This window comes from Anomaloglossus baeobatrachus, chromosome 1, assembly GCF_048569485.1.
Source record: "Anomaloglossus baeobatrachus isolate aAnoBae1 chromosome 1, aAnoBae1.hap1, whole genome shotgun sequence".
Taxonomy (NCBI): Eukaryota; Metazoa; Chordata; class Amphibia; order Anura; family Aromobatidae; genus Anomaloglossus; species Anomaloglossus baeobatrachus.
Genome location: NC_134353.1, coordinates 855,572,179 through 855,644,267, shown reverse-complemented (window position 1 = coordinate 855,644,267; position 72,089 = coordinate 855,572,179). Strand labels below are relative to the sequence as shown.

Genomic DNA, 72,089 nt, shown 5'->3' with positions numbered 1-72,089 from the left:
GCAGCGAGGAAATCCCTGACCTTAGCTACACAGACGCTGTCATCTTGTGTAGCTGTTAAACTCTGTTTTCACGGACCTGTCACCTATGGCTCTTACCCTGCCGGTATGAGCCCTTAAAAGGACTGATAGAAAGTGCTATCCCTATGCTGTCCAGCGCTGTGTATGGAGCGTACACAGCAGTATCGGCGATAGGAGCTGCGCCAGTGATGTCTGACACCAAGGACGCAGAAGGCAGATGATGGCGTGCTGGAGGAAAATGTCCGGTTTTATAATGCAGGGACATGTGACATGGACATCCTATCACACATGCCATTGCTTCTCTGGCTAAAAGTCCACTTAGCTGTGTGTGTGTCTGGGATTGGCTGACATGCTGGCCCGCCCCACTACACGCGCGTGCTTAGGGAAGGAAGACAAGGAAAAAAAAAAAAAAATGGCGATCGCCATTATACATACAGCAGTGATCTGAATGCGCTGTTCCCGCACACTATACACTGAAATGTCATAATAGTGTGAGTCACAGAGTGACTTACACTATTACAGGGGAAAGCCAGCTAGGAATTAGCTGTTTTTTTTGCTGCTAGAACCGTTCTCGAACGTATCTAGAACTATCGAGCTTTAGCAAAAAAGCTCGAGTTCTAGTTCGATCTAGAACAGCCCCCAAAATCACTCGAGCCGTGAACTGGAGAACCTCGAACCGCGAACCGCGCTCAACTCTATTCGAGTCGTTCGACGAACTTGAACGATTTGCTTCAAGTTCGGCAGTTCGAGTTACTGTTCGATAATGGTTCGATCACCAAAAGCGTGGCTTTTCACAGTAAGGCTATGTGCGCATGTTGCGTATCTGCATGTGTCCTGTGTCCCCAGCACACACCCTCTCTCTTTCCTACTCACCGATCACGGGTGTGGCGCTGCACGGCTGTCACAAAGCTACAGCGGTTTTTCCTCTTTTGAAAATGGCTGCTGCTCATTATTCAATCTGGTATTCCCTGCTTTCCCCGCCCACCGGCGCCCATGATTGGTTGCAGTCAGACACGCCCCCATGATGAGTGACAGCTGTCACACTGCAACCAATCTCAGCCGCCGGCGGGCGGTTCTATATCGTGCAGTAAAATAAATAAGTAATAAAAAAAAAAACTGCGGATCCCCCAATTTTGATACGAGCCAAGATAAAGCCACACGGCTGGAGGCTGGTATTGTCAGGATGGAGAGCGCCACGTTATGGAGAGCCCACCACCCTAACAACATCAGCCAGCAGCCGCCCGGAATTGCCGCATTCATTAGATGCGACAGTCCCGGGACTCTACCCGTCTCATCCCGAACTGCCCTGGTGTGGTGGCAATCGGGGTAATAAGGTTAGGTTAATCATGACAGGCATCTCCCCGAGATACCTTCCATGATTAACCTGTAAGTAGAGTTGAGCGCGGTTCGTGGTTCGTGGTTCTCCAGTTCGCGGTTCGAGTGATTTTGGGGGGTGTTCTTGATAGAACTAGAACTCGAGCTTTTTGCTAAAAGTTTGGCAGCTCGAGTTACGTTCGAGAACGGATCTATCAGCAAAAAGCCTAGCTAATTACAAGCTGGCTTTTCACTGTAATAGAGTGAGTCACTCTGTGATTCACACTATTATCAAATTTCAGCGTATAGTGTGCGGGGGGCTGCGCGTTTAGATCACTGCTGCTGGGATAATGGCGATAACCATTTTTTTTCTTTCTTCCTTTCCTAAGCGCGCGTGTAGTGGGGCGGGCCAGCATGTCAGCCAATCCCAGACACACACTCGGCTAAGTGTACTTTTTGCCAGAGAAGCAAGGGCATGTGTCATAGGCTGTCCATGTCACATGTCGTTGCATTATGAAAACGGACATTTTCCCTTAGGACGCCATTATCTGCCTTCTGTGTCTGGGTGTCAGTCACCGCTCATGCAACTCCTGTCGCCAGTCCTGCTGTGTACGCTATTACACACAGCGCTCTACTCATTAGGGACATAAGTTTATTTCAGTCCTTGTCAGGGCTAATTACATCTGGCTCAGATCCATAGGTGACAGTCAGGTCCGTAGAAACGCTGTATACAGCTTCATATAACAGCGTCTGTGTAGCTAAGCTCAGGGAATTCCTTGCTGCATTTCACCATTAGGAGGGATAGAAAATGAGGCTTCCTTTCCTCTACAATGACCCACAACCCAGCCACTGTACCCTCCTGCCATTTTTTTACAAGGCCATTTTAATTGCAGAGTGCTGCCAGTTAGTGCCATCCAAAAAGTGGCTGCAGTACTCCATTATTTTGCCACTTGTGCCAAGCAAGTTCCACCACCTCTGCATTTTCACCTCCTGCACATTTTTGCAAAGCCATTTTAATTTAAAAGATTGCTGTCAGTTAGTGGCATCCAAAAAGTGGCTGTTGGACTCCATTAGTGTCCCACTGGTGCCAAGCAATATCCAGCACCTCTGCATTGCACCCTCCTGCTCATTTTTACTAAGCTATTATAATAGTACTGAGGAAACTTAGTGGCATCCAAAAAGTGGCTGTTGTACTCCATTAGTGTCCCACTGGTGCCAAGCAATTTCCAGCACCTCTGCATTGCACCCTCCTGCTCATTTTTACTAAGCTATTATAATAGCAAACACTGAGGTAACTTAGTGGCATCCAAAAAGTGGCTGTTGGACTCCATTAGTGTCCCACTGGTGCCAAGCAATTTCCAGCATCTCTGCATTGCACCCTCCTGCTCATTTTTACTAAGCTATTATAATAGCAAACACTGAGGAAACTTAGTGGCATCCAAAAGTGGCTGTTGGACTCCATTAGTGTCCCACTGGTGCCAAGCAATTTCCAGCACCTCTGCATTGCACCCTCCTGCTCATTTTTACTAAGCTATTATAATAGCAAACACTGCTGCCAGTTTAAGGGCCATAGTTGCCTTTTCAGGGATAGTCAGTGTTGTTTCTTTAGCTGTCAATAAAGATAGACCACCTCTGAAATCTACACTACCTCTCAATTTTTACTAACACATTTTAAGTGGCCAAACTTGTCGCTATCAAAATGAGTGGCAAAATGACAGATGCTGGTGGAAAGGGGAACAGGCGTGTTGGAAAAGGAAAAAAGTTTCTATCCGTGGGGAAGGTGGCAAAGCTACATTAACATCTGCTGAAGATAGGCCATCTTCCAGCAAAAGTAAGATGTCTACTACTTTCCGTGGACAATCCGATGTGCTCCCTTTTTTACGGACCCGAAAAACTGTAAGAAAGGTAGATGATGCACAAAAAAAGCACATGCTTGAATGGATCTCAAGTGCTCCAACAAGTGCCCTCTCCTCCACCTCAACTACCGCATCCAAAAAAAAACAGTCCTCTGAGTTGTCATCCCAATCACACTTGCTTTCTCCCAGCTCTCAAGTCTCCATCCACCCTGCACAGTATGGTGGAACAGAGATGGCTGAGTCTGCCGAGCTGTTCAGTCACACTATAGACTTGGAATCAGAGGTATGCTCCCAAGCTACAGTGAGTACAGACCAGGAAATGGTCTGCAGTGATGCCCAGAACCTTTCTGACTCAGATTCAGGCCGTGATGACCAAGTTTCTGAGCATAATGTTGACCCTTATTCACAAACTGTAACACCTGTTGTTAGAGACAATGAGGAACATACTGATGACGATGAGACGCAGATACCAGATTGGGATGACAACTTAAATATTCGGTCAGGGCAGGAAGAGGCTAGGTCTGAGGGTGAGGGGAGTGCAAACACAACGCTTGATGAGGAAGTTCTAGATCCCACCTACTGTCAACCCACAGTCAGGCACCCAAGAAGGTCAACAGAGGCAGTGGAGGAGGATGCAACTGACAACGAAGTTACCTTGCGCCTTTCTGGACAGAGTCGGAGTACTGGTAGCATGTCTACAACTGCATCCTCAGCTACCACTCTGCCTCTGAGCACTAATCGGGGTGGCTCAGCAGGTCACATGTCCTCTAAGGCTTGCCTAGCCTGGTCCTTTTTTGAACTTGCAAAGGATCGCCCAAATCATCTGATCTGTAAAATTTGTCAGGAATCTGTTAGTAGAGGCAAAAACCTCAGCAGTTTGACAACTTCTTCCATGAATCGTCACATGAATAAATATCATATGTCCCAGTGGGAAGCTCCCCGTGCTGTAATGCGGCCTAGCGGAGCGGACCATCCACCGCCTGCCCCTTCCAGTGAATCCGCGCGCTCTTCATCTTCTAGGACTGTGGGGACGGCTGTCACACCTGGTTTTCCACGCACACCTTCCACCACTGTAACCGCAACAGGCAGTTTACTTGGTAGGTCGTCAGTTGGTTTGGAAGGGGAAACAAGTACGTGTGTACAGCTCTCTCAGACATTGATAGCACCAACGTTGGATGAAGGCAACATCATGTCTACGCCTGCACTTTCCTCACAAACCTGCATTTTTCCAGGGACACCCTACTCACCACCGTCTACACACAGCAGCCAGATCTCTGTCCCTCAGATGTGGACAAATAAAAGGCCATTTCCTGCGACCCATGACAAAGTTAAGAGGTTGACTTTATCCCTCTGTAAGCTCTTGGCTACCGAAATGCTGCCTTTCTGCCTGGTGGACACACAGGATTTTCGAAACCTTATGTCTGTCACTGTGCCCCAGTACCAGATGCCCAGTCGCCACTACTTCTCTAAGAAAGGTGTGCCTGCGATACACCAGCATGTCACACACAACATCTCTGCTTCCATGAGAAACTCTGTGTCTGAACGGGTGCATTTCACCACCGATACTTGGACCAGTAAGCATGGACAGGGACGTTACATGTCGCTGACTGGGCACTGGGTAACTATGGTGATAGATGGTGAAGTGTCTGCTGCACAAGTCTTGCCGTCCCCACGACTTGTGTGTCAATCCTCTGTCTGTCCAAGTACCTCCACTGCTTCTGCCTCCTCAACCTCGTCTGGGTCCTCCACCTCCGCCCCAAGCCTGCCTGGTCAGGCCACCAGCGTTGTAACTGCGCAGAAGGAATCACGCACCCCTCATTAATATGCTGGCAGCAGAGCACAACGGCATCAGGCGATCTTTATCTTGAAATGTCTTGGAAATAAGAGTCACACAGCGACTGAGTTGTGGGCAGCTTTGGAGACTGAGTTTGGTAAATGGTTATCTCCACTCAACCTGCAGCCTGGTAAGGCCGTGTGGGACAATGCTGCAAACCTGGGTGCGGCCCTTCTCCTGGGCAATGTGACACACGTGCCTTGTATGGATCACGTGTTGAACCTTGTTGTCCAGCAATTTTTAACACACTATCCCGGCCTAGATGGCCTTCTGAACATGGCACGAAAACTGTCTGCTCACTTCCGCCGTTCAACCACCGCAGCTGAGCGACTTGCATCGCTCCAGAAGTCTTTCGGCCTGCCGGTTCATCGCCTGAAATGCGATGTGGCGACACGCTGGAATTCGACTCTCCACATGTTACAGCGCCTGTGGCAGCACCGCCGAGCACTGGTGCAATATGTCATGACGTATAGCCTGGGCCAACGAGATGCAGAGGTGGGGCAGATCACCCTGATGGAGTGGTCTCAGATCAAGGACCTATGCACCCTTCTGCACAGTTTCGACATGGCGACGAATATGTTTAGCGCTGACAATGCCATTATCAGCATGACAATTCCAGTCATTTACATGCTGGAGCACACGCTAAACACTATTCGGAGTCAGGGGGTGGGACAACAGGAAGGGGAGGAACTACAGGATGATTCATATGCGCAAGGGACAACAACATCACCAAGGTGCAGACGTTCATCATCACCAAGGCGGCAGGCATGGGACCATGCGGGACAGGGATCAACAAAGGCGCATGGTAGCAGGCAAAATGTTGAGGAAGGTGCAAGAGACCATGAAGAAATGAGGACGAACTGTCCACTGACATGGAAGACTCAGCAGATGAGGGAGACCTTGGTCAACTTTCAGTTGAAAGAGGTTGGGGGGAGATGTCAGAGGAAGAAAGAACGGTTAGCACCTCTATGCCACAAACACAGCGTGGACTTGGTCCTCATGGCTGCGCAAGACACATGAGCGCCTCTTGCTGCACTACCTCCAACATGACCCTCGTTTTGTCAAAATTAGAAGTGATGATGACTATTGGCTTGCGACACTATTAGATCCCCGGTACAAGTCCAAATTTTGTGACATAATTCCAGCCATAGAAAGGGACACACGCATGCAGGAGTTTCAGCAGAAGCTGTTACTCGATCTTAGCTCGGCTTTTCCACCAAACTACCGTGGTGCACAGAGTGAATATCCCAGGAGTATCTCCAAATGAACATCGATGCCATGACTTTGCAAATGGAGCTTTGCTCATTTTGGGCTTCAAATCTTGAAAAATGGCCAGAGCTCTCCACTTACGCCTTGGAGATCTTGTCGTGTCCAGCTGCCAGCGTTGTCTCAGAACGTGTCTTCAGTGCTGCTGGGTGTGTGCTGACAGATTAGTGCACGCTTCTGTCCAGTGACAATGTGGACAGACTAACGTTCATCAAAATGAACAAGTCATGGATCCGCAAGGAATTTACTACCCCTGTGTCATTCTGGGGAGAGTAAATGCTTGTGTATTTTGAATGTGCTTGATGCAAATTTACCTGTGAAGTGTACAACTGGGGCACAAGTGCTGCCACTGAAGGAAGTGTCTGTGTTGCCCAATTTTTGGAAAAAAGGGAGAATCCGCTTGGAGTAACCCTTGCTTACAGTGTTTCTAAAAATGATCCAAGATGAACAGATCTGGGATCAGCATAGACTTTGCTACCTACCCTGGTGTCATCCTGGGGACGATAAAGGATGCCGTATTTTTGAATGTGCTTGATGCAAATCTACCTGTGAAGTATACATCTGGGGCACAACTGCTGCCACTGAAGGAGGTGTCTGTGTGGCCCAATTTTTGGAAAAAAGGGAGACTCCGCTTGGAGTAACCCTTGCTTGCAGTGTTTCTAAAAATGATCCAAGATGAACACATCTGGGATCAGCAAAGACTTTGCTACCTACCCCGGTGTCATCCTGGGGACGGTTAAGGATGGCGTATTTTTGAATGTGCTTGATGCAAATCTACCTGTGAAGTGTACAAGTGGGGCACAAGTGCTGCCACTGAAGGGGTGTCTGTGTGGCCCAATTTTTGGAAAAAAGGGAGACTCCGCTTGGAATAACCCTTGCTTGCAGTGTTTCTAAAAATGATCCAAGATGAACACATCTGGAATCAGCAAAGATTTTGCTACCTACCCCGGTGTCATCCTGGGGACGGTTAAGGATGGCGTATTTTTGAATGTGCTTGATGCAAATCTACCTGTGAAGTGTACAACTGGGGCACAAGTGCTGCCACTGAAGGGGTGGGTGTCTGTGTGGCCCAATTTTTGGAAAAAAGGGAGACTCCGCTTGGAGTCAACTTGCGTTGTTTTACATGATTTTAGAAGGGCATGCCATGCCTATATCTGTGTCTCGTCCTCTTTTTCCTTGTAACGCTGTTTTGTTTTCGCATAAGAATTTGTTCTTGTCACTTTCCCATGTGTTTGTATTGTCTTGTGAGTTGTTAGTCACCTTTTGGACACCTTTGAGGGTTTTTTCTAGGTGTTTTTATGTGTTTGTGATTGCTTCCCATTGTTTCCTATGGGGTTCGAGTGGTTCGCTGAACCGGTTCGCCGAACCGAACTCGAACGCGACCTCCGTTCGCCGAACCAAGCTCGAGCCGAACCGCAACCGGTTTGCTCATCTCTATCTGTAAGTAAAAGTAAATAAACACATACACCCGAAAAAATCCTTTATTTGGAATAAAAGACAAACCCCCCCCCCTCATTTACCACTTTATTAATCCCAAACACCCATCCAGGTCCGAAGTAATCCACACGACGCTTTCATCTCTGCTACATGAAGCTGACAGGGAGCGCCGTAGAACACGACAGCTCTGTGTTAGCTCCACGCAGCAACTGAAGTGAGCCACGCTGTCACCGGAGACTTCACCCAGGTAGTGCCTGCGTGTGTGTGAGGATGATGATGGGGGTGGTAGACAGTGCATGTGTGCGGTGATGATGATGAGTGCGGTAGTGCCTGCGTGTGTGCGAGGATAATGATGAGTGCGGTAGTGCTTGTGTGTGCGAGGATGATGATGAGTGCAGTAGTGCACTCATCATCATCATCATCATCATCATGATGTGTGTGCGAGGATGATGAGTGCAGTAGTGCTTGTGTGTGCGGTGATGAGGATGGGGGCAGTAGTGCCTGTGTGTCCCTCTCGCTTCTCTCTCTTCCCTCTCTCTTCTCTCTCTCACTCTCTCCCCTCTCTCTTTTCTCTATCTTCTCTCTCTCTCCTCTCTCTCTTCTCACTACTCTCTCTCTCTCCCCTCTCTCTCTTCTCTCTCTCTCCTCTCTCTCTCCCCTCTCTCTCCTCTCTCTCTTTCTTCTCTCTCTCCTCTCTCTCTTCTATCTTCTCTCTCTCCTCTCTCTCGTTGCTCTCTCTCTTCTCTCTCCTATCTCTCTTTCCTATCTCTCTCTCCTATCCCTCTCTCTTCTCTTTCTCTTCTCTCTCCTCTCTCTCCTCACTTCTCTCTCTCTCCTCTCTCTCTCCTCTCTGCTCTCTTCTCTCTCTTCTCTCTGTCTCCTATCTCTCTCTCTTCATCTCTTCTCTCTCCTCTCTCTTCTCACTCTCTTCTCTCTCTCCTATCTCTCTCTTCTCTTTCCTCTCTCTCTCTCGCTCTCCTCTCTCTTGTCTCTCTCTCTCCTCCCTCTCCTCTCTTTTTCTCTCTTCTCTCTCTCCTCTCTCTCTTCTCTCTGTCTTCTCTCTCTTCTCTCTCTCCTCTCTTCTCTTTTTCTCTCTTATCTCTCTCCTCTCTCTCTCCTCTCTCTTCTATCTCTCTCTCACTCATCTCACTCTCTCACTCACTCATCTCTCTCATCTCTCTCATCATTGTAGCTGAATAATCCACTTCTGGATTCTCTACTGCTATACAGAGGTCAAGATTACCAAATCTTCCTATGCTTTTCATTACAGGCAGTGGCTCAATGGGTAGAGCTACTGTCTAAGGAGAATTAGTTCACGAGTTTGAGTCCCGGCCGTCTGGTAAAAAATGTAATTTAATTTATTTATAATTTTAAATTATATTTATTAATTATTTATAATTATAATTTAATTTAATTATGCATTGAGGGGAGGAGCTGGACATCAGCTGTGAGCCGCGGGACACACTTCTAAAATCGGAGCAGTTCACGGAATGAAGCTGCATTGCTCTCTCCTCTCTCAATCTCTTCTCTCTCTTCTCTCTCTCTTCTCTCTCTGCTCTCTCTCTTCTCTCCTCTCTCTCTCATCTCTCTCTCTTCTCTCTCTCTATTCTCTCTCTCTTTCCTCTCTCTCTCCCCTCCCTCTCCTCTCTCTCTCTTCTCTCTCTTCTCTTCTCTCTCTTCTCTCTCTCAGACCTGGCGATGATCAGCTGATGCGGTCACCTGACGTAATCAGCTGACACTATAAGTCGAGCAGTAAGGCCGGCTTTTTACCACCCGGCTGGCTAAACTATCAGCATATGCTGTCAGACAGGAGTCTGCACAGAAGTGTGTAGTTTTTTTTTTTGTTTTTTTTTGCACTGATGCATCAGCTGATTGTACAAAAGCCATTTATACAATCAGCTGCTGTGTCATGTGATTCAGACCCTTGAACCTGACACATGATCTGATTGCTTTGCCTTTCAGCAAACCGATCAGATGATATTGGATCTAGAATGGACGGCGCAGGACCCTTGACCCAGGATTACTGCGGAGGGGGGTTCTTTATTTCAATAAAGATGGAGTCACTAATTGTATTGTGTTTTATTTCTAATAAAAATATTTTTCTGTGTGTTGTGTTTTTTTTATCTGTACTGGAAAATCATTGTGGCCATGTCTAATATTGGCGTGACACCATAAATTTCGGGCTTAGGGCCAGTTGATAATATACATCAAATATTCTATGACAGCGCCATTTTCTGGTGCGGCTGCGGACTGCAATTCGCAGCATGGGTGCCCAGAAAGCTTGGGCAACCTGCGCTGCGGATTCCAATCCCCAGCTGCCTAGTTGTACCTGGCTGGACACTAAAATTGGGCGAAGCCCACGGCTTTTTTTTTTTTAATTATTTCATGAAATTCGTGAAATAATTAAAAAAAGGGCTTCCTATATTTTTGGCTCCCAGCCAGGTACAAATAGGCAGCTGGGAGTTGGGGGCAGCCCATAGCTGCCTGCTGTACCTGGCTAGCATACAAAAATATGGCAAAGCCAACGTAATTTTTTTGGGGGGCAAAAAACTTCTGCATACAGTCCTGGATGGAGTATGCTGATCCTTGTAGTTCTGCAGCTGTGGTCTGCTGTCTGTCTGTATGGAGGAGAGGAGACAGCAGCTGCAGAACTACAAGGCTCAGCATCCTCCATCCAGGACTGTATGCTGGATGGAGAGGCAGGGGGAGCAGAACTACAAGGCTCAGTATACTTCATCCACTAGTGTATGCAGGAAAGCAGACAGCAGCTGCAGAACTACAAGGCTCAGCATGCTGCATCCAGGACTGTATGCTGGAGGAAGAGACAGGGGGAGGAGAACTACAAGGCTTAGCATGCTCCATTCACTAGTGTATGCAGGAGAGGAGACAGCAGTTGCAGAACTACAAGGCTCAGCATACTCCATCCAGGACTACGCAAAGAGGAGGGGAGCCAGCACTGCTTATGAATGGCATGCAACAATGAGAAAATAAAAAGTGTAATATTCACAAATTCATTCCTACTGTAACAATTCAATGAGATTTTTTGCAAATGATTGATTAATGATTTGAGCCCCCCTGCCCCATCACGGCAAATCTCTATAGGGGGGTCCCTACACTATGTTATAAATTATTATCGTACCATAAGGTCTCATATAATGAGCAGGACCATATAAGAAACACCATTTCTTATATGGGCCTGCTCATTATATGAGACCTTATGGTACGATAATAATGCAGTGCTGGCTCCCCTCCTCTTTCCATCCAGGACTGTATGCAGGAGTTTTTTGCCCACCAAAAAAATGACGTGGGCTTCACCATATTTTTGTATGCTAGCCAGGTACAGCAGGCAGGTACGACTGCCCCCAACCCCCCAGCTGCCTATTTGTACCCGGCTGGGAACTAAAAATATAGGGAAGCTGTTTTTTTTAATTATTTCGTGAATTTCATGAAATAATTTAAAAAAAAAAAACGACATGGGCTACGCCCATTTTTATGTCCAGGCAGGTACAACTAGGCAGCTGGGGATTGGAATCCGCAGGACAGGTTGGCCTGAGCTTTCTGGGCCCCTCTGCTATGAATTGCAATCCGCAGCCGCCCCAGAAAATGGCGCTTTCATAGAAGCGCCATCATCTGGCACTGTATCCAACTCTTCCAGCAGCCCTGATACTGGGTGTCTTGCTGGGTTATAAAGGGTTAATACTAGCTTTGTATTACTAGCTAGTATTAAGCCAGAGATTCTTAATGTCAGGCAAGTTTGACCCGGCCAATAAGAATCTCCAATAAAGAGTTAAAAAAAAGACACCACACAGAGAAAAAATACTTTAATAGAAACAAATACACAGACACACTTAGAGACTCCATGTTTATTACTCCCTCTCACCCCTCCACGATCCTGGTCTTCTGTCTTCTTTCTCCTTCAACCTATGCAGCTCTGCTACATCAGACAGCACTGCATGGGAGGAAGACACTGCTGCTCCCGTGCAGTCTAATCACTCAGTAAGTGAGTAGAGGCTGCGGGTTGTAAGCGGTGACGTCACCGCTGCCACCGTTGAAATAGTAATCTGACAGGCGGGTTACTATAGCAACGGTGATCTCCGATCACCTGATTCCCTGTGCCGCTATTCACCGGCTGTAGCATCCAGTCCTATCCCATTTAGTAATATGAAGGTTTTTTCTGAATGTGAACACAGCTCCGCCCCTTTCGGCCATGTTTTTTCCATCTCCTATATAAGCAAGTCCTTGGTTACCCCTCTCCACACACAGCAGTTTTTAATTGCAATGAGATGACACACAGTTAGGGTCATAGAGCTAGGGACCCCAATATAGAGATATACCTTGATGAGGTTTTGGAGCTCAGTTACATTGATCAATGCGATTGCTAAATATCTCCTTTTTCCTAATATTCATGGCAGGTATGCATTTCATTATTCACACTTTCAAGTTAGCAAGTGGCATTTTTCATTGTATGCTTCAATATTTTTCGGTATGCTTATGGCATTATACTATTATCTATGTTTGATGTGCAGCCTTATCCTTATGTATTATGTATTTTTTGGCTTGCACTCATAATATATACTATAAAAATGGTGTCTTATTAAGAAGATGCCACACAAGAAACATCTCATAATGAGAAAAATCAGTGAGCTGTCTCAAGACCTTTGCAACCTTATTGTTGCAAAACTACTGAAAGTTCCAGTGAGCACTGCTGGGTCCATACTTCAGAAAATGAGGAAGGAACATAAATGCACCATAAATCGGTCATGACCAGGTGATACCTGCAAGATTTCAAACAGAAGACTGAAAAGAATTATCAGAACTGTTGTCCAAGAGCCAAGACCCACCTGTGGAGAGCTACAGAAAGACCTGGAATAAGCAGGTACAGTTGTATCAAAGAATGCACTTAAAGCTCTATAGCTTGTATGCACGCTCAACACGCAAGACTTTGCTGAACAAAAAGCATGTTCAAGCATGTTTAAAGTTTGCTAAAAAATATTTAGACAAGCCTGTGAAACACTAGGAGAATATAGCGTTATCAGAGGAGATCAAAATTGAACTCTTTGGGTGCCATAACACACACCTTGTTTGGAGGCCAAGAGGGACTGTATATCACCCCCAAAACACCCTACCAGCAGTGAAGTTTGGTGGTGGGAACTTCATAGCGTGGGACTGTTTTTCACCAAATGGCACAAGCAAACTTCATATAGGAAGGATAAATAGAGAAACGTCCTGATATATTCTTGGTAAAAATCTGCTGCCATCTACCAGGATGTTGAAGATTTAATGAGGGTGGACATTTCAGAGCAACAATGCTCCCAAACATGTATGGAAGGAACTAAAGCTCAAAGTTTATATTAAAGGAACTGTCCCACACAGAGATAAATCCGCGGCAGATCTGTGGTTGCAGTGAAATTGTGGACAATCAGTGCCAGGTTTGTGGCTGTGTACAAATGGAACAATATGTCCATGATTTCACTGCAACCACAGATCTGCGAAAGATTTATCTCTGTGTATGACGGGGCCTTAAGAGTCCATGGAACTTTCAGTATTTGTGTGAAAGAATGGGCCAAAATCACACCTGAGCAATCTCCATACTAGTTTCTCCATCTTCCAGTTTGCAGACGTGCTAACATGTTAAGAAGGCGGAATGAGTGCAGAAACTAACACCCTTGCGACTAGTCCCCGTGCTCATTAGCATATCATAAAGGATCTTTAGAAATACTTTTTTCTAAATATCTCTTTATGTATGCTACTATATGCAGCTACAGTTAGGCAGGGATTAGCAACATGCACCAGAACTGCTCGTGGCTTTGGGTGCATATTGCACCTGACAGCTTCCCTTTAAATGGATAGTCTAAGGCCCTATGCGCAGTAGAAAATGGAATTTTCTTAAGAAAATTCCGCAGGCTCTGAAAGATTTCCGCACCTGCGGAAAAAAACGCAAAAACCGCACTAAAATCCGCATGCGTTTTGTTGCGTTTTGGTGTGGATTTGGTGCGGTTTTTCCTCGGGTTGGTACATATGTTTTAATGCATTCAATGCAATAAAGCACATTGAAAAAAAAAAAAGATAATTTCCTTCTTATATAGATAGAGATAGATAGATAGATAGATAGATAGATAGATAATGGATAGATAGAAGGATAGATAGATAGATAGAAGGATAGATAGAAAATAGATAGAGGGATAGATAATAGAGGGATAGGTTGATAGATAAATAGAAGGATAGATCGATAGATAGATAGATAATAGAGGGATAGATAATAGAGGGATAGATAGCTACATAGATAGAAATATAGATAGATAGAGCCCCTGTGAGGACACACTGCAGTTCTCGCGAGCAGTAATGTGTTTACATTACCGACCGTGAGAAATGACCTGTAGTTACCTCTGCAGTCTCGTTACGAGGCTGCATTGAGTATGTGTCAGTCGCGGCTGGATGCAAGCGTCGTGGGACCTGTGTGGATTACGCCGGAGCTGTGTGTTTGGGGGTGTTAATAAAGTGGTGAAAGAGGGGGCTTTTTTGTGTTTTATTTAAAATAAAGGATTTTTCGGTGTGTGTTTATTCACTTTACTTACGGGTTAATTATGTAAGCTGTCTCATAGACGCCTGCCATGATTAAGCCAGGACTTAGTGGCAGCAATGCGCTGCCATTAAATCGTTATTACCTTGATTGCCACTGCATCACGGCAATCTGGAAGAGCCGGGGACACTCCGAGACTGTCGCATAATGGATACGACAGTCCCGGGGCAGCTACAGGCTGATATTCTTGGCTGCGGGAGGGGGGGCATTAACCATGGCCCTCGCCGTCCCTAGCCTGAGAATACCGGGCCACCGCTGTGTGTGTTTACCTCGGCTGGACAATAAAAATATGGCGGAGTCCACGTTTTTGTTTTTTTTTTTATCTTTAATATGTACCTTTGATTTCTATGTGTATTCTATATGTCCGTGTCTGTGTGTGAGTGTGATCTGTGTGTGTTTACTCTCTGCTCCGCTTCCTCTTCCTGTCATAATGACATCACTTCCCTGAAAAACGCAGGCAGTGATGAACATTATGTCCCGAAAATGCGAAATACCGCAGGGAATAACGCAGGAAAACGCAATGAAACGCACAGAATTTGCTACCTGCGTTATTCCCTGCGGGATTTCATGATTACATTACAGTCAATGGAGTGAAATGCCGCAGCTACCTGCGGAAAAGAAGTGACATGCAATTCTTTTTGCTGCGGGATCCTGCAGCAAAACTTGTAGCTGTCAAAATCCGCCTAGTGCGCACAGCATTTTTTTTTCCCATAGGTTTTGCTGGTGAATCACTGCAGAAAGGCTATGAACATTTTCTGCAGTGAAACATGCAGCAAATCTGCGGGAAATCCGCGGTTAAATCCGCCTAGTGCGCACAGAGCCTAAGGCTGTGTCCGCACTTCCCGTTTTCACCTGCTTTTCACCTGCTTTTCTGCAGCGTTTTGAACTGCAGCGTTTTCACGCCGAAATTCATGCTTTTTGATTTTCCAGCAAAGTCTATGGGAAATGGGGATTTCCTGTCCACACTTTGCGTTTTCAAACGCTGCGTTTAATTTGCATAATTTTGGGCAAAAACTCAGCGTTTAAAGAAGCAGCATGTCAATTGTTTTTTCCATTTGGGCTGCGTTTTGCTAACATTGAAGTCAATGAGAAGTTGTAAAAAGCAAGAAACATCAAAATTCCAGCGTTTTACCTGCTTTTTGGCTGCAGAAAGGATGCGTTTTGGACTACATAAACGTATGCGTTTTTGACATCAAAATAATGGAATGATATGTCCCTTTACACACACACATAGTCCGACAATTAAATTAATTAAAAAAATTTATTTATTGCTATTTTAGCGATAAATAGTATTAAACCGCTATAATTATATGAAATATAACTATTTTCGTTATTATTTCAATAATTATGTGTTCCTTTTTTTTCCCTTTTTTCATTTTGTTTGACTGTTTAAACTTTATTTATCAGTGTCTTTATGTTCAAAACGCATCTGTCTAAACACACTGGAAAAGCATGTAAAAAGCGCTAAAAACGCGGCAAAGACGCGATAAAAACGCATGCGTATTTACCGCTATTTTGTGGTCAAAAGCAACTTTGGCAAAAGCAATTTCTGCCAGAGGATGCGTTTTGAACTACAACTAGGACGACGAAAAGTGTGGACATGGCCTAAGGCTATGTGCTCACGTTGCAGAAATTTTCTGCATCAAATCTGCACCTTCTGGCAGAAAAACGCAACAAAACCCGCATGCATTTTTGGAATGTTTTTGTGCCGTGTGTTTTTCTTTTGAAGCTAATGGGTAGAAAGCAAAAAAAAAATGCAGGCAAAATCACACCAACAATTGACATGCTGCGGATTATTTTCTGCACCAAATCTGCAAGGAAAAAATAAGTATTCAAGAATTCTCATTGACTTTGCTGGTATAAAGATAAGCATGCAGAGTTGTGTCAAAATCTGCACCAAATCTGCAGAAAAAAACCTCAGTGTGTGCACACAGTCTAAGGAAGTCAACCTTATATGGACAGAATATACAGTGCCTACAAGTAGTATTCAACCCCCTGCAGATTTAGCAGGTTTGATAAGATGCAAATAAGTTAGAGCCTGCAAACTTCAAACAAGAGCAGGATTTATTAACAGATGCATAAATCTTACAAACCAACAAGTTATGTTGCTCAGTTAAATTTTAATAAATTTTCAACATAAAAGTGTGGGTCAATTATTATTCAACCCCTAGGTTTAATATTTTGTGGAATAACCCTTGTTTGCAATTACAGCTAATAATCGTCTTTTTTAAGACCTGATCAGGCCGGCACAGGTCTCTGGAGTTATCTTGGCCCACTCCTCCATGCAGATCTTCTCCAAGTTATCTAGGTTCTTTGGGTGTCTCATGTGGACTTTAATCTTGAGCTCCTTCCACAAGTTTTCAAATGGGTTAAGGTCAGGAGACTGACTAGGCCACTGCAACACCTTGATTTTTTCCCTCTTGAACCAGGCCTTGGTTTTCTTGGCTGTGTGCTTTGGGTCATTGTCTTGTTGGAAGATGAAATGACGACCCATCTTAAGATCCGTGATGGAGGAGCGGAGGTTCTTGGCCAAAATCTCCAGGTAGGCCGTGCTATCCATCTTCCCATGGATGCGGACCAGATGGCCAGGCCCCTTGGCTGAGAAACAGCCCCACAGCATGATGCTGCCACCACCATGCTTGACTGTAGGGATGGTATTCTTGGGGTCGTATGCAGTGCCATCCAGTCTCCAAACGTCACGTGTGTGGTTGGCACCAAAGATCTCGATCTTGGTCTCATCAGACCAGAGAACCTTGAACCAGTCTGTCTCAGAGTCCTCCAAGTGATCATGAGCAAACTGTAGACGAGCCTTGACATGACGCTTTGAAAGTAAAGGTACCTTACGGGCTCGTCTGGAACGGAGACCATTGCGGTGGAGTACGTTACTTATGGTATTGACTGAAACCAATGTCCCCACTGCCATGAGATCTTCCCGAAACTCCTTCCTTGTTGTCCTTGGGTTAGCCTTGACTCTTCGGACAAGCCTGGCCTCGGCACGGGTGGAAACTTTCAAAGGCTGTCCAGGCCGTGGAAGGCTAACAGTAGTTCCATAAGCCTTCCACTTCCGGATGATGCTCCCAACAGTGGAGACAGGTAGGCCCAACTCCTTGGAAAGGGTTTTGTACCCCTTGCCAGCCTTGTGACCCTCCACGATCTTGTCTCTGATGGCCTTGGAATGCTCCTTTGTCTTTCCCATGTTGACCAAGTATGAGTGCTGTTCACAAGTTTGGGGAGGGTCTTAATTAGTCAGAAAAGGCTGGAAAAAGAGATAATTAATCCAAACATGTGAAGCTCATTGTTCTTTGTGCCTGAAATACTTCTTAATACTTTAGGGGAACCAAACAGAATTCTTGTGGTTTGAGGGGTTGAATAATAAATGACCCTCTGAAAAAACTTTTCACAATTTAAAAAAAAAATAAAAAAAGAAATAACATTCTTTTTTGCTGCAGTGCATTTCACACTTCCAGGCTGATCTACAGTCCAAATGTCACAATGCCAAGTTAATTCCGAATGTGTAAACCTGCTAAATCTGCAGGGGGTTGAATACTACTTGTAGGCACTGTATAAGACACGTGTATGGCATACTGAGACACCCCCCCACCCCACTTGGTCTATAAGCAAAAAATGGGGTGCTGTTTTGCACTTGTGGCTCCTATTCTATTGAGCTAGAACATCCTTGTATTACTGCCACCATGGATGAATGGCTGTCATGTAATACTGCAGAGTAAACGTATAACTCATTGTGTCAAATCGACTGTTTCCAAAGGGTGCTGGGGCAATCAGTTGATCTTTCCACCGTCCACATTTAGAACTGAATTGTCTGTTAGGAAATTCTCTTTTATTGCCACAGAAAAAGTCAAGAGGGAAAAATTAATTTCAGGATTTTCAATCCTGGGTGACATATTTTAATCCTTGTTGTGTGCCCCTATTCTATGTGGGCTCTGACTGATTGACTTTAAATTTCCCCAATTACAGACCGGTTACCATTTCACTTTAGTTCTTTGTACTGAATGCTTAATAGGGTTGTGCTGTTTTATTAAAATCACGAAAAATCCTCTTTTTCCAATACCAAACATTGCAGCCTTTTACATGTCTGGCCAAAGGATACCAGGATCACTTCTTTATAATCACTGTGTTGACCATCCTATAAATGTAGATATTACCTGGGCATTAACATGTTGAATTCTCCAGGTCTGAGTGCCAATTTTTGCCTGCAGAAATAGTGTTCGCTGTCATGATCCTGAGTTATGCCCCATAGTTTTATCATCATATCAAGATTTGAGGTTTCTGACAACATCATTCATTGTCCTCTGCATTGGGCAAAAGGTCAACTTTCACGTCATGGCCAGAAATCAGTACAAACATTGATACGAAGCGAAGAGCGAATATTTAATATGAGTTATAAATTATTATTTTTCCAATTAAGAAAATGTGGCCTTACTAGGCAGTGACGCTAAGGAAACAAAACGGCAACCTTTCCAGTTGATACATTTGAGTTTGGTAAATACATTCTCATTACTTACCGCAAATTTTGCATAACTGGATTAAAATTTAGATTGAGTTTTCATTAAATGACAAATTATCACCATGAATAACATCATTGCCAGAGCGGTGCACATACAATTTTCTTTGTATGTCCTATTACTTGGTAAAAATTCATTACAAAACAAATACATAAAGCATAAAACAGAAGCCAATCTCTGTAAGAAAGCGGTAAAATGTACACTGTCAAGTGGTGCCTCAACATGGAGTGCCGAGACAGCAGTGGGGCATTGTACAGCAGGTAAAGACTTCTGTTAGAAACTTTGCATCTTGGCCCAGGAGATTCAAGTAATGCCATTGACTGTCACTCACTCTCTTGCTATAAACTTAAAAAAGTTGTCCAGCACAAAAAAAAAAGTCACAGTGCTGAGCTCTTTCAGGCTGTCAGTACAAGCTCCTCTGCTCTTCCTCACACAAGCTTATCTGATCGGTCTTCCTCCTCTGCTCCATAGTGACCTCTCAGTGCTTGGTCAGCTACTGGCTTGGCACACAGCCCCCCTGCATTGTGCACAAAGCCCCCTCCCCCCTGCCCTGTGAAGAAGCTAAGCTCCTACTAAGTAGCATGGCACTTCTCAGCTGCTGCCACATGTGCTGTCTGTGACTCTGATACAATTTTAGGTAATGTACTTCAGCATATTTAATAAATATATTACGCAATACACTGTACAAGTCTGTCCAGAAATTGACACTCTGCTAACATTAGAGACAGTTATGATTTAGATAGATATCGTTATACATTTATATCTATAGATATCTGTTTTATCTACCTATCATATCCATAATCTATCTATGCACCTATTGATCTACTGTACATCTTTTTCTATCTGTAGGTCTATTATTTCTATCTTTTGTATATCTCATCTAAGACATACATAAAATATAGATATATAGAGACACAGTAATAGAAATATGAGATATGTACAGGAAATAGAGAAATAGATATATAGAGAGGGCGATGTATGTGTGTGTGTGTGTGTGTGTTATATATATATATATATATATATATATTATATAAAATAGTGCATCTCAGTGAATTAGAATATCATCATAAAGTTAGTTTATTTTAGTTATTCAATACAAAAAGGGAAAAACATATATAGAGTCAAACAGAGTGATCTATTTCAAGTGTTTATTTCTCTTAATGTTGTTGATTATGGCTTACAGCCAATGAAAACCCAAAAGTCATTATCTCAAAAAATTTGAATAATTACCACAATACACCTGCAAAGGCTTTCTAAGCATTTAAAATGGTCTCTTAGTCTGGTTCAGTAGGCTACACAATAATGGGGAAGACTGCTGAATCGACAGATGTCTAGAAGGCAGTCAGTGACACACACAAGGAGGGTAAGCCACAAAAGGTAGTTGCTAAAGAAGCTGACTGTTCACATAGTGCTGTATCCAAGCATATTAATGGGAAGATGAGTGGAAGGAAAAAGTGTAGTGAAAAAAGGTGCACAAGCAATCGGAATAACCGCTGCCTTGATAGGCTTGTCAAGAAAAGGCCATTCAAAAATGTGGGCGAGATTCACAAGGAGTAGACTGCTGGTGGAGTCAGTGCTTCAAGAGTGGGGGCTACAACTGTTGCATTACTTGTGTCAAGCCACTCATGACCAATAAAAGTGTCTTACCTGGGCAAAGGACAAAAAGAACTGGACTGTTGCTCAGTGGTCCAAGGTGTTGTTTTCAGATGAAAGTAAATTTTTCATTTCATTTGGAAATCAAGGTCCCAGAATCTGGAGGAAGAGTGGAGAGGCCACAATCCAAGCTGCTTGAGGTCTAGTGTGAAGTTTCCACAATCAGTGATAGTTTGGGGAGCCATGTCATCTGCTCGTGTAGGTCCACTGTGTTTTAGGGTACTTTCACACTTGCGTTCAGCGGAGTCCGTCACTATGGAAAATAGCGCAGTCCGTTAACGTACTGCGCTATTCTCCATAGACTTGTATGGACGACGCACTGTAACGCAAGTGTCAGCGTTGCATCTGCTGGACGACGCAGCGTCGTTATTTTGATGCTGCGCCGGGCAGGAGGAACGCAGCATGTAACTTTTTTTGAGCAGCGCAATCCGTTGGATTTCAATGCGCATGCTCTCTCTGGCTCCCTGCACCCGTAACCAAGGTAAATATCAGGTAACCAAGCAAAGTGCTTTGCCGATATTTACCCTCGCTACGTGTGCAGGGAGCCCGACACTTCCCTGCTTGGCTCTGCCCCCTCCCGCACTCCACTCTGCATGTATGTACACACACACACACACACACGCACACTCACCTGTCCTCAGCGCCATGGCCCGCTCGGCTCCACCCACTCCTCATTCCGCCCCCCGCACACATTCTCGGTGGCCGAACGATCAGCTGATCGACCGGCAGCTGGCTATTGAGAGTGATCAGCTGATCATTCACAATAGTCTGCTGCCGGTAAAACTGTAAAGAAGAAAAAAAAAAAATAAAAAAAAAGCTTTCCATTGTTTTGTACGATCCATAGCATCCGTTGTGCCATTATATGTAACGCATCCGTTGCATCCGTCACACAATGCAATGCTACGGAAGCCGTCCAACGCAAGTGTGAAAGTAGCCTTATCAAGACCAAAGTCAGTGCAGCCGTCTACTAGGAAATTTTAAAGCACTTCATGCTTCCCTCTTCCAACAAGCTTTTGGAAAATGGAAATTTCATTTCCCAGCAGGACTTGGCACCTGTCCACACTGCCAAAAGTGCCAATACCTGGTTTAACAACCACAGTATCACTGTGCTTGATTGGCCAGCAAACTCGCCTGACCTAAATCCCGTAGAGAATCTATGGGGAATTGTCAAGATGAAGATGAGACACCAGACCCAACAGTGCAGATGAGCTGAGGGCTGCCATCAAAGCAACCTGGGCTTCCATAACACCTCAGCAGTGCCACAAGCTGATCGCCTCCATGCCACGCCCACATTGATGCAGTAATTCATGCAAAAGAGCACCGACCAAGTATTGAGGCATTTACTGTACAGACTTTTCAGTAGGCGCCAACATTTCTGAGTTTAAAATATTTTTTTTCATTTGGTCTTATATAATATTCTAATTTTCCGAGAATTACTTTTGGGTTTTCATTGGCTGTAAGCCATAATCATCAACATTAACAGGAATAAACACTGGAAATAGATCCCTCTGTGTGTACTGACTGTATATAATATATGTATTTCCTTTTTTGTATTGAATTACTGAAATAAATTAACTTTTTGATGATATTCTAATTTATTGAGATGCACTTGTATATACAGGAATACTCCATTTATATATAGATTTAAATCAAGTTTTAACTAAAAATATTTTTCTTCTGGGATTATTTCCAATTTTTTTGTGGCAATCACAGTGCAGGATGAACAATAGTACACATCGTTATGGGGGCAGAAATACTAAATATGTGTCCTATTTAAAGAACACTTGATTTTTTACATTAAACATTTTTTTGTTACGAACATTAGGATTTCTTGTATATGCAGTGAGTACCTACCTACCTTGTCAGTGTTTGATTGGGAGACTATCAAAACCCACTTCTACCAGGATCTGATAGGTGTATTTTGTGTCAGACCAGAAGGCCATTGTCAGGCATCTCGTTGCCATAGCAATCCTTAGGCACTTCATGATTGCACTACGGGGGTACCGAAGAGTTGACAGAGAGAGCGCTCTCACTGTTGGCAAACTCCTCATTTGCTGCTGTCCCTATTTACCGATCTGAACTTCATACAACAATAAGGGGTTATAGATATGTTTTTTGGGCTGGACACCCCTTTAAAGGCTATGTTCACAGCTGTATTGCAGGTTTGATTTTGTCTACTAAATTGTTGGACATCATGAAGGAAATCAGACAAATACCATTATAATTAATTATAGTCCCTCATTATAGTCTCCTCTGCCAAGTCCTTCATTGGCAACCTATTGGTGAGAAGTAAGCTGATGTAATTTCTCGAAACGCCTACCACATGTAAACAGTGGTCTTTAATAGACCTCCTTCTTTGCTCTCCTCTTGTCTACTCATCAGATGCCATTTTTGCAAGCTTTTTCCTGGGCACCTTCTATACTCTGGCAGTCGCTATTCTAAGCAGTCACATTTTTCCACACTATTGAAAACTTGAAAAGCAAACTGAAAACCAATCTTTGAGGGAAAGTTCACAACCTACGATAACCCTGGTGCCACCATACTGCCATATAAGCAGATTGTAATCCCCCGAACTGTCTCCTCTACCCATCACCTTGTAGAGTGTAAGCCCTCGTGGGCTGGTCCTCCCTCCCTCTGTACCAGTCTGTTACTCAATTAGTTAAGTTTTTTCTAGCGGTTTTCTTTGTTTATATATATATATAAATAAATAAAATAAATCTTTATTTTTTATATAGCGCTAACATATTCCGCAGCGCTTTACATACATCAGGAACACTGTCCCCATTGGGGCTCACAATCTAAATTCCCTGTCTGTATGTTTTTGGAGTGTGGGAGGAAACCGGAGTACCCAGAGGAAACCCACGCAAACACGGGGAGAACATACAAACTCCTTGCAGATGGTGTCCTTGGTGGGATTCGAACCCAGGACCTCAGCGCTGCAAGACTGCAGTGCTAACCACTGAGCCACCGTGCCGCCCTGAGCCACCGTGCCGCCCTATATATATATACTAGCTGTACTACCCAGCTTCGCCCGGGTTAATAACTGTTAACAAAATAGAATGCATTAACAAAAATTTATTCTGCACACAAAAGCCACAAAACAAATAGATAGAAATGTAATAATTAAAAGGCAAAAACTAAGCTAACAAAAGCTTTTCACAACATATATTTCAACACCACAGATATTCCACACAGATTTAACTAAATTGGCCAAGTAATGTGCTCCGTCTGTCTCTTTCCAGGTCTGTCTCTTTCCCCGTCTGTCTCTTTCCCTGTCTGCCTGTCTCTGTCTGTCTCTTTTTTGTCTGTCTCTATCTCTCTGTTTCTTTCCTCATCTGTCTCTTTCCAGGTCTCTCTCTTTCCCAGTCTGTCTCTTTGTCTGTGTCTTTTCCTGTCTGTCTAATTCCCTGTCTGCCTGTCTCTGTCTGTCTGTTTCCTTGTCTGCCTCTATCGAGGTCTGTGTCTTTCCCCATCTATCTTTGTCTTTCTCTCTGGCTGTCTCCTCCTTCTCTGTCTGCCTGTCTCTGTCCCTGTCTGCATGTCTGTCTGTCTCTTTCCCCATCTGTCTTTCCCCATCTGTCTCTCTCCAGGTCTGTCTCTCTCCAGGTCAGTCTCTCTCCAGGTCCGTCTCTCTTCAGGTCCGTCTCTCTCCAGGTCCGTCTCTCTCCAGGTCCGTCTCTCTCCAGGTCAGTCTCTCTCCAGGTCAGTCTCTCTCCAGGTCAGTCTCTCTCCAGGTCAGTCTCTCTCCAGGTCAGTCTCTCTCCAGGTCAGTCTCTCTCCAGGTCAGTCTCTCTCCAGGTCAGTCTCTCTCCAGGTCCGTCTCTCTCCAGGTCCGTCTCTCTCCAGGTCCGTCTCTCTCCAGGTCAGTCTCTCTCCAGGTCAGTCTCTCTCCAGGTCAGTCTCTCTCCAGGTCAGTCTCTCTCCAGGTCAGTCTCTCTCCAGGTCAGTCTCTCTCCAGGTCTGTCTCTTTCCAGGTCTGTCTCTTTCCAGGTCTGTCTCTTTCCAGGTCTGTCTCTTTCCAGGTCTGTCTCTGTCTGTCTCTTTCCAGGTCTAACAAACCACATATACCACATTCTAACATCCATTAGACGGCATCATATCCATAGAAAACCACTAAGTAACTCCTTTAAGAAATTACTAGAATGCCACAGAGTCATAAAACAAGATTTTTATTAATACAATTTTTAAAAAATGACAATTTTACCTTTAGCACAGTAGGACAGTGAAAACCAAAATGAGTTCCTCCTAACAGGGGAGGGGTAGGTGCGAGCACAATGAGACCATCGGTACAGGTCAGATGTCAAACAAAATAACCATATACAATTGTATTGCCAACCACGTGGTCTAAGGATCACCAAAAGGGGCCTCATGCAACCAAACATAGAGTATCCCCGAAATGCCCACACACGGTGCAGTTACAAAATGTCAAAATTTAGCAAAACCTATGCTTGACCAATGTGAATGCATTCAGGGGAACTCCATGCTGTTAACTAGAAAGTCAGAGGTTCGTCACTATAACTAAAGTTTATAAATTCCTTTTTTGTGACGAATTATGCCACTTAAGTATGAGTCAAGATGAGCCTGTGAGGGGGGACACCACCACTGTAATGAATCAAAAGTACATTACCCAAGTGGCACCACAGTAGCAGTGTCCAGCCTCAGAACAGGCCCATCCACTCCACTGATGGATAAACATATTCATATAGGGATCCAGACCATAAAATCACATAGAAGGCAGAAACAGAATACAAGTATACAGACCTGACAGATGGAGTATCAGCGTGCCCGCAACCACCAGGCCTTGACGCATTTCACTAACTGCTTCTTCGGGAGGCAGGCTCTTTCCAGGTCTGTCTCTTTCACCGTCTGTCTCTGTCTCTCTTTCACCATTTATCTCTGTGTACCGCCCCGCGTGCTCGGCTGCAACCGCCGAGCCGCTCGGATCCGTACTCGCACTGCAGGTGGTGGCTCGAGCCTCTCACGGACCCGGGGGTCACGTCGCTCTGCAAGGGAGTTGGCGCTACATGCGGGGATTCGGGGTGTTTGGATTTGAGGTGATAGTTTGTGACGCCACCCACGGGTTGTGGTGATTGTGGACACCACCGCTGCGGTGAAAGTACGGGGATCCCGGGAGCGGTGTAATGGCGCAGCTAGGTGTTGACCCCTCCGTGGGTAGGGGTAGTTGGTCCCGGGGTCCGGTGGGCTGAGGCCCGGGTGCAGGGAGTAGTGTTGCGGTGCAGCGCGGTGCCTGATGGCACTGGTGTACTCACTCTGACACAAGACACTGGAGTCGCTGGTAAACCAAACGGAGTGATGAACGGGGCCCGCAGCCAGCTGCAGCTTTTCCCAGGTTAGGTTGGTAATGTCCGCCTTTCTCCTGCACCTATATGTGTGGATCTTGACTCCTGTGCCTAGGCACTGGTAGTCCGCTCCCCGGCGTGTATCTGTCGTAGGAGCCCGTTTGCCCGCAGACACTGGCCCTTTGTATCTCTGGTCCTTGGCGATGGCACTTATCCGGAATGGTTGGGCTGTTGCCTTCAATCGGGACTTAGGTGGAAATGAACCCCTGAGGTCCAGACCGCAATCAGTTAATTTGACTATGGTGGTGGCATCTAGCCTAGTTCGGGGTCTGAGTACCCTGCCTGGTGCTCCGGTATCCAGTTGGCTCCCCGATTTGGTTCCGGCGGGCCACTACCCTGTCCCGGTCCCTTACGGTTCCACCGGTCGTCTTCCCGGTCTCCTGCAGGCGGCCACTACCGTCTGCCTCCTTGCCAATGGTGACTGGGCTCCAACCCAGCCACCGGAGTAGTCTTTGGCAGGCCTGAGCACAGGTCTGATTCCGGACTTGAACTTGACTCCACTCTCTCTCCTCACAACTCCAACTCCAACTCCTACCACCACTATAACTACTCTGTTTCTCCTGCCTCCAGGCCTGTGAACTCCTCGGTGGGTGGAGCCAACCGCCTGGCTCAACCCTCCCTGGTGTGGACATCAAACCTGGAGGGTGGTGACATGGCTTTTAGTTTGACTGCTGTTACCTAACTGGGAATGGGGGGTGGTGTGTAGTGTTGTTGTGTCTACCTGGGACAACCTGGATAGTCCAGGGCGTCACATCTGTCTCTTTCCCTGTCTCTATCTCTCTGTCTCTTTCCCTGTCTGTTTCTCTGTCTGTCTCTCTATCTCTCTCTCTGTCTGTTTGTCTCTCTCTATCCGTATCCCCACCGACATCTTATTACCTCACATATAAGCTTCTTATACTATGAATGTCTTTTGTTCCTATAGCAACCAATCACAGCTCCTACTAATAACCTGTAGTTCCAGGCTCCATTTACTTTAATAGAGGCATGTTTTTTGTAGAGTAACTGGAAAGCGTGGGGTTAAATTTTCCTGTCAAAACATAGACTACGATGTTCCCTGGGTCACATGAGGTGTCTGTGCAAAATTTCGTGATTGTAAATGCAACGGTGCGGATACACTTTTCATTTCACTTTTTCCCCATTATGTAGATAAGGGCAAAATTGGTAATTTGGAACGCGCGGGGTTAAAATTTCACCTCACAACATAGCCTACAACGCTCTCGGGGTCCAGACGTGTGAGTGTGCAAAATTTTGTGACTGTAGATGTGACGGTGCAGATGCCAATCCCGGACAGACACACATATTCAGCTTTATATATTAGACTAGCTGTACTAACCGGCTTCGCCCGGGTTAATAACTGTTGTTAACAAAATAGAATGTATTAACAAAAATTTATTCTGCACACAAAAACCACAAAACAAATAGATAGAAATGTAATTATTAAAAGGCAAAAACTAAGCTAATAGAAGCATTTCACAACATATAGTTCAACACCACAGATATTCCACACAGATTTAACTAAATTGGCCAAGTAATGTGCTCCGTCTGTCTCTTTCCAGGTCTGTATCTTTCCAGGTCTGTCTCTTTCCAGGTCTGTCTCTTTCCAGGTTTGTCTCTTTCCAGGTCTGTCTCTTTCCCCATCTGTCTCTTTCCCCGTCTGCCTGTCTCTATCTCTCTGTTTCTTTCCCCATCTGTCTCTTTCTAGGTCTGTCTCTTTCCCTGTCTGCCTGTCTCTGTCTCTTTCCTTGTCTGTCTCTTTCCCCGTCTGTCTCTATCAAGGTCTGTGTCTTTCCCCATCTATCTTTGTCTGTCTCTCTGGCTGTCTCCTCCTTCCCTGTCTGCCTGTCTCTGTCCCTGTCTGCATGTCTGTCTGTCTCTTTCCAGGTCTGTCTTTTTCCAGGTCTATCTCTGTCTGTCTCTTTCCCCGTCTGTCTGTCTCTTTCACCGTTTGTCTCTCTGTCTGTCTCTCTGTCTGTTTCTCTGTCTCTCTGTCTGTCTCTCTCTATCCGTCTCCCCACCGACATCATAGTACCCCACACATAAGCTTCTTATACTATAAATGTCTTTTGTTCCTATAGCAACCAATCACATTTCCTACTAATAACCTGTAGTTCCAGGCTCCATTTACTTTAATGGAGGCATGTTTTTTGGAGAGTAACTGTAAAGCGTGGGGTTACATGTTCCTATCAAAACATAGTCTACGACGTTCCCTGGGTCATATGAGGTGTCTGTGCAAAATTTCGTGATTGTAAATGTGACGGTGCGGATACACTTTTCGTTTCACTTTTTCACCATTATGTATAGGGGCAAAATTGATTGGTAAATTGGAACGCGCGGGGTTAAAATTTCGCCTCACAACATAGCCTATGACGCATTCGGGCTCCAGACGTGTGAGTGTGCAAAATTTTGTGGCTATAGCTGCGACGGTGCAGATGCCAATCCCGGACATACATACATACACACACATACACACATTAAGCTTTATATATTAGAATATATATATATATATATATATATATATACACATACAGTACAGACCATAGGTTCTTCAAAGTAGCCACCTTTTGCTTTGATTACTGCTTTGCACACTCTTGGAATTCTCTTGATGAGCTTCAAGAGGTAGTCACCAGAATTGGTTTTCCAACAGTCTTGAAGGAGTTCCAAGAGATGCTTAGCACTTGTTGGCCCTTCACTCTGCGGTCCAGCTTACCCCAAACCATCTCAATTGGGTTCAGGTCTGGTGACTGTGGAGACAAGGTCATCTGGCATAGCACCCCATCACTCTCCTTAGTCAAATAGCCCTTACACAGCCTGGAGGTGTGTTTGGGGTCATTGTCCTGTTGAAAAATAAATGATGGTCCAACTAAACGCAAACCGGATGGAATAGCACGCCGCTGCAAGATGCTGTGGTAGCCATGCTGGTTCTGTATGCCTTCAATTTTGAATAAATCACCAACATTGTCACCAGCAAAGCACCCCCACACCATCACACCTCCTCCTCCATGCTTCACGGTGTGAACGAGCCATGTAGAGTCCATCTGTTCACCTTTTCTACAAAGACATGGTGGTTGGATCCAAAGATCTCAAATTTGGACTCAACAGACCAAAGCACAGATTTCCACTGGTCAAATGTCCATTCCTTGGGTTCTTTAGCCCAAACAAGTCTCTTCTGCTTGTTGCCTGTCCTTACCATTGCTTTCATAGCAGCTATTTTACCATGAAGGCCTGCTGCACAAAGTCTCCTCTTAACAGTTGTTTTAGAGATGAGAAGGTGTGTCCAAACTTTTGGTCTGTACTGTACATATACATAGATAATAGACTGTTATGCACTGTAAACTGTTGGAGCAATGCTTCTCAATTTAGATTGTACATGCAAACACCCAAACATGGCTATTCGGGTCACTCCCAGTTTTTCCTAATCGTTCTTGTAAACACTGGAAAGTGCGGAAGACAAAGGCACTCAGAGTTAAAGGGTTTTTCCTATCTCCAGCATCCTATCCCAATATGTAGTAGATGTAATAATAATAATATTAGCAAACACCTCCAATTAGAAATGTTCTTCTGAATCACTATGTTGCTTACCTCATGTTCAGGTCATTGAAGGACCTTAGGTATCCATGGTTATGACCACACACGTAGTCACAGTTAGCTAGTTAGTTGCTCATGGTCATAATCATGGATACCTAAGGTCCTGCAATGCCCTAAACATGAGGTAAGTGACATAGTGAATCAGAAGAACTATACTACATTTCTAATTGGAGGTATTTGCTAATATTATTATTATTACACCTATTACATATTGGGATAGGATCTTGGAGATGGGAATACCCCTTTAAGTCATCAGCATAATGATATATGACCAGAATCAGCTAGCCACCATTGCTTATACAGGTGCAATATGATGTGATTTTAATCACTTAGGGCGGCTTTGCACGTTGCAACATCGCACGTACGATGTCGGTGGGGTGAAATCGAAAGTGCCGCACATCCGGCGTCACTTTCGACATCGTTGTGTGTAAATTCTAGATGATACGATTAACGAGCGCAAAAGCATCGTTATCGTATCATCGGTGCAGGCTCCGACTTTTCCATAATAATGCTGCCGCGACAGGTACGATGCTGTTCCTAGTTCCTGTGGCAGCACACATCGTTGTGTGTTACGCCGCAGGAGCGAGGAACATCACCTTACCTGCCGCCGGCGGCTCTACGGAAGGAAGGAGGTGGGCGGGATATTTACATCCTGCTCATTTCCGCCCCTCCGCCACTATTGGCCGCCTGCCGTGTGACGTCGCTATGACGCCGCATGACCCGCCCCCTTAGGAAGGAGGCGGGTCGCCGGCCAGAGCGATGGTCGCAGGGCAGGTGAGTGCATGTGAAGCTGGCATAGCGATAATTTTCGCTACGCCAGCTATCACAAGATATCGTACCTGCGACGGGGGCGGGGACTATCGCGTGCGACATCGCAGCATCGGCTTGCGATGTCGCAACGTGCAAAGCCCGTCTAATGGTTTGCCTCCAATGATGATACAGAAACAAAAGTTACACAGACGTATATAATTATTCCCTATATATCATACTGGATACACCATAGTTAATCAGCATGCATTGTAACTGGAACATAGACTAAACAATTGTAAAAAAAAAAAAAAAAAATTTTAAAATAAAAACAAGTGGCTAGAACCTAGAACTTTTTTTTTTATAGACAATAGGCTAGAATTCAAGGTTAGTGAGATACTACATGATACAATCTTGACTTCAGATTAACAATAACATATTAAGACCTGAGAAAAGCGGATCAATCCACAGAGGATAAAGTTCGAGTTTAATATCCTGAAAACTGCTCTTTCATGCATATTTGAATAATTTGGGATTTGATATCCGGTTCACAATAAAAATAAACTTTTCCATCACCTTTTCCCACACTGCTGAAGCATCAGAAAGCGGGCTAATGACATTATGTGTGGCAGCACGGGCCTCCCATTATACCCTGCAATTATGAAATACAACGGGGGTACATGAGTGGTTCCCTGTAGAGCAAAGTTTGTAAAGCAGAGTCATTTTCCATCTGCAGAATCACTGGATAAATCTCTGTCATGTAGAGTGTAAGCTCTTATGATCATTGGGGTCCTCTCCCTCTCTATCCTGTAGAGTGTAAGCTTCTATGATCAGTGGGGTCCTCTCTCTCTTGCTTGTAGAGTATAAGCTCCTATGATTAGTGGGGTCCTCTCTCTCTCTCGCCTGTAGAGTGTAAGCTCCTATGAGCAGTGGGGTCCTCTCTCTCGCCTGTACAGTTTAAGCTCCTATGGTCAGTGGGGTCCTCTATCTCTCACCTTTAGAGTTTAAGCTCCTATGGTCAGTGGGGTCCCTTCTCTCTGTCCTGTAGAGTGTAAGCTCCTATGATCAGTGGGGTCCTCTCTCTCTCTTTGTCCTGTAGAATGTAAGCTCCTATGATCAGTGGAGTCCTCTCTCTCTCCAGTAGAGTGTAAGCTCCTATGATCAGTGGGGTCCTCTCTCTCTCCTGTAGAGTGTAAGCTGCTATGATCAGTGGGGTCCCCTCTCTCTCTCTCTCTATTCTGTAGTGTCAGCCCCTATGATCAGTGGAGTTCTCTCTCTCTCTCTCCTGTACAGTGTAAGCTGCTATGATCAGTGGGGTCCTCTCTCTCTCCTGTACAGTGTAAGCTGCTATGATCAGTGGGGTCCTCTCTCTCTCTCCTGTACAGTGTAAGCTGCTATGATCAGTGGGGTCCTCTCTCTCTCTCCTGTACAGTGTAAGCTGCTATGATCAGTGGGGTCCCCTCTCTCTCTCTCTATCCTGTAGTGTTAGCTCCTATGATCAGTGGAGTCCTCTCTCTCTCCTGTACAGTGTAAGCTGCTATGATCAGTGGGGTCCTCTCTCTCTCTCTCTCTCCTGTACAGTGTAAGCTGCTATGATCAGTGGGGTCCTCTCTCTCTCTCTATCCTGTAGTGTCAGCTCCTATGATCAGTGGGGTCCTCTCTCTCTCCTGTACAGTGTAAGCTCCTATGATCAGTGGGGTCCTCTCTCTCTCCTGTACAGTGTAAGCTGCTATGATCAGTGGGGTCCTCTCTCTCTCTCTATCCTGTAGTGTCAGCTCCTATGATCAGTGGGGTCCTCTCTCTCTCCTGTACAGAGTAAGCTCCTATGATCAGTGGGGTCCGCTCTCTCTCCTGTACAGTGTAAGCTGCTATGATCAGTGGGGTCCCCTCTCTCTCTCTCTCTCTCTATCCTGTAGTGTTAGCTCCTATGATCAGTGGAGTCCTCTCTCTCTCCTGTACAGTGTAAGCTGCTATGATCAGTGGGGTCCTCTCTCTCTCTCTCTCTCTCCTGTACAGTGTAAGCTGCTATGATCAGTGGGGTCCTCTCTCTCTCTCTATCCTGTAGTGTCAGCTCCTATGATCAGTGGGGTCCTCTCTCTCTCCTGTACAGTGTAAGCTCCTATGATCAGTGGGGTCCTCTCTCTCTCCTGTACAGTGTAAGCTCCTATGATCAGTGGGGTCCTCTCTCTCTCTCTCTCCTGTAGAATGTAAGCTCCTATGATCAGTGGAGTCCTCTCTCTCTCCAGTAGAGTGTAAGCTCCTATGATAAGTGGGGTCCTCTCTCTCTCTATCCAGTAGAGTGTAAGCTCCTATGATCAGTGGGGTCCTCTCTCTCTCTCTCCTGTACAGTGTAAGCTGCTATGATCGGTTGGGTCCTCTCTCTCTTTCACTATCCTGTAGAGTGTAAGCTCCTATGGTCAGTGGAGTCCTCTCTCTATCTCTCCTGTACAGTGTGAGCTCTTACAGTCAGTGGGGTTTCTCTCTGTCTCTATCTCTTTCCTTTCCCCCACATGGTATTTTTCATAACTGATATTTGCACAAATTTATTTGCTGCAAATTGAATTCTTTTGACAAAATTTGGCAAAGTTGGCAAATTCGAATTTCAAAAGGTGTTCTCATCTTTAATTAAGACTCAGAGATGTATTTCATGGCCATAACTTTACAATGAAGCAAACATCAGAAAAAATTGAGACATTTTTATTTGTATAATACTAAAATACTAATGCAGTTCAAGTGCTTAACCATACCATACTGTCCCCCGCTCTGACAGCAATGATAGCAAAGAAAGCTGCTGGAGTTTACTCTTCAATTGCCAAGTGAGTATAAGTGAGTATATTGTATATACTTTGAAATATATGTCCTTTGTACAACATCTTCGTATTCGGTGCATTAGGTAGAGTCAGATAGCAAGATATGGATTTGAAGGATCACAGATAAGTATTGAGTACAGAAGAACCTGTGTCCTTAGAACTTAGCAGAGGCAGTCTTTTGATCCCAGTTTTAGGCCCCCTTCACACGTCCGTGAAAAACACGCACGTGTGTTATGGGCCGTTATTCGGGTCCGTGTCCCGTTTTTGTGTCCGTTTTTATGGTCCGTGTGGCACCTGTGTGAATTGCGTATGCTAGCCGTGTTTGTGTGCAGAACGTCCGTGTGTGCGTGTGGAATTAACGTGTATGTGTACGTGGAATGTCCGTGTGGAATGTCCGTGTGTGTGATGCACAATGTCGTTTATAAATGTCGGCTGACAGCAGACAGAGTTGCGCGATGAGAATGAACTCGGGTGAACTTCACCCGACTTCATCCTCATACCGCGGCTCTGTCTGTGTCGAGTACTGATTAGCGGTCACCTGTGAAGGATTCACCGGTGACCGCTAATCCCCCGAGTGACTGAAGTTTCCCCCCCCTCTCTCATACTCACCGTTCCTCGATCCCCGGCGCTGCACGGCATTCACACTGCTGCGGCGGCTTTTACTATTTTGAAAAAGCCGGCCGCTCATTAAACAATCTCCTATTCCCTGCTTTCCCCGCCCACCGGCGCCTATGATTGGTTGCAGTGAGACACGCCCCCACGCTGAGTGACAGGTGTCACACTGCACCCAATCACAGCAGCCGGTGGGCGTGTCTATACTGTGCAGTAAAATAAATAAATAAATAATTAAAAAAAAAACGGCGTGCGGTCCCCCCCAATTTTAATGCCAGCCAGATAAAGCCATACGGCTGAAGGCTGGTATTCTCAGGATGGGGAGCTCCACGTTATGGGGAGCCCCCCACCCTAACAATATCAGTCAGCAGCCGCCCAGAATTGCCGCATACATTATATGCGACAGTTCTGGGGCTGTACCCGGCTCTTCCCGATTTGCCCTGGTGCTTTGGCAAATCGGGGTAATAAGGAGTTATTGGCAGCCCATAGCTACCAATAAGTCCTAGATTAATCATGTCAGGCGTCTATGAGACACCCTCCATGATTAATCTGTAAATTACAGTAAATAAACACGCACACACCAGAAAAAAATCCTTTATTAGAAATAAAAAACACACACATATACCCTGGTTCACCACTTTAATCAGCCCCAAAAAGCCCTCCATGTCCGGCGTACTCCACAGTCCTCCAGCGTCGCATCCAGCGCTGCTGCATGGAGGTGACAGGAGCTGCAGAAGACACCGCCGCTCCGGTCACCTCCACGCAGCTAATGAAGACAGCCGGCGATCAGCTGAGCTGTCACTGAGGTTACCCGCTGTCACTGGATCCAGCGGTGGATCCAGCGGTGGCCGCGGGTAACCTCAGTGACAGCTCAGCTGATCGCCGGCTGTCTTCATTAGCTGCGTGGAGGTGACCGGAGCGGCGGTGTCTTCTGCAGCTCCTGTCACCTCCATGCAGCAGCGCTGGATGCGACGCTGGAGCATCCTGGAGTACGCCGGACATGGAGGGCTTTTTCGGGCTGATTAAAGTGGTGAACCAGGGTAATGTGTGTGTTTTTATTTCTAATAAAGGATTTTTTTCTGGTGTGTGTGTTTATTTACTGTAATTTACAGATTAATCATGGAGGGTGTCTCATAGACGCCTGACATGATTAATCTAGGACTTATTGGCAGCTATGGGCTGCCAATAACTCCTTATTACCCCGATTTGCCAACGCACCAGGGCAAATCGGGAAGAGCCGGGTACAGCCCCAGAACTGTCGCATATAATGTATGCGGCAATTCTGGGCGGCTGCTGACTGATATTGTTAGGGTGGGGGGCTCCCCATAACGTGGAGCTCCCCATCCTGAGAATACCAGCCTTCAGCCGTATGGCTTTATCTGGCTGGCATTAAAATTGGGGGGGACCGCACGCCGTTTTTTTTTAATTATTTATTTATTTTACTGCACAGTATAGACACGCCCACCGGCTGCTGTGATTGGGTGCAGTGTGACACCTGTCACTCAGCGTGGGGGCGTGTCTCACTGCAACCAATCATAGGCGCCGGTGGGCGGGGAAAGCAGGGAATAGGAGATTGTTTAATGAGCGGCCGGCTTTTTCAAAATAGTAAAAGCCGCCGCAGCAGTGTGAATGCCGTGCAGCGCTGCGCCGGAGATCGGGGAACGGTAAGTATGAGAGAGGGGGGGAAACTGACCGACAGACTGTGAGAGAGGGACAGACAGACAGAGAGACCGACAGAGAGACAGAGAGACCGACCGACGGACTCAGGGAGATTGACCGACATACACAGAAATAGAAAGAATAGCCGACATCACTAGAAATAAAAACACCAAACGGACACGGACTATAGGTAGATGCATACGTGTTTACTAACGTGTGTGCACATACCCATAGACTTTCATTGTGTCCACGTGTGCGTGCTACGTGCAGATAACGGACATGCATCCGTGCAAAACGCACACACATACGGATCACGGACACGCACACACGGACATAATGAAATAACGGACGTGTGACCACAATCATAGATTAACATTGGTGCACGTTTGGCCGTGTCTCCGGCATATACGGAAACGGACCAAACACGCACGTGTTTCACGGACGTGTGAAGGGGGCCTTAATTAGATTTACTGCTGCAGTATCTTCATGTTTACCCTACACTATACAGGGATAACTATAAGTGCTGCAGGGGTCTGAAACATGTAAGCACATAGTGATTTCATATCATATACAAAAAAGTGCAGAATTCTAATGAAAATTTATACAGATGTGATTTGCTGGCTTTTAGAAATAACTGTAAAAGCACATAACTAGTGATAAGCGTACCCGGACTTTAAAACTCTGGATCTGCGCGGCCTCAAAAGTATCCGGGTACCGGACCCAGGCCAGGAGTTCTCAGGGATCTTCAGCTAATGATCTGAATCTGGCAACTCGGGAAATTAAGAAAAAGGGAAAATAAAAATAAAGTAAGTGCGCTATTCTAAACAAATCTTCGGCGTGGCTGTAACTGCTTCCAGGGCCGGTCACTCTTCCTTCGGGGCCACTTATTAGCATATACATATTCATTGCTTTCCCCGTCCAACGACAGTCCTGGCGTCTGTAATTGTTTGCAGTCAGACGCGCCCCCAGCCTGTGTCACAGCATCTGACTGCTTTCAATCACAGACCCTGTCTGCGGGTCACTATCGTGGTATAAAAATAAATATTACGTATATTACGATACCAAGCACAGATAAAACATATGGCCACAGGCTACAGGCCCCAGCCGTGCACTTATCATGGCTGTGTATCAAAATAAGAGGAACTACATGCATTTTATTTTTTTCAATTATTTAAATAATTTAAAAAACGGCATGCAGTCCCCCCCCCATTTTGATGCCAACCATGATAAAGCTCGACAGCTGGGGGCTGGTATTTTCATTCCAGGAAGACCCATGCTTATTGGGCACCTCCAGCCTAAAAATAGCAGCCTGCAGCCACCCAGCATTGTCGCATCCATTCGATGTGTCAATCCTGGCACTTTATCCAGCCCTTCCCGGATGCCCTGGTGCAGTGGCAATCAGGGTAATAAAGGGTTAATAACAGCCCGCAGCTACCAGTAAGCGATAGATTAGTAATGTGAGGTGTCTATGAGACCCTTTAATCCTGTAATAGATGCGACAATACTGAGTGGCTGCAGGCTGCTATTTTTAGGCTGGGGGGGTTCAATAATGATACCACGCCACAGACTTGGTAAGTATAGATCACTTGCTCTAATCCTCCTATCCCTTCTACCACCATTTTTATTCTGGTCCCAATAGACATCCGGCCAGATATCTCGGATCAATTCCAAGCCGGAACCAATTTTTTTTTTTAAGTCTGGTTAGTCCCACCGATCCTGGATATCTGAGAGCTCATCCATCCCTAATAGTGAATACTGTCCCCTTAAAGGGGTTATCCGGCTTCTTTGACATTTTTTTTTTTATTTCCCTATTGGGCTACATTGGGGCAGGTAAGTAGATAGTGAGCACTTACCTGCCCTGCTGTTAGCCCCTCTCCCCCGGCTCAGAGCGGTCATGTGACCGCTCCTGCCGCGATTTTGCTGCTTCCGGTCATTTCATGTCAACATGGGCAGGGCCATGTTGACATGCAAATGTGGAACAGCATGTCGCCTCCCTGCTGGGCGGCTACAGTGCGATGAGTCCCCGCCCCCCCTTCCCTGCACCCTCCCACACATTCCCCCGCACCTCCAGTAACCTCCCCCTGCACTGCTGTAAGGTCCGTGACCTGAGGGAGGGGCCTGGCGGCAGCTGCCGTGGTGTCAGCTCCAGCACCGGGCCCCTGCTCAGGATCACACATTCAAATGTACCGGCATCACAGATCACCGATGCCGGTACATTTGAAAGTGCTGATGAGAAGCAGCGCAGCACTGCTTCTCATCACTGTCCCTCCGGCTGTCTGTGCTCTCTTCAGCACAGCGGTGACGTCACTACTGTGCTGAAGAGAGCACAGACAGCGCGAGAACGTGCAGGAGCGGCGGGGACCGAGGACAGGTGAGTATGTACTCCACATGTGTTCCCGATGGGGATGGGGGGGTTGCAGAGCCATATGTGTGCGTGTGCAGAGCCATATGTGTGCGTGTGCGGTGCAGAGCCATGTGTGTGCGTGTACGGTGCAGAGCCATGTGTGTGCGTGTGCAGAGCCATATGTGTGTGTGTGTGCAGAGCCATATGTGTGCGTGTGCGGTGCAGAGCCATATGTGTACGTGTGCGGTGCAGAGCCATATGTGTGCGTGTGAGGTACAGAGCCATATGTGTGCGTGTGAGGTACAGAGCCATATGTGTGCGTGTGCAGAGCCATATGTGTGCAGTGCAGAGCCATATGTGTGCGTGTGCAGAGCCATATGTGTGCGTGTGTGGTGCAGAGCCATATGTGTGCGTGTGCAGAGCCATATGTGTGCAGTGCAGAGCCATATGTGTGCGTGTGAGGTACAGTGCCATATGTGTTCGTGTGCGGTGCAGAACCATATGTGTGCGTGTGCGGTGCAGAGCCATATGTGTGCGTGTGCGGTACAGAGCCATATGTGTGCGTGTGCGGTGCAGAGCCATATGTGTGCGTGTGCGGTGCAGAGCCATATGTGTGCGTGTGCGGTACAGAGCCATATGTGTGCGTGTGCGGTGCAGAGCCATGTGTGTGCGTGTACAGAGCCATATGTGTGCGTGTGCAGAGCCATATGTGTGCGTGTGCGGTACAGAGCCATATGTGTGCGTGTGCAGAGCCATATGTGTGCGTGTGCGGTACAGAGCCATATGTGTGCGTGTGCGGTACAGAGCCATATGTGTGCGTGTGCGGTACAGAGCCATATGTGTGCGTGTGCGGTACAGAGCCCGATGTGGGGCTGTTATTTGCAATGCTGTAGTGATACCAGGTCAGGTGCTGGGGAAGAATACTGACAGGGAATGTGTGTGCAGGGGGCGGGCAGAGGACGAGGCTGGATACTGAGGTGGGTGGTGACAGCTCTGACTGAGGTTCAGCACAGGAAGTGGTCATGTTTGCTGGAGCTGAATGTAAACAAGAAGCTGCATAGAATAAAAGGGATAATTCAAGAGGAACAAAAGTTAGAAAACAAAAAATAACAATGTAGGTGTGATTTATATGACAATACAGCACAGATAAACTCAAAAATTTTTGTTAAGCTAATGTCGGACAACTCCTTTAACTAGCACCCCCCATCCAATACCATTCCTGTGCCTTTCTCCAAAAAACTGCAGTCTTAAAAAATTTCTGATCCACTTTCCACAGTAATATGGAAATAATTGTGTAAATGAAACTTTTTTTGTAAGTGATATGCATCAATATACACAATCACCTATTGGAAATCTATGTCCTACATAAACATGACATCCTCACGTATGGCAACCAGAGATTGGTAAGGTGGTTGTAGGCTCATGTACAGTTAGGTCCAGAAATATTTGGACAGTGACACAAGTTTTGTTATTTTAGCTGTTTACAAAAACATGTTCAGAAATACAATTATATATATAATATGGGCTGAAAGTGCACACTCCCAGCTGCAATATGAGAGTTTTCACATCCAAATCGGAGAAATGGTTTAGGAATCATAGCTCTGTAATGCATAGCCTCCTCTTTTTCAAGGGACCAAAAGTAATTGGACAAGGGACTCTAAGGGCTGCAATTAACTCTGAAGGCGTCTCCCTCGTTAACCTGTAATCAATGAAGTAGTTAAAAGGTCTGGGGTTGATTACAGGTGTGTGGTTTTGCATTTGGAAGCTGTTGATGTGACCAGACAACATGCGGTCTAAGGAACTCTCAATTGAGGTGAAGCAGAACATCCTGAGGCTGAAAAAAAAGAAAAAATCCATCAGAGAGAGATAGCAGACATGCTTGGAGTAGCAAAATCAACAGTCGGGTACATTCTGAGAAAAAAGGAATTGACTGGTGAGCTTGGGAACTCAAAAAGGCCTGGGCGTCCACGGATGACAACAGTGGTGGATGATCGCCTCATACTTTCTTTGGTGAAGAAGAACCCGTTCACAACATCAACTGAAGTCCAGAACACTCTCAGTGAAGTAGGTGTATCTGTCTCTAAGTCAACAGTAAAGAGAAGACTCCATGAAAGTAAATACAAAGGGTTCACATCTAGATGCAAACCATTCATCAATTCCAAAAATAGACAGGCCAGAGTTAAATTTGCTGAAAAACACCTCATGAAGCCAGCTCAGTTCTGGAAAAGTATTCTATGGACAGATGAGACAAAGATCAACCTGTACCAGAATGATGGGAAGAAAAAAGTTTGGAGAAGAAAGGGAACGGCACATGATCCAAGGCACACCACATCCTCTGTAAAACATGGTGGAGGCAACGTGATGGCATGGGCATGCATGGCTTTCAATGGCACTGGGTCACTTGTGTTTATTGATGACATAACAGCAGACAAGAGTAGCCGGATGAATTCTGAAGTGTACCGGGATATACTTTCAGCCCAGATTCAGCCAAATGCCGCAAAGTTGATCGGACGGCGCTTCATAGTACAGATGGACAATGACCCCAAGCATACAGCCAAAGCTACCCAGGAGTTCATGAGTGCAAAAAAGTGGAACATTCTGCAATGGCCAAGTCAATCACCAGATCTTAACTCAATTGAGCATGTATTTCACTTGCTCAAATCCAGACTTAAGACGGAAAGACCCACAAACAAGCAAGACCTGAAGGCTGCGGCTGTAAAGGCCTGGCAAAGCATTAAGAAGGAGGAAACCCAGCGTTTGGTGATGTCCATGGGTTCCAGACTTAAGGCAGTGATTGCCTCCAAAGGATTCGCAACAAAATATTGAAAATAAAAATATTTTGTTTGGGTTTGGTTTATTTGTCCAATTACTTTTGACCTCCTAAAATGTGGAGTGTTTGTAAAGAAATGTGTACAATTCCTACAATTTCTATCAGATATTTTTGTTCAAACCTTCAAATTAAACGTTACAATCTGCACTTGAATTCTGTTGTAGAGGTTTCATTTCAAATCCAATGTGGTGGCATGCAGAGCCCAACTCGCGAAAATTGTGTCACTGTCCAAATATTTCTGGACCTAACTGTATATCTTGGGTATAGGACACTGTAAACTTTGAGCTATGTCTCCAGATAAAAAGTAGATAATTATAGTGCCATTCTAAGAAATGGTCATGATTGCTTATGGTTCCTCTCCAAAGGCCAGAGAAATGAAACATCCCGAGATTATGTGTTATCTGTTTCTAATAATACTCCCCCGAAGCAGGGTCTGCTGTATATTTCCAAACCTCGACCATAAACAAGCAGCTTCCGATCATATCTCTGCCAACAATTCTCCTCAGTTGGGAAACTAGTGCTTTCTCTGTGTTTTTCCATTTCTGCTGTGCGGTTTCAGAATGACAAGAGCTATATTTTCTCTAGAGACTCTTCCATATTGTACATTATCAAAGCATCAGAGTTTAATTTAATTAGAGTTTTCCAAGGGCAGAAAGAGCGATAACCCTGTGATGTCACTGCTCAAGCAGATAAGAAATAAAAACGCTGCAATCCTGCAATGAACTATGGAGCTGAGAATACCAAACGTTATCGTACGGCAGCAGTCCCCTCCAATTCGGAGTTTTCAGAGATATTTACAAATAATGAAACAAATTATTAACTGTTTGTATAAGGCCTAAGACACACAGCATGAAAATCGGACCGAGTGGAGTGCGATAAAACATCGCATTCCACTCGGACCAATATTAGCCTCTGTGTCAGTACCCATGAGCGATTATTTTCTCGGCCCCAATCGGACCGAGAAAACAATCGTAGCATGCTGCGATTGTAATGCGAGTCTTTCTCTCGCACCCATTCAAGTCTATGGGGTGAGAGAAAAATCGCGCTGCACTCGTAGTACACCAGTGTACCACAAGTGCAGTGTGAGAATGGCAATAGCCGGCTAAGGAGAGAGGGAAATAAATCCCTGCCTCCCCTCCGCAGCGCCAGCCCGCCCCTCCTCAGCACCGGTCCCCTGCAGCTGTGGTCCGATCGCATGATCGGACCTCAGTCGCAGCGATACTCGCATGACACTCGGCTCCTGCTGTGCTGCCAGCGTGAGCCAAGTGTCATACGAGGATCTCATTTGTCCCCGTGTGGCCCCGGCCTTAGTGTGGATGAGTGACGCCAGGCAAAGTAATCCACAAACCACTCATTAATATCATCAAGTAGTAAATTAGTAGTTTGGGGTTAGAGCTCTACATAACTTCACAATTGTGAGCTGAATGGTCTACCGTATCTTTTTATTCCATAATATACCATTCCAAGGATTGGGCACTGTGGCTATATAGATGTTTTGGCAGGCATTTCTAAATGTATTTGCCCCTTTTTTGCACATTTCTCTCCAGTAATGTCCAGTCTTATGTTGGGCACCCTTATTAACCATTTGCTCCAGAACGTAGGGTCATTTTCACCATGTACTTAAGTTTTCAAAATTGAAATTCAAAGTGGGGGTAACTTGCCGTTTGTCCGAAATTTAGAAACATTTTACAAATGTTGCAATCATGGAAATACAACAAAGGGGAGAAAATCCAGCTCACCTGCCATCAATGTCCATGTTTTCCTCCAGAGTGCACGAGTCCTGCCGGTCAGTTCATACCGGTATGTGTGCCAAAGAGTGAATAGAAAAAAGTGGGCTCAGCACTGATATAAAAATATATAAAAAAAAACTTTATTGGAATCCGGTTAAAACATAGTCTGGGAACACGTTGTAAACAATGAAGAGCAGGAAAAACTTTACGCGTTTCGGACAGGCTAATAATTTAAAACGAAAAAGTGTCCTTAGTCATAAGCTACCTGCAGAGCGGCCAGAAAAAGAAAATATATCCATGCTGCAGGAGAGGGGTGTTCCCTATCCACATAGGGAACACCCCTCTCCTGCAGCATGGATATATTTTAACTGCCAATTATTAGTGAGGATTATGTAATTTTGAGGCGCAAAATGATATAAGCCTCACCATAAACCTTACTCCAATCTGGGCAAAAATGGCGTGAAAATTTTGCGTTGCGCAAAAATGTAGCTACTTTTCAAAGCTTTTTATGCCAGAATTCTGGGGTAAACACTTTTATGAATTGGGATCATAGACTTGAATGGGGGGGGGGGGGTCTCATCTGAAATATGGAAGAGAATAGGGCATCCGGCAGTTTTATCCACATGGATACTAAGCAGTTTCAGTCATTAACCCCTTCAGCCCTCGGGCACTTTCCGTTTTTGTTTTTTGCTCCCCTTCTTCAGAGAGCCGTAACTTTTTTATTTTTCCATCAATCTTGCCATATGAAGGCTTGTTTTTTTCGGGACAAGTTGTACTTTTAAATGAAACCATAAGTTTTACCATATGGTGTACTGGAAAACAGCAAAAAAATTCCAAGTGTGGAAAAAATACAAAAAAGTTTGAGCACACAATAGTTTTTGGGATGTTTTATTCACCGTGTTCACTATATGGTAAAACTGATGTGTGGATATGATGCCTGAGGTCGGTGCGAGATTGTAGACACCAAACATGTATAGGTTTACTTGTATCTAAGGGGTTAAAAAAAAATTCACAAGCTTGTCCAATAAAAGTGGCGTACATTTTGCGCCATTTTCCGAAACCCGTAGAGTTCTCATTTTTTGGTATCTATGACTCACTGATGGCTTATTTTTTGCGTCTTGAGCTGACATTTCTAATGGTACAATTTTTGCGCAGATGCTACGTTTTGATCGCCTTTTATTGCATTGTGCGTAAAACTTGCGGCGACCAAAAAACGTAATTTTGGCGTTTGGAATTTTTTTGCCACTACGCCGTTTACCAATCAGATTAATTGATTTTATATTTTGATAGATCGGGCATTTCTGAATGCGGCGATACCAAATATGTGTATATTTATTTATTTTTGAACCCTTTAATTTTAATGGGGGAAAGGGGGGTGATTTGAACTTTTAGTTTTTTTTTTTATTATTTTTTAAAACTTTATTTTTACCTTTTTTTTTTTTATTTTACTAGTCCCCCTAGGGGGCTATAGCGATTAGCAATCCGATAGCTCTGCACTATCTGCTGATCACAGCTATACAGCTGTAAACAGCAGATTCGGTCACTTCCTGCTTCACTGGCCTCCGGGCCGAGTGAAAACGAAAGTGACTCGTCATAGCTGCAGGCGTCATCACTTGACCCTGTGCTACCATGGCAACCACCGAAAGTCACGTGATCACTCACGAGACTTCCGGTGGGGGCGGCGGTAAGTGAAAATCATGACCGCGCGTATATACATCTCGCTGCCAGACTTTGGCAGCGAGATGTAAGGGGTTAATGTTACGGGTGGAATGCGATTCCACTCGTAACATGCAGGCACACGTCAGCTGTTGAAAACAGCTGATATATGCGCGGATCGCCGCATCCTGCCCACGGCAGGGGGCGGGGCTTAACGTCACACGCTCCATGACGGATATATCCATCAAAGGTTGTGAAGGGGTTAACATTGGTCAGTGCGCTGATTTTAACAGCCCAAGTACATATAGACCACTTGTCTGAACGAGCCCTGTGGCCGGTGTGTGCCACCGGTATTCCTCCTGTCTTGAATGAGGCAATATACATAATAAATTGTCTATTATCCCATTTGTGTTTATTTTCTGTTATTCTTCATTCAGAGCTCTCTCTTGACCACATTTGATGGAAGCCATCACACAGAATGAGTAATGACAGATGTCCTGCTGAGAGGAACATGAGCCGCTCGCTGTACATTTTATCTAATATTGCTGACAAGATTCCTTCCAATTGTTTCCCAGATCTTTTCTTTTATAATTGTGGGAGAATACTGCCGCTGTCCTTCAGATTTATGGCCGTGAAGCTTTTCACTGTATCGAGGGATAGCTGCATTTGTCAGATGTGTATCCAAATTTTTGTTCAAAACTTTTTTTCTAGATCACATGAAGCAAATTTGTTACAGACATTTCTAGGACTTTCCCACTCACCTGAATTTGCTTGTGGAAACGAGCCTGATCAGATACAAAGAGCAGATTTTCAGACATAGATTTTCTGTCAAAAACTGAACTTCTCATGTTTCTTCCCTCTCTTAACCTTCCCAAACCCACTATTACCATTTCTGTGTGTTGCTCTACCATTACACCCCAGCAGCATGCCCGCTGTCTTGGGGTTATATTTGACTCCGATCTCTCCTCCACTCCCCATATTCGTTCACTCGCTCATTCATATCACCTCCACCTCAAAAACATCTCTAGAATTCGACCTTTTCTTACCGTTGACGCTGCAAAATCTCTTACTGTCGCTCTTATTCATTCTCGCCTGGATTATTGTAATCCTTTACTAACTGGTCTCCCTGTTACTAAAATCTCCCCTCTCCAATCCATCCTGAGTGTAGCAGCAGGATGATATTCCTCTCCAACCGCTTCACTGATGCTTCTGCTCTGTGCCAGTCATTGCACTGGTTGCCCAACCGCTACAGCGTCCAATATAAACTTTACACTCTCACCTACAAAGCTCTCCACAGTTCCTAACCGCCCTACTTCTCCTCCCTCATATCGGTGTTGAGGAGAGCCATAAGATGAAATACTTAATTAACCTCTGGACATAGAGCACTGTGAGAAGTGTGTTCAATTAAATTAATTCTGTATACATAAGCCAGTCACTCTTAAGAGGAAGCCAAGATGGCCCCCGATGACATCACAGACCAAACCATCAGCATGGATCCACCAGATAACGTCCCTCCCATCACCATGGTATCATCCACTGAAGTCAGACCCGCCCATCAACAGCAACACGGATCTCCCCATTGGCTAGCCCATGAACTGTCCCAATAAATGGGCATATCTGAACTTGTGTACGCCCCTAGCCTATATCAAGAGGATGAATGCTTCTTCTCTCTCGCTCTCTCTTTGGCTGCCATTTTTACTGTGACCAAGAAGAGATTTCATATCCGACTGTGTCTGGTGTGAATTCTTTACGCATTCACTTGGTCTATACCAATTAGGCCAGGCAGTAGGCAACTAGTGAACTCTGGTTAAGAGTTCACCCTAACATCTGTCTGTGACCATACGCGTGACCTAAGATTTACATACGCCGTAATCCGAACCTCCCACTCCCATCTCCAAGATTTCTCATGAGTTGCGCCAATTCGCTGGAACACACCACCAAGAACAATCCGATTAATTCCCAACATCCACACTATTAAACAGGCCCTATCACCCACCTTACTCATCTAACTATTCTCATTCTACCCTTTACAAATTCTTCCGATTCTGGTCTCCTTTATCTTCTGGCTGCATTCCTCTTCATTTGCTTTTTTCACACCCTGTATCTGCACTTGTATAAATTCTGGATAGTGATCGGTTCATGCAGCTGGTTTTGAATCCCCTATTATATTGATGGCTGAACCATATATTTACCAATTTACCTTTTGTGCCATGAAAACTAGAAACATAGGAATCAGAGAAGGATATTCGGCACTGCTCACTTGCACCATGTAAGTATTCAATTTTAACCCTGTACACTTGTCTCATTGTCTGTACATGTCCACTCTGTAAAGCGCTGCGGAATATGTTGGCACTATAGAAAGAAAATGTAATTATTATTAACCCTATTCAGATACATAGAACAGATTTTCTGCAAAAAACATTTATGAATTTCATGAGGTTGGGATAAGTCCCATTATTTTAGGCTGCAGTAGAGTAGCCCATGTTTATCACCAATAATCCCGTTTCCAACAGTCCACTTTTTAGTGAGGAAGGGCCTAGCTCCTGTTGGATGCCTATCAGAAACAGCACCAGTTCTGATGATGGATTCTGAGTGGCATTGCAGTTCAGCACCATTCACTTCAATGGGGCTGAATTATAAAACTAGAGAAAACCCAAGGTCTGGAAGTGAATGTGATTCTGATCGAAAGCATCCAGGTTTTTTTAATTCTGGACCACCCCTTTAAGGAGGCCTAATAGGCATATGCACCTTTCACTTTCCTATTACACTCACATAGCATACTAATAAATCTGATGTATCTGTAAAAACGCAATTGTTTTTAGCCCCATTAAGAGTAATATAACAGGGGATTGAGGGGTTGTTTTATACAGAATATGTGCAGGAAATATGAAGCAGGGACACCAGCAGTACATTTCTAGGCCCATTAATTACTCAGCTAGAGGGATTTGTCCAGCTTTTTCCACATGTTGTCATTAGGCGGCATTACCAAAGATACTAATGGAACCAGTAGTATTATACACCGAGGATAGTCGTGATCAATGTTTGGGTGGCACGGTAGCTCAGTGGTTAGCACTGCAGTCTTCCAGCAATGGGGTTCACGGTTCAAATCCCACCAAGGGCAACATCTGCAAAAAGTTGTATGTTCTCTCCATGTTTGCGTGGATTTCCTCCCACACTCGAAGGACCTACAGATAGGGAATTTAAATAGTGAGCCTCAACGGGGACAATGTTGCTATCTACAGATTATTATTTTGGTTCCTAGATATAGAATAAAAGGGAAAGTCCTGCTGCAGGTTCTTCAGCGAGATTGTTTCTGAAAAATAAAATCCTGACAGATCAGTTAGAGCATTGACAGTTTTCCATTTCCCAGATGCCGCCCCTCCCAGTCACTTCCATACCAGGTAAACCCTCGAAGATCCTCACATCAGGTGTTAAAGGGAAGGTGTCGTGTTAAAAAAAAAATAATTTCAATAACTGAAAAAATGTAAAGTATTAATGTTTTGTTTAAATATTATTATTTGTTTTTAATTGAGCAAAATATAATAAAAAAAACACTAAAAAGTTAGATATTTTCTACTGTTAAACACTAGGGGGAGCAGCTGCTGAAATCCTACAGAAATCCTACTGTAGAAAAAGCTCACATTACAGCTGCAGTAAAGTGGGCAGAATCTGCTCTCCTGTGTGTGATGTCACAGCTCCCCCTCCCAATCTGGGTGTTTCCAAAGGAACAGAGAATGAAATTTAGGATCACAGTGCAGAGCCATTTTGTTGGTGACCAGAAATGTCTAAAGTGTCACGAAGGACAGCAGTAGTATCACACAGGATAGGATTAGATACACAGCTCTGCAGACAGTATCACACAGAATAGTCTGCTGAGCTGTGTATCTAATCATATCCTATGTGATACTGTCTGCAGAGCTGTGTATCTAATCCTGTCCTGTGTGATAGTCTGCTAAGCTGTGTATCACACAGGAGAGAGGATTAGATACACAGCTCTGCAGACAGTATCACCGGTACACACACAGGCCGACAGGTGGCAGGCGGAAGGGAGGAGGGGAGCGGGGGTGTTATTGGAGGCGGGCACTGGTATTCACATGCAGAGGAACACACACAGCAGCGGTGGCAGGGAACAGAGTGGGGGCTGAGTAGAGCGGAGGGAGGGGGTGTCATTGGAGACAGACGGTAACTGCAGGGGGAGGGGCGGCAGCAGTAGCGGGGGGAGAGCGGGGCTAGGTAGAGCAGAGGGAGGGGGGAGTCATTGGAGACAGTAACGGCGCGGGGGGAGGCAGCCCGGCGCCCCGTACTCCTCACACATCCCAGCGGTTGACAGGGGTAAAGTGGAGCAAACATCATACGCTGTAAGCTCCACAATGATGGCGCCAATCTCTTCCCTCTGCTGTGATCTGGACAGCCCAGGGGGCGCGTCCAGGTCACAGCAGACGCCTACTGTAACGTTACTAAGGCCCTGTGCGCACTAGGCTGTTTTACCAGCGGTTTTGCGGCAGAAATTTCTTGAGAAATGTTTGTAATCTTCCTGCAGACATTTCCCAGCAAAACCTATGGGGAAAAAAAATAGCTTTTTTTTCTCAAGAAAATTCTTTCTGAAGATTTTCTTGAGAAAATGTGCATGTCACTTTTCCGCAGGTACCTGCGGTATACCCCCGGAATTTCACTCCATTCACTGTAATGTAATCGCATGTAATGATGTGCGGTATACCTCCGGTATAGCCGCGATTTACCTGCGGTAATGCTAATCGCTCCCTGCGGTTTTGCAGGGAGTGATGTCATTATGCCAGGAAGAGGAAGCGGAGCAGAGTAAACACACACGTCACACGAGATGAGATCATTACCTGCTGTGACGATCTCCTGCCTCCTGACGTCACCGCGGTCACTGCTGTCTATGCCCGTCTCGCGAGCGGCCCGAGACTGTCACTAGCGGTGACGTCACGGGCTCTCGCGATACTGCCGACAACGCGGTGGGCATAGAAGTCAGTGACAGCGCTGACGTCAGCAGTACAGGAGATGATCACAGCAGGTAATGATCTCATCTATCCTCCTGACAGCAGCGCTCGTCATCCCCTGCAGTGACCTGGGCTATTGATGTTAGCTCAGGTCACTGCATTGCTCTCCCAGCCAATAGGGAACATTCTGTTCTTCATTGACTGGGACAGTGACTATGGTATGGATCGCCGTGGGACCCCCCCCCCTTTATTGGATTACGCCGGACTTGGAATTGATTGTTCTTTTCAATAAATTGGTGAAAGTGGGAATGTTTTGGGGAGTGTTTTTTCAAATAAAACTTTTTTTGTTGTCTATTTTTTTATTTCTTACTGACTGGGTTGGTGATGTCGGGTATCTGATAGACGCCTGACATCACGAACCCCAGGGCTTGGTGACAGGTGACATTACACATCTGGCATCAACCCCATATATTACCTCGTTTTCCAACGCACCAGGGCAACGGGATGAAGCGCCAGGATTGGCATGTCTAATGGATGCGCCACTTCTGGGGCAGCTGCGGCCTGCTATTTTTAGGCTGGAGAGTGTCCAATAGCAGTGGACCTCCCTAGTCTGAGAATACCAGACCACAGCTGTCCGCTTTACCTTGGCAGGTGAGCCAATTTGGGGGGGACCCCACGTTTTTTGTTTTAAATTATTTATTTAATGTAAAATAACAGCGTGGGGTGCCCTCTGTTTTGGATTACCAGCCAAGGTAAAGCTGCCAGCTGTGGTTTGCAGGCTGCAGCCGTCTGCTTTACCCTAGCTGGCTACAAAAGATGGGGGGACCTCACGTCGGTTTTTTTTTTCAATTATTTATTTTATGGCTAAATACAAGGCTAGGCACCCTTTAGTGCCACATGAAAGTCACTAAAGGGTGCCAGCTTAGAATATGCAGGGGGGTGGGACATTATATAGGTCTTTCTCATCTATCTATTCATCTATCCTTCTTTCCCTCTATCCATTATCTGTCTATCGATTATATTATTTATTGCAGTTACAGCATAAAAAAAAACGCAGGGACCAACCTGCGGCAAAACCGCGGGAAAAACGCATGCGTTTTTCCCGCGGTTTTTTACCGCAGGTGCGGTAATCTTCAACTCCCAGAAGTTTCTCAAGAAATTTTCTTGAGAAAAATCACTTTTCTAGTGCGCACATAGCCTAAATGGGGTCGGATCCTGACCACTGTTCTCTATGCACAGGGGCTGCTATAAAGGAGTGAGTAACTGTCATTACACACAGCAAATCCAATATGGCAGCCCACAGTGCCTTCAGTAAAATCAGAATTAAATAAAAACTAAATAAGCAGTGATTTTAATTTTGTATTAAAAATACTTTATTTCATAATCACTATTTTTTAATACAAAAATAAGATACCGCGACACCCTACCTTTAACTAGTGGGTCGGCCGGTGAGCCAAGCCCAGCTTACTGAGTGATGGGCCAGCCTTGCAGAGACTGACAGTTCAGTCGAAAGGGTGATTTTTTTTTTTTTTTTTTTAATGGTGAAATTACTTTTTCGGAAAGTCTCAGTATTTGGTGGAATTTTACTCACCGTTCTAAAATCTTACGGTAGTAGTGTTGTGGGTCTGACAATGATTCACGCAAGAATCAATGACAGACCCTCTATCCGGTTCTGTGAGCGAAGTGAGTAAACGGTAAGGGGGTTCTGGTGGCGTCCGGTTAATGGAAAAGAGCAGGATAACCTTTCTCGAAATACCCCTGAAGTAATTTGCTCCTAGTTTTTAGATACCATATATATCTGTGTGTATGTGGCAAGGTGATAGAGAAAATGGCATCTGCATAAACGATACCACTCATTATCAAACCAATCATATCAAATTTTGAAGGAAGAGAGAATTTTACACGTTTATTGCAAAATTGAAGAAAATTAAAATATCCTCCAAGCACATTTCTGAAACCCAAGTATTTCCCAAAAAATGTAACAAAACATATCTTAAGACATCAAAGTCTAACGAAAAGTCACTCTTCTTCTATCATGACAAAACCACAATATGTCATCACTTTGTGATCAGCTGGAGTCGGAGCACTGAGCCCAAGGTTAAATGCTGTATCCCCCTTTAATCCTTTAACTTGTACTACGATCCTCCTTGACATTGTCTGTGCCCCTTTAGGACATAACCCCTGAAATGAACATTTTTAGAAATGATTCAATATTACATTCACTCTGTAGAGCGCAATTAACAAAAATAAGTGGTTACCTCAAATACAGATAAACTGTTGACTGAAATTAGACAAGAAACATCTTGCTTACTTTTAGGAACAGCGCCACTCTGCTCCGTGGGTGGTGTCTGGTACTTTGAAAATCATAACCAGTAAATAAATTGTGCAGGCCTGAGGGTACAGAGAGCCTCCTAGTTAGTACCGCAAGTTTATTAACACTTAAGGGTGCTTTACACGCTGCGACATCGCTAACAATATATCATTGGGGTCACGTCGTTAGTGACGCACATCCGGCGCCGTTACCGACATCACAGCATGTGACACCAAGGAGCGACGATCAACGATCGCAAAATCGCTCAAAATCGATGATCGTTGACACGTCGCTCCTTTCCTTAATATCGTTACTGCTGCAGGAAAGATGTTGTTCGTCGTTCCTGCGGCATCACACATCGCTATGCGTGACACCGCAGGAACTACGAACATTTCCTTACCTCCGTCCACCGGCTATGCGGAAGGAAGGAGGTGGGCGGGATGTTACGTCCCGCTCATCTCCGCCCCTCCGCTTCTATTGGACGGCTGCCGTGTGACGTCGCTGTGCTGCCGCACGAACTGCCCCCTTAGAAAGGAGGCAGTTCGCCGGCCACAGTGACATTGCAGGGAAGGTAAGTGTGTGACGGGTGTAAGCGAGGTTGTGCGCCACGGGCAGCGATTTGCCCGTGTCGCACAACCGACGGGGGCGGGTACTCTCGCTAGCGAGATCGCAGCATGTAAAGTACCCATTAGTCTACAAAGTGGTGGGTTACTAAAAATGGTGGAATTATCAGCATTGATCCAGGCAAAATCTTAGTTTCAGCAAATAATGGCTTTCTTTGTATAATGAAAAGTTAGAACTATAGTGATGAGCGAGCACAATGCTCAGGTGGATGCTTGGATGGGTGTGACTGGAGTATCCGAATATAATAGAAGTCAATGGGGAACTCGAGCATTTTTCCAGGAACACTTCCAGAAAACCCATGTGACTAGAAGGGGCGGGGCCTCAGCCAATAGGAAAATGTTGCTACCTAATATCAGCTTTGTTGGCTGAGGCCCTGCCCTTTCTGGTCACATGAGTATGACCTCACCACAGGTCCTGGAAGCGAAAAGTTAAGTTGATTGTATAATACTTATCCCCTCCCCCTGTTAGAATTCGCATAACTATGAATTCTCCCTAGATATTACCGTATCTGATCCTCAGCTGCTGTCACTCAAGCAGCTGCAGATTATATAAAACTTAACTTTCTTGGATTTCAAAACCTATACATCCGAGCTGACCACTACAGGTATATATAGAATCAGGCTGATAGTGCTATACTGGCATTATCTTTAGGTTATATACGAAAATCCTGGTGATTGGTTCCCTTTAAAGCTTTTAAAAGGGTGTACAAGTTTAGGTCAGTGATTTCATAACATGTAAAATACATTATATAGCAATCCAGGGTATGCCTGTGCTGCTGGCTGCAAAGAATACGACACTATTTATTTTACTTGCTTATGTAGCGCTAGAAATTCCCCAGCGCTTTTCAGATGGGATCTTTTTATTTTAATTGCGTTCATAGCACAATTCTGTAGATATAATTGCAGCGCTCTTCATTGGGATCCTCATGTTCTGCTGGGGAATATATATTCCAAGCTATGAGGACACTGGGCACAGGGGGAGCAGCGACCATACTCACTAATCACATCACCTTTTTCATATTTTAGAATGACACAAGCAGAAATATGATTGGGACCGTGGTCTGATGTTCCCCCTTTTGGGCTGCAGCATAGTGATGCCGCTAAGGCTGCTTTCACACATCTGGTTTTTGCTGAGCGGCACAATATGGCGCGTTGCAGAAAAAACGCAACCTTTTTTTGCCGCCAGTTGCGTTTTTTCCGCATAGACTTGCATTAGCGCCGTACTGTGCCTTGCGTTGCGTCCGGTTTTTGCCGGATGCGGCATATTTAGCCCATGCGGCGGCCGGATGGAACGTTGCCTGGCATGTTTTTTTGTGTGGCGAAAAAAATACATCGCGCCGGATCTGACGCAATTTACAATGCAAGCCTATGGACGCCGGATGCGGCGTCCTGCGGCAAAAAACGTATCCGGCCGCCGGATGCGGTTTTTTGAACTGCGCATGCTCAGTATCAAGCCGCATCCGTCAAAAAACGGACGGCCCACATGGAAAAACGTATGCAACGGATCCATTTTTTTCGCCGCATCCGTTGCATAGGTTTTTGAGCCGGATTGAGCCGCACTGCAAAAACCGGATGTGTGAAAACAGCCTAAGACTGAGGAGGGTGAATATGCAGGTTATGAAAAAGTTAAAGTTAGATGTAACGATTGAAGATGCAAAAGATTGGCTGGACAAACATGGCTGCTCTTTACAAACAGAACACAGTGTGTCTATTTGAGGGGCATTTAATTATTAGTGGTCTCTGTGTTCATCAAGATCTCATCCTGTGCCTTCACCATAGACGGCATCCATTCCCTCAGTGTGTCCAGGTCAGGTAAGGAGAGCACTGGTCTGCACAGTTCATAGGCTACTGGGGAGTAATAATAGAGAGTTACAGCAAAGCCTTTGATCTCTTTGGAGAACTGGAAGACCTTGGGTTTCTTGTTCTTCAGCACCTGGTGTCTGAATAGATCTAGTGTTAGCCCGCTGAAGTGCTTGGACACGAGATGGACAGGGTCGCTCCCCAGCATGTTTGTTCTTAGCTGCAGGATCATCCTCTTCATGCTGGCTATCCGTGTCTTCTGCCTCAGGACCTGCTTCTGGAGAGAGTTCTTTTTCCTCCTCAGATTAACAAGGATGGGGTCTGCTTTTGGGGTACGCACGTTCTCCTTATTACTGCAGGCAGCAGAGTACGAGTGCTCCACAGACATAGTAGTTTCTGGTGTGACTGGTTTAGCAGCTGGCAGTGGCTTCTTAGCCAGGTTTGGTACAGGTACGGTGCCACTAGCTTTTTTTTTGGCAGATTTGCTAGCAGGCGGCTTTTTAATTCGGACGCCATTTATGAAGGAAGGCACGGCATCCAGGCGCAAGTAAGGGTATGAGGCTCCTGGCCGCAGCATGTAGTCTTCTTCTGTGAAGTGGTCACTGCAGAGTCGACTATAGATTGAAGGCTTCCAGTGGTCACGATGAATGACTTTAAGCCATTTTTCAAGATATTCTGCATTTTTCATTGGAAACCTGCACGTGAATCAATGAGATACACAAGGTCTATTACCATGTAAATGTAATCACGAAAAAGACAATTCTGTAATTATTCAAGAATGATCTTTAGGTATTTCCCGCTTTATAGTGAATGAAGATGCAGCATTACTATGTGTGCTGCAGAAGATATGCCCAGAGGACCTCATCATGGGGAGAAGAGTACACAACATGTTTTATTGTCTCGTGCCATCTGCTGGTATAAAGAAGGTACTGACATCTAAAATGAGGACAATTAGCAGATAAACTGCAGATCTGGTTCTGCAATATGCAAGATTAGAAAATACCCTAATAAAAAGAAAATCTACAAAAATCCTCAGATTAACAACTGATGGATAGAAAAGCATCCAATAAATGCCCCCTGTTCGCACCAGAGCTCCAGAATAATCAGAATTGTGTTTAAAGTGAGTTTGTCAGGTCCCCTCTGCCCTCCAACCCAGCACCATTCATAGGTGTATGTCACAATTCCCTCCCTCACCCGCCCTGTATAACACTATTCACTAATATGAATGTTTAAAAACAAAAAACTTATAACCCTCGCTGTTCCTATGCTAATTAGGGCCTTGACTAGTCGATGTGGCGCTATTTCCCCTGACTAGTCAGTCCTCTTTCCATGTTATCAGGCACTTTGTGGACGTGATAACATAATGTCCACGAATCTGCGTCACCGACAGCTCATGGATATCTCGCACATGCGTGTCAGTGCACTTTTGAAGGCGGGCGGACGCTTCCCGGATTCATTAGCTGCAGTGCACATGATCAGAAGTTCAGAAGACGTGTACGTGAGCAGTCATCTAAACTTCTGGTCATGTGCAGCTCACTTAATGAAACCGAAAAGCATATGTGGCGCCCCTGACCTGGTCAGGCACCACTGAGTACTGCACCCATGCTGGGGACAGTACAATACAGGTAATCCAGAAGGCTGACCGAGGTGTGACTACACAGGCGCATAGTGATCAGGTCTCACACATGTACCTTTGAGAGGACCCCTGGGGATCCCAGGAGGGGGAAAAGCCTTCACCTCCACTGGAATAGTGGAGGGGGCCAAAAGCCTCCATCTCCTCTCAAGGGGTGTGGTAAGAGAGTCTGGTTGCTAGGTGGCGTAGGCAGGCACAAAAGGGAAAAGAGAAGGAGGAGTAAACAGTCTGCAGCAGAGTGTGGAGGAGTGAGGAGCAGGAAAGTGAAGCTCTGACAGGAGCAGCAGTGAAGGTCCCAGATGTGAGCCGGTTCAGAGCAGAGTCCAGGGAGCTCCGAGGAGAGCTGACCCCTTCCCCTGGGCTGCTGTAGTCTGACAGCGTCCGCGCAGTGGCTACCGACGGGGGAGAACGGTCACCTAGGAGGGCTACCCGAAACCCATCTCCAGCTAGAGAGAGAGCACAGAGTGGGAAGTAAGGAGACTGCTAGGGAGAACCAGGCCCAAACGGGCGGCAGATCCCGGAGCGGGGATAGATCCACCTTTCCCTGCTAAACCTGCCGGTGTGGGGCCCTCAAAGCCCACACCACAACACCTAAAAGCCGCAGCCACGTAGCCACAGTTAGGGCCCATAGTTCACAGGAGGCAAGCAGCTGGAGTGATCTGGCCCAGGCAACAAGCACACGGCAAACGAAGGGGAGAGAGGCTTCAGCAACTTCCCTGGGTGACCCCCATAGGGACTAAAAGTCGGGGTTACCCCAAACCACCAAGGGCTAAGGAAGGCGAGTTGGTAGTCACCATCAGAAGTCAGCCTGAAGGATACCTGGTTCCAGCCTGGTTCATCCCAGCTACGCCCGGGTTACTCACCCTGCCATCTGAAGTGAGTAAAACCCCTGAAAGACATTCTGCGTGTGTGGAGTTATTCTGCGCCTTGTGGTACTACGCACCTACACAGGGCCCTGGGGCTTGCCTCACTCTCAGGAGGCTATTCCAACTAACTGCACTCACCATCAGCCCCAGGCGTCCCTCAACCTGCAGTGGCGGTCCCCACTGACCGCAATACTGAGAGTGGCGTCACGACAAATAGAAGATTCCCTACCAGTGACGAGATCCAGCCGAGTGGAGTCCCTGAAGGTAATGCACCGACACAACACCTGTGGGGCTTCACACATACACCCTGCTTCTGATATGTCCATTAGCTGCCAGTGATGCCGGGTTGTGGAAAAAATGATCACGCACACAGGGTCGACTAGTCTGGGGAAACAATGCCCCTTTGACTAGTCACAGGCCTAAATACTATAGGAACAGCGCAGCTTCTAAATTGTTTTTTTTAAACATTCATATTAGTGAATAGCGTTACACAGGGCGGGTTATGCAGGGAATTGGGGCATGGAGCTATGAATGCTGCTGGGTTGGAGGGAATAGGGGACACGACATGTTCCCTTTAAGATATCCACAACTAAAGAATAAATTCCAGCTTTATAGTGGTCCATATCTGGTGTTAATCAGAAAAAAGACTTTTAATAGCAGATTTTTAATAGCACATGGAGGCACTAAGGTTAGGTTCCCGAAAAATTAGAGATTACCTTGTCGTTGGTTTTCGGGCTCATTTGCATTGATCAATACATTTGCTAAACATCTCTACTACTTTCAAATATTCATAGCAGTTTTGCAATACTATTCTCATATATTCATTTTTTCCAGATAGCTAAATGTATTTTTCATTGTTCATAGTATCCCTATAGCAGTAATGCTTGGTCGTTTTTCATGTTTATATTTTTATAGTGGTTAGTGTGCAGCTTATTATCTGTATCATATTTGGTGTTAAGACAGGGCTGTAAATCCTCTCCTTCCCTTCTCTTAAAGAGTTAAAGTAAAGTATTATGTCAATGAAAATCCCACCCCAGTTCATATATACTTTTAATGCATATGGAAGCAACTTCCACCCCCTAATGAGACAGAGCTGTGAGCCTTTAAAGTGGCCATCACCTCTATGTAGTCCATGGACTGGGATTTAGGATTTAGTAGAGGTTAGTGATGAATAGTTTAGAACATTTTATTGAGGTTGTTCCCCACTAGGATAATGATGTCATATCGGAAAAGCACAGATCCATCATGCTCTTTGTGGCCGCTCCTGGGTATACAGCTCAGATCCTATTCATTAAAGGGAATCTGACACCAGGTTTTGCTGCCACATCTGAAAGGAGCATGATATAGGGGCAGAGACCTCGATTCTAGTGATGTGTCACTTACTGCGCTGCAGTTAGGATAAAATCACTGCAGAGCTAGCAGTTCTCTGAATGCTGAGCCCTGTCTAACCCTGTCCACACCACTGATTTCCAGCTGTGTGCACTGTGCATAGGCAGAAAGATGCAAATTAGTAGTTGGGTCAGGGTTATACAGAGCTCATGAACATAAAGGACTATATGGCAGCAGGTTTACTAGTCCTCTAGTGATAATCTCCTGCTGATAAAACTTTTATCAAAACTACAGCAAGCTCAGTAAGTGACACATCACTGAAATCAGGGTCTCTTTCTTTACATGCTGCTGCTGTCAGATTAAAATTTATAAATAGCAGCTGATCTTTTAGAGAAGAGGACAAGAGTTTATAAGGTGCAAAAATAACAGAATTTTATTACACACAAAAGTGACAATCTTCATCAGGGACGAGACGCCTCCTCCCTGATGAAGATTGTCACTTTTTAAATCGAAACATACGTAGGTCTTCCTGAGGCTCTTCTCCTGATGGAGTGCCCCCATTTCTCCACTTGGCTGGGCTGGTGCATGGTATCATAGGTATTGTTACTCGCCGGTGCAGGGCTATCAGTGGGGCTATTATCGATTGTGAGCTGTGCTCAGCATTGTACGACCATGTACTTTTGTCACTTGATTCTGAGAGAGACAGCCATCTGATGTATGACACCCACATGTTTTTGCCTGCACTCTTGAGATTGCCATATTTATATGTACTATATGTGCACACCCCAGCCTATGTTATTGTCAAATATGGGGGCTGTCCGCCATTAATATTTTAACTGGTTTTTATGACGTTTTGGATGTTCATTCCCACTGTGTCTAATAAAAATCTGTTATTTTTGCACCTTAAAAACTCTTGTCCTCTTCTCTAAAAAATGTTTATGAGTTTGGCTAACTGGGTTGGGTTCCAGCAGAATCTGGACCCACCCTATAATTATTATGGTTTTTTGGAATATTCTCTCTTTAACCATAGGAGCTGATCTGCAGTATCTGGAGGTGACCACTGATCAGAGCAGACCTGGGCAAGGGGCGGCCCGCGGGCCACATCCGGCCCGCCTGCTCTCTGTGACCGGCCCGCCCGTCTTCAGCCGGTGCAGTGGAGCCGGGCTGCAGCGTGCCGAGCAGGAAGAGATCCTGTGCAGGTCCGCACAGTCAGTGCAGAGAGTGCAACGCAGGAGTCTTTACTCTGTTCCCTGCCGGCACTAATTGTCAGTGACACACGAGCGCGCTCTGACGTTGTCGCTGCGTGTGTCATTTCAAAAGTTCCCGCCGGGCAGGAGAAGAAGCAGCACAGCAGACGGAATAATTCATCTTGCAGGACCTGCGATGATGTCACACCCATGTGACTGTGTGGGAGGAGACACAGGATGCCGGGCAGAAAGCAAAGATAGTGAATCCTGAAGGTGATGTGGACACATGATGACTGGTAATAAGAAAAGAGGGGACATGAGGGGGAGGGGAGCTGCAGGGTGAGTGGCATATGAGGGAAGATGGAGTTGTAGGGTGAGTGGCATATGTGGGAAGATGGAGTTGCAGTGTGAGTGGCATATGTGGGAAGATGGAGTGGTAGGGTGAGTGGCATATGTGGGAAGATGGAGTTGCAGGGTGAGTGGCATATGAGGGAAGATGGAGTTGCAGGGTGAGTGGCATATGAGGAAAGATGGAGTTGCAGGGTGAGTGGCATATGTGGGAAGATGGAGTTGCAGGGTGAGTGGCATATGAGGGAAGATGGAGTTGCAGGGTGAGTGGCATATGAGGGAAGATGGAGTTGTAGGGTGAGTGGCATATGAGGGAAGATGGAGTTGCAGGGTGAGTGGCATATGAGGGAAGATGGAGTTGCAGGGTGAGTGGCATATGAGGGAAGATGGAGTTGCAGGGTGAGTGGCATATGAGGAAAGATGGAGTTGCAGGGTGAGTGGCATATGAGGAAAGATGGAGTTGCAGGGTGAGTGGCATATGAGGAAAGATGGAGTTGCAGGGTGAGTGGCATATGTGGGAAGATGGAGTTGCAGTGTGAGTGGCATATGTGGGAAGATGGAGTGGTAGGGTGAGTGGCATATGAGGGAAGATGGAGTTGCAGGGTGAGTGGCATATGAGGAAAGATGGAGTTGCAGGGTGAGTGGCATATGAGGAAAGATGGAGTTGCAGGGTGAGTGGCATATGTGGGAAGATGGAGTTGTAGGGTGAGTGCATATGAGGGAAGATGGAGTTGCAGTGTGAGTGGCATATGTGGGAAGATGGAGTGGTAGGGTGAGTGGCATATGTGGGAAGATGGAGTTGCAGGGTGAGTGGCATATGAGGGAAGATGGAGTTGCAGGGTGAGTGGCATATGAGGAAAGATGGAGTTGCAGGGTGAGTGGCATATGTGGGAAGATGGAGTTGCAGGGTGAGTGGCATATGAGGGAAGATGGAGTTGCAGGGTGAGTGGCATATGAGGGAAGATGGAGTTGTAGGGTGAGTGGCATATGAGGGAAGATGGAGTTGCAGGGTGAGTGGCATATGAGGGAAGATGGAGTTGCAGGGTGAGTGGCATATGAGGGAAGATGGAGTTGCAGGGTGAGTGGCATATGAGGAAAGATGGAGTTGCAGGGTGAGTGGCATATGAGGAAAGATGGAGTTGCAGGGTGAGTGGCATATGAGGAAAGATGGAGCTGGAGGGTGAGTGGCATATGAGGAAAGATGGAGTTGCAGGGTGAGTGGCATATGAGGGAAGATGGAGCTGCAGGGTGAGTGGCATATGAGGGAAGATGGAGCTGCAGGGTGAGTGGCATATGAGGGCTGCAGACTGACAGAAGGATGTGAAGGGGTGCAGAGTGTTTGAGAGGGGTAAGTTGGGGTACAGGCAGGGTGAGATATGTGGGCAGGGTGTGTGATATGGGTGTGCAGGCTGTATGGGGTGTAGTGTGTGTGATATGGGGGTGCAGGCTGTATGGGGAGCAGGGTGTGTGACATATGGGGGTGTAGTATATTACAGGTGTGCTAAATGGAGGTGTATATAGTGGTGTAGTATATGGGGGTATAGTGATGTAGTATATTACAGGTGTACCATATGGAGGCGTAGTATATTACAGGTGTGCTATATGGAGGTGTATATTACAGGTGTGCTCTAGGGAGGTGTAGTATATTACAGGTGTGCAATATGGAGGTGTAGTATATTACAGGTGTACTATATGGGGGTGTACTATATTACAGGTGTAGTATATGGGGTGTAGTGATTTAGTATATTACAGGTGTGCTATATGGAGGTGTAGTATATTACAGGTGTGCTATATGGAGGTGTAGTATATTACAGGTGTACTATATGGAGGTGTACTATATTACAGGTGTAGTATATGGGGTGTAGTGATGTAGTATATTACAGGTGTAGTATATAGGGGTGTAATGATGTAGTATATCGGAGGTGTATTATATAGTGGTGTAGTATAATACAGGTGTATATGGGGGTGTAGTATATTACAGGTATATGGAGGGAGTGTAGTATAATACAGGTGTAGTATATGGGGGGTGTAGTGATGTAGTATATTACAGGTGTAGTATATGGAGGGGGTGTAGTGATGTAGTATATTGGGTAGAACTGAGGTAATTATATTAGTCTGGCCCTCTAAACCAATCCCAATTTCTCATGCGGCCCCATGGGAAAATTAATTGCCCACCCCTGGATCAGAGTGTGGCGCCCCAACTCCTCAATCAGTGTTCGGCTTACATCCGGACGCTGATTGATGCGGTGCCAAACCCTCACCGGTGTCACATTGATGACAATTCCTGAGGATAACTGATCAATATCATAGCAGTGGATTAAAAAAGAAGAAGAAATGCAAGTAAAAGTATGGCAGCAAATACCTGAAAAAATGTTTACCGCATCCTTTTGACAGTCGATTTTTACAGCCTTTGGCAGCACAGACAGTCATCCTTGTTCAAAGTCTGTATGGCACAAAGAAAGTAGCACTTCAGTTAGGATCCCTGTGTACAGATATAATCTTGTGGATTAAACTCCAGCACTCAATAGGAAGCTTGTAAAAAATATCTTTATTTACAAAACAGATTTAACCATAAACTTACACATTTATTAATCAGAGCAGCACTCCCCCAGCCTCCCGAGTTCAAGAGTGTGCAAAGGCTGACAATTCAGACTCATTCCAGGGTTGCGACACCAAACTGTGCACCCTCCAATGCTGCAAGCAGAGGAAGCTTTGGATCTGCAGCATCGGAGTACTGGATGGAGGCCTGCCGGATCCAGCAATCAGCAAGATGGCCAGATTCAGAGCAGCCAACGCAGGATCTAGAGCAGTGGTCTCAAACCCGCCTGATTATATGGGCCGCACATAGAAAAAAAAATAATAATTTGGGAGGCCGTATTCTTTGGATCACTTTTATTGCCCTTTTTCATTCACTTTATTTAAATGGCATTCATTGTATGAGTTATGGCACTGTGTTATAGCTTGGGTCATAACGGATATGATAAATGTGCATTTTTTTGTTTATCTTAGTTTATATATTATAAAACCATTTTTAACGTAAAAAAAAATATGCTTTATCTTGAATTGTTTTTAAACATTTTAATCCTTTCTTGTAAGTAATATTGTCTTATAATTAGCACCATATAGTAATTTTGGCTAACATCTTGTAGTAATGTGCCCCACATATCCTTGCCCCCATCCTGTAGTAATGTGCCCCATCCTGATCCCCAACTTGTAGTAATGTGGCCCATCCTGGTCCCCAACTTGTAGTAATGTGGCCCATCCTGGTCCCCATCCTGTAGTAATGTGCCTGATCCTGGTCTGGTCTCCATTCTGTAGTAATGTGCCCCATCCTGGTCCCCAACTTGTAGTAATGTGCCCCATCCTGGTCCCAACTTGTAGTAATGTGCCCCATCCTGGTCCCCAACTTGTAGTAATGTGCCCCATCCTGGTCCCCAACTTGTAGTAATGTGCCCCATCCTGGTCCCCAACTTGTAGTAATGTGCCCCATCCTGGTCCCCAACTTGTAGTAATGTGCCCCATCCTGGTCCCCAACTTGTAGTAATGTGCCCCATCCTGGTCCCCAACTTGTAGTAATGTGCCCCATCCTGGTCCCCAACTTGTAGTAATGTGGCCCATCCTGGTCCCCATCCTGTAGTAATGTGCCCCATCCTGGTCCCCATCCTGTAGTAATGTGCCCGATCCTGGTCTGGTCTCCATTCTGTAGTAATGTGGCCCATCCTGGTCCCCAACTTGTAGTAATGTGGCCCATCCTGGTCCCCAACTTGTAGTAATGTGGCCCATCCTGGTCCCCAACTTGTAGTAATGTGGCCCATCCTGGTCCCCAAATTGTAGTAATGTGCCCCATCCTGGTCCCCAACTTGTAGTAATGTGCCCCATCCTGGTCCCCAACTTGTAGTAGTGTGGCCCATCCTGGTCCCCAACTTGTAGTAGTGTGGCCCATCCTGGTCCCCAACTTGTAGTAGTGTGGCCCATCCTGGTCCCCAACTTGTAGTAGTGTGGCCCATCCTGGTCCCCAACTTGTAGTAATGTGGCTCATCCTGGTCCCCAACTTGTAGTAATGTGGCCCATCCTGGTCCCTAACTTGTAGTAATGTGGCCCATCCTGGTCCCCAACTTGTAGTAATGTGGCCCATCCTGGTCCCCAACTTGTAGTAATGTGGCCCATCCTGGTCCCCAACTTGTAGTAATGTGGCCCATCCTGGTCCCCAACTTGTAGTAATGTGGCCCATCCTGGTCCCCATCCTGGTCCCCAACTTGTAGTAATGTGCCCCATCCTGGTCCCCAACTTGTAGTAATGTGCCCCATCCTGGTCCCCAACTTGTAGTAATGTGCCCCATCCTGGTCCCCAACTTGTAATAAAGTGCCCCATCCTGGTCCCCAACTTGTAGTAATGTGGCCCATCCTGGTCCCCATCCTGTAGTAATGTGCCCGATCCTGGTCTGGTCTCCATTCTGTAGTAATGTGGCCCATCCTGGTCCCCAACTTGTAGTAATGTGGCCCATCCTGGTCCCCAACTTGTAGTAATGTGGCCCATCCTGGTCCCCAACTTGTAGTAATGTGGCCCATCCTGGTCCCCAACTTGTAGTAATGTGGCCCATCCTGGTCCCCAAATTGTAGTAATGTGGCCCATCCTGGTCCCCAACGTGTAGTAATGTGCCCCATCCTGGTCCCCAACTTGTAGTAATGTGCCCCATCCTGGTCCCCAACTTGTAGTAGTGTGGCCCATCCTGGTCCCCAACTTGTAGTAGTGTGGCCCATCCTGGTCCCCAACTTGTAGTAATGTGGCCCATCCTGGTCCCCAACTTGTAGTAATGTGGCCCATCCTGGTCCCCAACTTGTAGTAATGTGGCCCATCCTGGTCCCCAACTTGTAGTAATGTGGCCCATCCTGGTCCCCAACTTGTAGTAATGTGGCCCATCCTGGTCCCCAACTTGTAGTAATGTGGCCCATCCTGGTCCCCATCCTGTAGTAATGTGCCCGATCCTGGTCTGGTCTCCATTCTGTAGTAATGTGCCCCATCCTGGTCCCCAACTTGTAGTAATGTGCCCCATCCTGGTCCCCAACTTGTAGTAATGTGCCAGATCCTGGTCCCCAACTTGTAGTAATGTGCCCCATCCTGGTCCCCAACTTGTAGTAATGTGCCCCATCCTGGTCCTCAACTTGTAATAATGTGCCCCATCCTGGTCCCCAACTTGTAGTAATGTGCCCCATCCTGGTCCCCAACTTGTAATAATGTGCCCCATCCTGGTCCCCAACTAGTAGTAATGTGGACCATCCTGGTCCCCAACTTGTAATAATGTGCCCCATCCTGGTCCCCAACTTGTAATAATGTGCCCCATCCTGGTCCCCAACTAGTAGTAATGTGCCCCATCCTGGTCCCCAACTAGTAGTAATGTGCCCCATCCTGGTCCCCAACTTGTAATAATGTGCCCCATCCTGGTCCCCAACTTGTAATAATGTGCCCCATCCTGGTCCCCAACTTGTAATAATGTGCCCCATCCTGGTCCCCAACTTGTAGTAATGTGGACCATCCTGGTCCCCAACTTGTAGTAATGTGGACCATCCTGGTCCCCAACTTGTAGTAATAAATCCATCCTGGTCCCCAACTTGTAGTAATAAATCCATCCTGGTCCCCATCCTGTAGTAATGTGCCCATCCTTGTCCCCAACTTGTAGTAATGTGCCCCATTCTGGTCCCCAACGTGTAGTTGTAGTACTGTGCCCATCCTGGTGCTCATCATGTAATGTGCCCCATCCTGGTCCCCATCTTGTAGTAATGTGCCCATTCTTGCCGCCTTCTTGTAGTAATGTCCCCATCCTGTAGTACTGTTCCCATCCGCGGGACCTCTGCGTGCGCACAATACCGGACCCTTGCGTGCATACAATACGGGACTTCTATATATCATAATACGGGACCCCCTGCGTGCGCACAATACGGGACCCCCTGCGTGCGCACAATACGGGACCCCCTGCGTGCGCACAATACGGGACCCCCTGCGTGCGCACAATACGGGACCCCCTGCGTGCGCACAATACGGGAGCCCCTGCGTGCGCACAATACGGGAGCCCCTGCGTGCGCACAATACGGGAGCCCCTGCGTGCGCACAATACGGGAGCCCCTGCGTGCGCACAATACGGGACCCCCTGCGTGCGCACAATACGGGAGCCCCGCGTGCGCACAATACGGGACCCCCTGCGTGCGCACAATACGGGACCCCCTGCGTGCGCACAATACGGGACCCCCTGCGTGCGCACAATACGGGAGCCCCGCGTGCGCACAATACGGGAGCCCCGCGTGCGCACAATACGGGACCCCCTGCGTGCGCACAATACGGGACCCCCTGCGTGCGCACAATACGGGACCGCCTGCGTGCGCACAATACGGGACCCCCTGCGTGCGCACAATACGGGACCCCCTGCGTGCGCACAATACGGGACCCCCTGCGTGCGCACAATACGGGACCCCCTGCGTGCGCACAATACGGGACCCCCTGCGTGCGCACAATACGGGACCCCCTGCGTGCGCACAATACGGGACCCCCTGCGTGCGGACAATACAGAACCTCTATATTGCACCATACGAGACCTCTATATACATAAGACAGGACCTGTACATACAGGATTTCTGTGTGCACCATGTCCCCTCCGTCATGTTCTCCACACAGCGCGGACGGAGGCGACACTCGTTCCCGTGCAAACAGATGGAGTCACACACATAACAAAACACCCGCTGCTGAAAACTTACTGAGGAAGCCACTGATAACTGCAGAGCGCAGAGTCTTCTACAAAATGGCGGACGCACTTCCCGGAACACAGCGCCGCGTCAAGAAAACGCCGGCCATTCATTGGTCGAAAAGGTGTCAGGTGATCAAGTTGGGCCGCGTCATGTGGTCTGAAGGCGCCAATCCTGATGCAGCGTTCATGTGTAGCACTAGCTGCCGGGGTCTGCTCTGACAGCACCCTACACAGCGTGCACGCGTATGTATCATACTACTGTATCTCCTAGTGCTGTGTCTTCATACGGAGCCATTACGGACGCTGCCAGACACTTATCTATACACTGTTGTTATAAGCAGTGAGTGATATAACAGCGCCATCTAGTGTTTGTAATGAGACTATATTGGAATTCCTGTTTAATCCGTTTTTTAGAGTGAACCTGTCAGGTCCAATATATACCCAGAATCACGAGCAGTTCTGGATGCATATTGCTAATCCCGGCCTAACCGTCCCTGTATACACTAGCATAGATAAAGAGATCTATAGAAAAAGTATTTCTAAACATCTCTTACAATATGCTAATGAGCGAGGGCAGTAGCCCCCTGGGTGTTAGTTCCCCGACCAGTCGCCCCCATTAGCATGTTAGTACTCCCCTATGGGTGTGCTATCATGCTAATGAATATGCAGCATCAGAGGAGATCTCACTCACCTCTCCGCTGCCATCACGTCCGTCGGGGGAATTCGGCTCAGTGCACATGATCCTGGAGTTTTGGTCATGTGCACTATAAAGCCGGGTGTACGAGTCCTGGCTTCAAATTGAAGTAGTGCGGATGACCGAACCTCCGGGGTCATGTGCACTGAGCAGAAATCCCCCGTCAGACGCGATGGCAGCGGGGAGGTGAGTGAGAGATCTGACGTTGCATATTCATTAGCATGTTAGTGTCGCGCCCAGGAAAGGGGTCCCGGGCGGTAACAAATGGGAATGTCACTCTGGTGGCTGTTGCCCGGTCCCGTGCCCTGGGGCTTCTTTTGTAAAAGGGGAATTTTTACAGGGGTGATAAGAGTTATTGTCATGTGACGGTTGTTGCAGTTAAGGATGGACAACCGCCACTGCTGAATGTGGGTACTCCCAGGGCTGGTGGTGACTGCAGCAATGGTGTTTGGCCCTCCGCAGGTAGGGCTGTGCCTGGGAGATGTAATGGGGGTAATAACGGAGACCACACCAGGTTGTCTTTAGCAGTCTCTACTCACTGTGGAGCCAGGGGTTGCTGGTTCAGGTCCCAGGAGTATCAGTACCAATATAGTGACCCAGGTTGCTCTGTCCCCGGCACTCTTTGTTGGTTGGGTCCCCGTAGCGTGGAGCGTTTGGGGCCCGACTGTCCCTTTTGGGGTACAGTCTCCTTCTCCGTTCGCGGCGGGCAGTGCAGACCCAGTGGGGAGGTAAGTGTCCGAACTCCGATCCTGGTTTACTGCTGATGCCCCCGGATTATTTGGTTCGGTGAAGTCCATGAAGGTGTCCTATTTATCAAGCCATGTGAAACTGACGCCTGACCTAGGGCCCTGTGCCCCGTTCATGCTCCGGTCCCAGCGGTATCTCCAGTACCCGTCCTGGCGACCTCTCTCTCGTGCCCCCCGGGGTCACCGTTGCACGAAGCCAGCTCAGGCACGTCCTCACACCTCTTCTGTGTGCCACACTCTCCTAACTACTGACTGCTGACCCCTCCCACCAGGCTGGCTAAACCCAGGGATTCGTTCCCATGGTGACCATCCCCTTGTGTGACTCCCTGGCCTATCAGGTCGTCACAAGGGTGCCGTGCAATCTGCCCTTCTGCATTGTACCCGCTCCTCCTTTGTTACGGTCCTGTCCCTTTGGTGTTGCTAAGAACAGGTATACACAAATCCTGAGGAACACTCTGCACCACACCCACCAAACACCCATTGGGTAGCCTGAGGGGAATAGGGCCGCCCAGATGGAGGGATGGTAGAAGGAGGGCCAGAAGTGTCGGTTGTAGTCAGAGAGTGTCAGTGAGCAGTGACAGGAAGAGGTCACGCTGCGGAGCTAGGCTCCTGTACCCGTCCCAGGTGCCAGACGTTAGCCTGGCCTGGAAGGAGCTGGAACCCCGGTCACAGGGGGTAGTGGCAAGGGGCACGGTACTGCCACGGAGGGCAGTTCGGCGGCCTTGTGCTACAACCGGGCAGGGGCCAGGGCACGACGGGGTACGCGGACCCTACGCTGGGAAGTAGCTTTATGCAGCTCAGTAATTCACCCGACGAGGACGGAATCTTCATGATCCGCTGTCCACCCGCTCCAAAATCGGGGTACTAGCGCAATGAGGGGGATAGGAATTCCCAAAACCGTCCAGAAAATCCCAAGCATGAACCCTGAGAGCAAGCCCACCCTGCTAGCCACGCAGGTGAGCGGGACCCGAGTAGTTTTAGGCGAAAGGGATCCACCAAGTGTAAACACAGTGCCAAGGGACAAGGCTTCAGACCAACCAGCAACGCCAAAAGGACACGGACCCAGCACGTTCAAGACTTTGGTTTACCCGGTGTCAGTGTCAGCATCTCTGGACTGTGTGAGTACGTTATGGCCCTTGCTTCCAACGGGTCCCCAGCCTGCCATCACCAAGCCCCGGGACACCTTCCCCTGCCCTGTTAACATCACCAGCTGCCATCCCATCGCTCCCGGGCGTTCTCCCTCTCTCCCAAACGCAGCAGCGGTGGTATGCCACTTTACCACAACCCGTGGGTGGCGTCACGAACACTATCCAATCCACTCATCACCCCTTTTGTAAATACCTCTCTTCCCCCTTTTTCATTTCGAGCGGCCGCGTGACCCCGCCTCGGGCCCGGAGACCCCTCGAGCCACTGCGGATTCGGATCCGAGCAGCCCGTCGGCTGTCGCGGGGGTGGCACACTTGCATGGTTAACCCTCTAAGCCCAGTGTGGAGTGGAGAACTAGTATTTTGGTTGTGCTTTGGTGGTATCGGCACTGGTACTCCAGGTCCCAGGGGGTAGGTCCTGCATCCCCAAGAGGATGCAGTTCCCTGTAGTGCCCTGAGTGTCTCAGGGGCGCTAGATTAGCACACCCACAGGAGCATACTAACGTGCTAATGGGGGCGACTTGCCGGGGAACTGACGCCCAGGTGACTAGTCCCCTCGCTCATTAGCATACGATATAAGAGCTTTAGAAATACTTTTTCTAAAGATCTCTTTATCTATGCTAGTGTATACAGGGACGGTTAGGCAGGGATTAGCAATAGGCACCCAGAACTGCTCGTGGTCCTGGGTGTATATTGCTCCTGACAGGTTCTCTTTAATATATAAAAGTAGAAGTAATCACACGGAGTAGCGCTGCAGCTGTCCCCAGATGTAGTATAGATAATAAACATACCCTGCAGATTTCCTGAGGCGTCCACTTTATGACATTCAGAAGTATGCCTGTTTGTGTAACCTCAATGAGAGTAGATGGCTGTGATTGTAGTGGAGCCATATTGTTTTGCAACGAACAGCAAATGACCTATTATTTAACCCTTCACATTTCACATATGTGTATGTCATAATGCGGAAGCTTGACATTTAGCTGCGTGGTGATCATGCAAGCGGGAAGTAACATCCGAGGCCGGAGCCAACACTGCCACCGACTGCTTAACTCTCTACATGGCCCAGTCAGTAGGGATCGTGCCATGTGTAGGGCTGTCAGATGTGATGAGCTCCTTTTCTCACCCTTTTCCTCCCACTACCCATAATTGTGACATGATCGCAGGGAGCCAATGGTCTTCAAGGTCACTAGAGGTCATACAGTGTCCTGTGGGTCCTCCAGGTATGGCGGTCTCTGCCATAAGCAGGGTCTAACAGGCTTCCTGTCATAAGACAGCATAAATCAGACGAGTGCAATCCGATAAAAAAGGGATTGCGCTCAGACCAATGTTATGCAATGAGGCAGAGCATCTGAAGAGATCCGTGCTGCCATAGTAATGGAGACCAAGAGGAACAGATCCTGCGTTGCGATTTATTGTGAATTTGTAAAAACAAGTCCTTTAAGATTGGGATTGTCCTGATGAAGGACTTGTTTTTACTTCGAAATGTGTTGACAATAAATCACTATCCAGGATCTGTTCCCCTTGGTCTGTGCTCCTACGGTAGCGTGGATTAACCCCTCCTCTCCTGATGTTCAGCATTTATTTCACCGCGGGGCTGCTGCAGCATTTCTTCAGTCGTTGTGACTTTCGCCATGTTTTCAGGTGAGTATGTTTCCTGATTTTTCCACCATAGATAAGACCCTATTCTTGCTCTGTTTGTCTCCCCAGTTGCTCTGCATTCTATTCAGTGAGGCAGAGCAGATCTACATTGTTTTCTCAGCTGCACGCCGCGATCATTCTAAAATCAGAACAGCGCGAGAAAAAATCGGATGCCAAACATTACAATTCTGTAAGATGGGAAACTGTAATGGTCCTGTAAAATAATAACTGCTGAATGAAAAATAAACATAATGCAGAGAGAGGACGAGTGAAAAAAATGCTGCCACATTTCTGGATGAGAACAGACAGATTATTTACCGTATACACTTGTGTGACCCCGGCCTTACACTGAGAGGTCTAGTAATCTGTAATATATTAGTATACTAATAGAGCTGCAGGGTATTACACCAGCAATAAGGTAAAGGAAAGTCGAAGTGCCATACAGCAACTAAGTAAGAAATTTTTTTTGTAACAATACAAAATACAAAATAAAGGATGAAAAATTCACGGAAAATCATTTGTGCAATGAAGATGCATTTTTATGCTAAAGGTAACCAATCACCAGGCTTCTCGTATATAAGCTAAAGCCAATGCTATACTGGCACTATAAGGCTGATTCTATACATACCATTAGTGGTCAGCTCGGATGGTCAGGCTTTCAAATCCAACAAAGTAAAGTTTAAAAAATCAGTAGCCTCTTGAGTGGCAGCTGCAATGGAGCAGATAATATCTGTGTGGGTATTCATATGGATCTTCACTAAGATGACGTCGGAGTTGGCGCCTACGTATAGCGCTGAACTACGGCGCCATCTTTGTGAAGATCGGGTTACCCCTGCTATTCTATTCTTGCGGCTGAGAAGGCGGCGCATGCGCCCTCACTTCTGCTATCGTTCTGACCACGGGAGCACATGCGGTCACAACAGAAGTGGAGACCGCCCCCTGAAACAGCTGACAAACTTGAGGAGCAAGCCGACAGCAGAGTGCCAGCGACATCCGCGCCGGATCATACGGCACGGGGTCAGGTGAGGTAAGTCCACAATGGACTCACCTAGCCCCGTGACGTCAGTGCCGCTGTGCTGGCACGGTGTCCAATTTTGCAGCTAATCATGCCCTCCGATCAGCTGTTTTCCACTTCTGTCTGTCAGCTGTTTCAGGGGGCAGTCTCCACTTCTGTTGTGACAGCACGCGGTCCCGCGGTCACAACGAGAGAAGAAGAGAGGGTGCATGTGCCACTCTCTCAGCCTCAAGAATAGAATAGCAGGGGGTAACACGATCTTCACAAAGATGGCACCGGAGATAAGTGCAATGGGCAGGCGCCAACTCTGATGCTATCTTAGTGAAGAAATTAGTGAATAGTAAAATTAGCGTACAGAACAGAGAGGGAGGAACAACAGGCAGGGGGCGGGAATCCATATGAATACCATATATTATCTGCCCCATTGCAGCTGCCACTCAAGCAGCTGCCGATATTTTTAAACTTTACTTTGTTGGATTTGAAAGCCTAAACATCCGAGCTGACAACTAAAGGTATGTATAGAATCAGCCTGATAGTGCCAGTATAGCACTGGCTTTAGGTTATATACGAAAATCCTGGTGATTGGTTCCCTTTAAAGGAAAAATAAACAACTTTACAGTACATAATTGGTATTGCCAAATCCAGTACGACCCAATCTATAAAACCTTTATTATTTAACCCCTATTTTGAACACCATAAAAAAGTAAAAACACGGCAAAAAATAGCTGGTTTTCATTATAACGACACAAAAAAGTTGACTATAACACAATCAAAGAGGAGTATGTAAATATAATTTATATAAGTAAAAAGTCATCTCATCCTGCAGATACCAAGCCCTCACTTGTCAGCAGCATAAAAAGAGTTAAATGTGATGATGCAAAAGCAATTATTTTTAAATATGAATTTATTGTGCTTAAAAAGTAAAAGAAAAAATCTATAGAGATATAGTATCGCTTTTATTGTGTCAACCCGAAGAACAGAGTTGTCTTATCACTTTTACTGCACTATGCAAATGTAACATGGCGTCCTCTCATGATTCCATCCAATTTTATGTTCCAAGAGTCAAATGTCGCTCCTTCCCTTCTGTGCCCTGCCGTCTACCCAAACTGTACATTCTGACCAATTAAAGGTTATTGGTGTAATCAGGAGAAATTGCCCCAAAAATCATGGGATCCATGCCTCCTGTTACCCTTGTGAAAATGAAAAGTTGGGGGTTAATGCAATATTTTAATGGAAAAAATCT

General features: G+C 46.2%; 1 protein-coding gene across 2 annotated transcripts; it reads right to left on the bottom strand.

Moving 5' to 3' along the window:
* Nucleotides 1–50,652: 50,652 nt before the first annotated feature.
* Nucleotides 50,653–65,681, bottom strand: LOC142301294 (THAP domain-containing protein 1-like). Of its 2 annotated transcripts, none has more exons than XM_075342325.1 (3): nt 65,619–65,681; nt 61,235–61,315; nt 50,653–54,204 (listed from the first exon to the last, which is right to left on the bottom strand). In XM_075342325.1, exons 2-3 carry the CDS (start codon nt 61,300–61,302, stop codon nt 53,433–53,435), a joined length of 840 nt encoding a protein of 279 aa, XP_075198440.1. In that variant the 5' UTR covers nt 61,303–61,315; nt 65,619–65,681; the 3' UTR covers nt 50,653–53,432. The 2 variants fall into 2 exon arrangements, with proteins under 2 accessions (XP_075198440.1, XP_075198436.1); XM_075342321.1 differs by lacking the exon at nt 65,619–65,681 and adding an exon at nt 65,492–65,592.
* Between the last annotated feature and the right edge of the window lie 6,408 nt (nt 65,682–72,089).

What these genes read in the sequence shown, in the direction of transcription:
- LOC142301294 (XM_075342325.1), bottom strand. Translation starts at nt 61,302, where the DNA reads ATGACTGTCTGTGCTGCCAAAGGCTGTAAAAATCGACTGTCAAAAGGA. An exon ending in TGCGGTAAACATTTTTTCAG is followed by an intron (nt 54,205 to 61,234) that starts GTATTTGCTGCC and finishes ATTCACGTGCAG; the next exon opens with GTTTCCAATGAAAAATGCAG.